The sequence below is a fragment of the Corylus avellana genome, chromosome 2 (genome assembly GCF_965113065.1).
Source record: "Corylus avellana chromosome 2, dhCorAvel1.hap1.2, whole genome shotgun sequence".
Taxonomy (NCBI): Eukaryota; Viridiplantae; Streptophyta; class Magnoliopsida; order Fagales; family Betulaceae; genus Corylus; species Corylus avellana.
The window spans coordinates 44,540,754-44,612,842 of NC_142491.1; the positions used below are offsets into that span (position 1 = coordinate 44,540,754).

The following is a 72,089-nucleotide window of genomic DNA, read 5'->3' on the forward strand; positions in this document are numbered from 1 at the left end:
CAATCATTTTTTTTTTTTCAACTACACTATCGAATATGATAAAATTCAATAGTGTAGTTGAAAAACCATTACACATAAAATTCGATAGCTAAATGGTTTTCAACCATTACACAAGCATCACGCCTAAACCATTACTCATAAAATTTTAAAATACATAAACCTTCTGGATGCTCTTATATATTGACAATAAAAGCCATGCGCGAGAAGTATGACATGTTCAAACCACTTATGTGCGTAGATTGAAAGCACTCTTCCCTACAAATTTCCCTAAACCCTAAACAAAGAACTAAACAAAGAACCCACAACCATAACCCTAAACCCTAATTATCAGTACTCAACCTAAACACATAACCAACAACGAAAATTAAAACCATAAACAAGAAATTATCAATACTTATCCAAAACCCTAAAGAACCCACAACGAAAATTACAACCCTAAACAAGAAATTACGTGTTTGAAGAACTTGCCCAAATTTTCGCAACACTCATCATAAACATAAAACATGCCTTGTAATTTTCGCAACCCACAAACCACCTCCCGAAATTGTGCTCTGTTTAAGCTGTTTTTACAACCATCGGCCGCTCACAGTAGCAAAGCCTCTGCGGTGAAGATGAAACTCCAAAACTTGAGGTATACTTCATCGTTTCTCTCTCTCTCTTCGCAATAAATTCAAATACAATAGAAAACAATTTTTGTTAACAATAAATCAACATCACATAATTAGGGATAACCAAATAAAAAACCCCCTCACGAAAACCCCAATTTACAAAAAACCCTAGTTTTCTACTACACAGTTCGGTGCAAATTTACGAATCCAAAAGGGCAAAAATTTACCTCGTCCTACACAAATGCGCAAAAGTTCAAACTTTGGGTGGTTCTCGAGTGGTTGTCGCACAGGTTGTCGATGGGCTGTTGAGGAGGTGGGTTCTCCCTCTATTGCGTCCCTTTCTATCGTGGGTCAGCAGCTTCTTCACCTCGTGCGTGCTTCGGCTTTGACAGTGTGACTTGTTTATTTGTTGTTTAAAGTAAGTAAAGCCTAAATGGTTGGGTTGGGTTGGGTTAGGCGTGGGTTAGTTGAGTTAGGGCGTGAGTGAGGGTGGTAATGTTGATGGGGGTATTTTCGGTACTAAAACGCGTAAAGTGATCACGTGCGTCTCACGTGATCACTATTCCGTCAGTCAATGCGGCTTTGACTGACGAATGCCTGAATTGAAAAGAATTGAAACTTTACGGGGGTGGATACCAAAAATTGAAACTTTGGAGGTCGAATTGCAAATCGCTGATAACGTTGGGGGGGGGGGGGGGGGAGGGGGGTAAACAGTAATTTTTCCTTAATATTATATTTAACCTATGTAAGACACTAGGTAAAACTCACCCTTTGGCAAAAGTCAAGAGCTTATATACCTTTGATAAAACTCACCACTACTGTCGACCGCTTTTGTGGCTTTTCTCCGCCTCCCGAATACAACTGCTGGCGGGTGGTCCTAATGCGCTGGTCAATGGCTTCCACGCATCGGGTCTGGCGGCCTTCCTCCGCCTTGTCCATCTCTAGTATTGCTATTATGAGATTTTATTTGCTTTTCTTTTATTTTTCGTTGTAATTTTATGTTCCTTGTGTTTCTATTTTCTGGCCAGTTCCTTGAACTGGTCACTTTTTCATTTTTTGACAAAATTCTTCCTCTCTTTACCAACTACTGATGATCGGATTCGGTTTCTTCTACCTACCACTGATGGTCGTGATGGTAACCCTGATAGGTTTTGTTCCGTTTACAGAATTTTGCCATATTTTACAGCCTTTATTGGCCGTTTCAGTTCGCTTGATGGGCTGGGTCATTCATTTAACCCATTTTTGACTGTTCTTCGGAAGGTTCTTTCGCCTTTGCTTTTTATTTTCTTGTAATTCCCTTTTCCCTTTCCCACTTTCAATAGAAAAAAAAATAAAATAAAAAAGCATATACACATTTAATAAAACTCACCCTTAAAGTAATGCGTTTTTTTTTTTTTTTTTTGGATAAATGAAACCCTCCAATTTTGACAACATACAACCAAACACAAAACTGCGGTTTCAACTCTGCAGAAACACTTTACACCCATTACTGCCATCAATCTAGCCTGCAGCACTATTCAAGTTCTGCAAAAAAAAAAAAACACTCAAAATACCATATACAGACAACTCAAAACAGAATCAACCACAGCTACCACAAAGTTCTTCATTCTCCCTTGATCACTTAACCTCCCAATAACAATAACAGGTGATCTAACCTCCCACTTCATTTGTAAAACAATTTTCTCCTCTTTAAGGATTTGATTTCCTTGTCTAACATTATTTTTTTGCTTCCAAACAGTATAAATTGTAGTACTCCATCCGATTTGCATAAAATGGGCCTTCATTGATTTCATCTTCCACATCCTTAGTCCCCACCTCAGCACATCATCCCAGCCCGTATATATCTCATCAACCAAGCAAGTTTTTAAAATTGAGAAAGGCTACACACTCTCAAATACATACTCCTTGACATGGTACTATTACTAAAAGTAATGCATTTTTCACTGTAATTCCTTTTTACCTTTCAATATAAAAGATTATAGTCCTATGAAAACATTTCTTTAAATTAATTACATGGAAAAATTAATAAGAAGACATAGTAGAACAAGCAAAAAAATTCCCGCAATCTTGGTATTTATTTCCAAATACAAATGCATACAAACAAAGAACACTAAGACAATCCATCATAGGAAGGAGCCAACGAACTTATGGTAAAGCATAGGTCTGTTGAAAGAAAAACACATAGAGCCAGAGCCAGAGCCACACAAAGACACTCAGGCTTTCATTCCTTCATTTAATATAGCTGTAGAGTTTGATTCAAAGTTGACATTGACATCTTACCAAGAAAATCAACCAGACCATTCAAAACCTGGGAGATAGATGGGCCTTCAATGGGTACTTCATCACCACGGTGAACTCCTGCTTCTCTGACAAATCAACCTCATCTCCATCCACAGCTTTCCAATCAAAATTCCATACCAAATTGGCCACAAAATATTCCAAATGAAGCATGGCCAAGCCAACTCCTGGACAAATTCTCCTCCCTGCCCCAAAAGGCACCATCTTGATCTCTCTGCTTCCCGTTATATCAAAGACTTCCCCTCCACCACCACTCAGAAACCTTTCAGGCTTGAACGCCATGGGATCCTCCCACACCTTGGGGTCCCATCCCATATCCGCCACCAAGAAATTCAAACTGGCATTATTGGGCACCAAGTAGCCGTCCAAGACCACATCCTCCGTCACCGCATGTGGCAGCAAGAAATGCGCAGGTGGGTGCCGCCTTAAACCCTCCAAAACCACCGCCTTCAAATACGGCAACTTATGCAAATCCTCCTCCTTCACCTCCTTCTCTCCATCCCCCACAACGACCCCTTTAATCTCTGCCCAAACCCTCTCTTGGACGTGTGGGTATTTCACCAAATTCGCCATTATCCACTGCAACGCCGTGGATGTAGTGTCCGTGCCCGCGTCGAGAAACTCCGAGCACAAGCCAATGATTTCCCCGTCTTCAAGCTTCCTCTTCTCGTCCAGCAACTCCAAATCCAACAACGTGTCCACGTACGACACCACAAACTCATCATTTGTGTCTACGTCGTCCTCTTTTGCCTTGCTTGCCCTCTCCTGCTTCGCTCTCCTCCTCGCTTCTATCAAAGGCATCAGTACATCGTTCTGGGATCTCCGAAGCTTCCAAAACTCCTCCCAACGCTTACGGAATATTATCTTCCCAAGCGTCGGCCAAAAATTGAGCATGTTAAAGCGGCTAAAGCCCAAAAGCAAGTGACGCTGCGCGTTTTCGATTTCCTTTATCTGGGTCTCGCTGAGCTTGTCCCCGAAACACATGAGTACCAACAAGCAAAACATGGCGTATCCGAAATGGTCAATCAGAACGACTGGATTAACGTTGCCGGACTCCGTCGTGGAGTGAGATATAAGGCGGTTGAGAAGGATGTCCAAAACCCACTTGCGGGCGCGAGAGTAGGACTTGACGCGCGAAGGGTTTAGGATCTCGGAGGTGAGGTTGCGGCGGAGGATGCGCCATGTGGGGCCGTAGAACCCGGTGGTGATGTTGTGCTGGTTGCAGGAGTGGATCTTACTGATGGGAAGGGCTGCGGGGCGGTTAGCGAATACGGCGCCGTTTTGGACGAGTGCTTTGTGGGCGAGGTCTCTGTTGGCCACGTAGATGGCCGGGTGCTTGCCCATTTGGAGCGTGAACATGGGCCCGTACCTGACGTGGAGGTTGCGGATGATAGGCTCGAGCTCGGAGGACTTGCGGAGCCATAGGATTCCGCCGAGGATGGGGACGGTGAAGGGTCCGGGAGGGAGCTGCTGGGTTTTGGAGCTTTTCTTGGCGACAATCAGACGGTTGAGTAGGACTGAAATGCAGAGGGAGATGAGGATGAGGAACCAGGCCTCCATGTTTCTAGTCTTATCTCTTATGATTAGAAAGGAGACCAAAAGTGAGTAATAGAATCAAAACAACCGGCCTTATATCGAATCCGGCGTAGGTGCGGTGGTTCAGAACGACCGCACCGAACGACCCAGTTTTAGGTTGTTTTGGCAAGAAAAAAATAATATTTTTAAAATAATAATATGAAATTAATTAAATATTAAAAAATCAATAATTAAAAAACTAAAACTATTAAAAAAAAAAAAACCTCAACTCACGTCATCTCCGTCTTCTTGTTGCTCCTCTTCTTCTCCAACTCGTTCATTTCTTTTATTTTCTCCTTTGCTTTTTTTGAGAGGGAGAAAGAGACCCAAAGACGAAGAGCACGAGAGGGAGAAGGAGAGAGACGGAGCTGTGAGAGAAATTGCAGAAAAATTTCTAATTTTGATTGCTGTTCTTGGCTGGATTTGGGTTAACCATTAACCATTAACTGCTAACCATTAACTGCTTTTGAATGCGATTGCACTGCCATATATATATATATATGAAATAATATATTTTTTGCGTTTAAAATTTTAAATATATATAAAAATTTAGATATGATGTCGTATGTAGTATGTTGTTATTATATTACAATAAAAACGAATCATTTTGATTTTTTTTAAAAATTTTTAATTTTAAAAAAGGTTAGCGGTTATTGTAGTTACTAACCACTAACGACTGGTTAGCAGTTAACGAACGTAGTTAATGAATTTTGCTAACTGCCTAGGTAGTCACTGTTAGAGGTTTTAGCTAATAACCGCTAATCATAACCGCCGTTTTACCCCTGCTGAAAATTGCCAGAACTATAAATAAATAAAATTGTGAGAGTGAAAATTAATTTTTAAGGGATTATTTCATAAAAATATATATATATACACTTAGATTTTTACGAGAATGATGAGCTTATAGCTACTTCCGCTTATCTAGTAACACGACAGTTGGACCGAACGTTGATTCTCATGACGTTTCAATCACCACAGTGTCCGATTTTTTTTAAAAAGTACCAGGACTAATAAAAAAAGGTAGTTAGGCTACAACATAAGAAAAAAGCTAGATTTTCTCTTCTAATTTTTTTCTTATTATTTTTCTTATTTTTTCAAAATTATCATTAAATTTGTGGGTCATATGAATCTCACATATACACCCCACAAATCCAACTTTCTTTGAACCATTAGAAGCTCGCAACATAATGCTACAAACAACTTTCTTTACTTTTATTTTTTATTTTTTTTAAAAATAGATGAATTTCCCCTTCCTTTTTTCTTTTCTTTTATATATAAAGCAAAACTAATTTCTTCACATTAACATTAATTAATTCTTATTACTAATCCTGAAAAACAAAAATGAGACAAAAAAAAAAAAAAAGGCGAAGCAACACCTCCACCTATTGAAGACCAATATAGCAATTTCGCCCCCTTTGAACTTGGGGCACGAATTATCTTACCTCCAGCATGGGGCAAGATGGAAGGTACAGAAGATATAGAAATTCCTGTAATGGTTACAGGAGATCCAACATCAAGGACTCCTACATTTGATAGGATTAGAGGTATTTTTCGTAGTACACCTACAAGGGCTCCTGTACATATTGACCTCACTGAAGAGGTCCCTGCTGCAACTGAACCTTCACGTACAGGGCCTAAAACTAGAATTGGTGGAACTGGACGGAAAACTATGAGTGGTGGACCTAAAGGGGCTAAAATTAGGGGGGGTGCAGTTCAAGGTGGTGGAGGCAGAAGTTTTGCAGTGAGAGGTGGTGCAGGCAGAGGTGGTATAGGCATTAATGTTGCAGGAAGAAGTGATGCAGGAAGAAGTGGTGCAGGCAGAGGTGGTGTAGGCATTAGTGTTGCAGGCAGAAGTGGTATAGCTATACCTACTAGTGCTACAGCTGCAGGTACTGGTGCTGCAGCAAAGTCTGATACTATTGCAAAGTTGAAAGAAAAATGCATTGTAACAACAGTAGAAAAGGGTATTAAAATTATAGAAGCCAAGAGAAAACAACTCAATCCACAATGGAAGCCCTAAAGTCATGGACAATTAGCCTTATGTGTTTTTTGTTGTTTTGATATGTTACATTTTTTGTTAAATTGTTAGTGTCTCTGGAAGTTGGTAATGTGTATGGATAACAATATATATGATTTTCATTTGTAATGTGTATGGATAACAATAGAAGTGGTTTGATGTTGGTAATGTGTATGGATAACAATATATGTGGTTGGAAGTTGGTAATGTGTATGGATAAGTTTTTACCTGGTTGGAAGTAGGTTGGAAATATGGACATATTTTTTATGGAAATTGTGAATGTATTGCAGGCTTAGTTACTTGCTGCAGATTTTTTTTCTTTACGATGTGAAGGTACATAGTTTTTACCTGGTTGGAAGTAGGTAGGAAATATGAACATATTTTTTATGGAAATTGTGAATGTGTTACAGGCTTAGTTACTTACTGCAGATGTTTTTTTGTTTACGATGTGAAGGTATATAGTTTTTACCTGATTGAAAATAGGTTGGAAATATTGACATATTTTTTATGAAAATTGTGAATGTGCTGCAAGCTTAGTTACTTGCTGCAGATTTTTTTTTTTGTTTATGATGTGAAGGTACATAGTTTTTACCTGGTTGAAAGTAGGTTGGAAATATGAACATATTTTTTTATGGAAATTGTGAATGTGTTGCACGCTTAGTTACTTGTTGCAGATTTTTTTTTGTTTACGATGTGAATGTACTTAGTTTTTACCTGGTTGGAAGTATGTTGGAAATATGGACATATTTTTTATGAAAATTGTGAATGTTTTGCAGGCATAGTTACTTGTTGCAGATTTTTTTTTTTTTTACGATGTGAAGGTACATAATTTTTACCTAGTTGGAAGTAGGTTGGAAATATGGACACATTTTTTATGAAAGTTGTGAATGTGTTGCAGGCTTAGTTACTTGCTACAGATTTTTTTTTGTTTACGATGTGAAGGTACTTAGTTTTTACCTGGTTGAAAGTAGGTTGGAAATATGGACATATTTTTTATGGAAATTATGAATGTGTTGGCAGGCTTAGTTACTTGCTGCAGATTTTTTTTGTTTAGGATGTGAAGTTACATAGTTTTTACTTGGTTGAAAGTAGGTTGGAAATATGAACATATTTTTTTTATAGAAATTGTGAATGTGTTACAGGCTTAGTTACTTGCTACAGATTTTTTTTTTTTTAATTTTTTTTTATGATGTGAAGGTACTTAGATTGTATTTCATATGTCTTTCATAAAATCGTTACAGAAGGGTATAGATTTTCATATACCTTGATTTCTTTTTTATGGTATAGGTTTTCCTTTTTGATAATATGCAAGTTGGTAATGGAATTATCAAGCACGAGCATTATAATTCTTTAGTAAATCGTCATTATATCACCCATTTAAATTATAAGTGCGGAGGAGAATTTTGTAATAAGGTGCATTAGTTGTAATGATAAATGTTTTTTTAAAGGTAAAAAATCAAACTCAATATACCAAGTGACTTTATGGTCAAATGCATGACATACACACAATTCATATTTACATAAATCAGGAAATTACATTCATATAGCAACTAATAAATTCATTAAAAATTACATTACATTTCAAATAAGCTTCTAGAATTACACGGCTCTACAAATGACATTGTGCTCCCACAATTACATAAGTACAAAATACCACATTGTGCTCCCTAAACCCTAAACAAAGTAACACATTGTGCTCCCAAAATGACACAAACATAAAAAAACACAATATGATATTAAAATTACACACACCTCAGTTCAACTTCAAACGGCCAAGCTTGCATTCATACGGACCACTTGGAGTGTATCCAAACAACAAAACGAAAATGACACTTAAACAAATTACATAGGAATACGCAAGAATTGTTTGGTAATTCTTCTTAACTGCATGGAGTTTGATCTCCCCAATTCTACTTCCTTCTAATACCGGGCAATTTCTTTATTCATTTCTACCTTCACACACAGATTTTCTCTCTCCATTTCTACCTTCACCTTACTGACTTCAACTTCAACCATGTCTTCACACCGTTTTGCTTCTGACAACAATTTTTTGTGCTTTCGCCAGAACCAAGTTCCAACCCTTTTACATTTCGCACACAACTCAGGATCAATTCATTCAAAGTAACCACAATCTCAGTTGATCTGTAAAAGAGTAAACAAATATTAGTTTATAATGACAAAAGCAATTAATGACATTCCCTTTTAATTAGGGTTTTCACTCAAAATTAAACTAGTGAGTACATAATAGTTGGAACTTTAATTACGGTCTTATTTATATAACATAATGGTTAGAATTCATGTACAACAAATTTTACATTTAAAATAGCTAAATGATGAAGTTTTTTCACAATCATTTTTTTTTTCAACTACACTATTGAATATGATAAAATTCGATTGTGTAGTTGAAAAACCATTACACATAAAATTCGATAGCTAAATGGTTTTCAACCATTACACAAGCATCACGCTTAAACCATTACACATAAAATTTTAAAATACATAAACTTTTTGGATGCTCTTATATATTGACAATAAAAGCCATGCGCGAGAAGTATGACATGTTCAAACCACTCATGTGCGTAGATTGAAAGCACTCTTCCCTACAAATTTCCCTAAACCCTAAACAAATTATAGCACATCCTAAACAAAGAACTCACAACCATAACCCTAAACCCTAATTATCAGTACTCAACCTAAACACATAACCAACAACAAAAATTAAAACCATAAACAAGAAATTAAAACAATAAATTATCAATACTTATCCTAAATCCTAAAGAACCCACAACGAAAATTACAACCCTAAACAAGAAACTATGTGTTTGAAGAACTTACCCAAATTTTCGCAATACTCATCATAAACATAAAACGTGCCTTGTAATTTTCGCAACCGATAAACCTCCTCCCGAAATTGTGCTCTGTTTAAACTGTTTTTACAACCATCGGCCGCTCACAGTAGCAAAGCCTATGCGGTGAAGATGAAACTCCAGAAGTTGAGGTATACTCCATCGTTTCTCTCTCTCTTCACAATAAATCCAAATACAATAGAAAACATTTTTTGTTAACAATAAATCAACATCACAGAGTTAGGGATAACCAAATAAAAAACCCCCTCACGAAAACCCCAATTTACCAAAAGCCTTAGTTTTCTACTACACAGTTCGGTGCAAATTTACGAATTCAAAAAGGCAAAAACTTACCTCATCCTACACAAATGCGCAAAAGTTCAAACTTTGGGTGGTTCTCGAGTGGTTGTCGTGCAGGTTGTCGATGGGCTGTCGAGGAGGTGGGTTCTCCCTCTGTCGCGTCCCTTTCTCTCGTGGGTTAGCAGCTTCTTCACCCCGTGCGTGCTTCGGCTTTGACAGTGTGACTTATTTATTTGTTGTTTAAAGTAAGTAAAGCCTAAATGGTTGGGTTGGGTTGGGTTGGGCGTGGGTCAGCTGGGTTAGGGCGTGAGTGAGGGTGGTAATGTTAATGGGGGTATTTTCGGTACTAAAACGCGTAAAGTGATCACGTGCGTCGCACGTGATCACTGTTCCGTCAATCAAAGCGGCTTTGATTGATGGAATGCCTGAATTGAAAAAAATTGAAACTTTAGGAAGGTGAATTGCAAAAATTGAAACTTTGGATGTTGAATTTGCAAATCGCTGACAACTTTGGGGTGGAGGGGGTAAACTGTAATTTTTCCTTAGTATTATATTTAACCTATGTAAGACACTAGGTAAAACTCATGCTTTGGTAAAAGTCAAGAGCTTATATACCTTTGATAAAACTCACCACTACTGCCGACCGCTTTTGTGGCTTTTCCCCGCCTCCTGACTACAATAGTCGGCGGGTGGTCCTGATGCGCCGGTCAATGGCTTCCACACATCGGGTCAGGCCGCCTTCCTTCGCCTTGTCCATCTCTAGTATTGCTATTCTGAGATTTTATTTGCTTTTCTTTTATTTTTCCTTGTAATTTTATGTTCATTGTGTTTCTATTTGCTAGCTAGTTCCTTGAACTAGTCGCTTTTGAATTTTTTGATAGAATTCTTCCTCTCTTTACCAACTACTGATGATCGGATTTGGTTTCTTCTACCTAGCATTGATGGTCGTAATGTTAACCTTGATGAGTTTTGTTCCGTTTACAGAATCTTGCCATATTTTTTAGCCTTATTGGCCGTTTCAGTTTGGTTGATGGGCTGGGTCATTCATTTGACCCATTCCCGACTACTCTTCTGAAGGTTCTTTCGACTTTGTTTTTTATTTTCTTGTAATTCCCTTTCCCCTTCCCCACTTTGAATAGGAAAAAATAAAATAAAAAAGCTTATATACATTTAATAAAACTCACCCTTAAAGTAATGCCTTTTTTTTTTCTTTTTTTCTTTTTTGGATAAATGAAACCCCTCCAATTTTGACAACATACAACCAAACACAAAACTGCGGTTTCAACTCTGCAGAAACACTTTACACCCATCCCTGCCATCAATCTAGCCTGCAGCAATATCCAAGTTCTGCAACAACAAAAAAAAAAAACACTCAGAATACCATATACATACTACTCAAAACAGAATCAACCACAGCTACCACAAAGTTCCCCATTCTCCCTTGATCACTTAAACTCCCAATAGCAATAACAGGTGATCTAACCTCCAACTTCATTTGTAAAACAATTTTCTCCTCTTTAAGGATTTGATTTCCTTGTCTAACATTGTTTTTTTGCTTCCAAACAGTATAAATTGTAGTACTCCATCCGATTTGCATAAAATGGGCCTTCATTGATTTCATCTTCCACATCCTTAGTCCCCACCTCAGCACATCATCCCAGCCCGTATATATCTCATCAACCAAGCAAGTTTTTAAAATTGAGAAAGGCTACACACTCTCAAATACATACTCCTTGACATGGTACTATTACTAAAAGTAATGCATTTTTCACTGTAATTCCTTTTTACCTTTCAATATAAAAGATTATAGTCCTATGAAAACATTTCTTTTAATTAATTACATGAAAAAATTAATAAGAAGACATAGTAGAACAAGCAAAAAAATTTCTGCAATCTTGGTATTTATTTCCAAATACAAATGCATACTAACAAAGAACACTAAGACAATCCATCATAGGAATAGACACAAGTTTGGTTGCCTTTGTTATGCAAACACTCTTCTTAGAAATAGACACAAGTTTGATCCTAGAGCTAGACCCTTCATATTTCTTGGATATCCATATGGCATTAAAGGGTACAAGTTTTATGATTTAACTCTTAAAATTGTGTTTGTATCAAGAGATGTTATTTTCCATGAAACCAATTTTCCTTATGTAATGAAATATCCTGATTTAAAATTTCTTTTTACTGATTCAGTCATTCCTTTATCCATTCCTGATCATTGTTTACCTGAATCAGTGGTCAGTTTACCACATCCTATGATTCCAACTTCATCTTCAAATTCTTTGCAGTCTAGTACTCATAACTCAGATCAAATTCATGATGTTATAACATTTGATTCTGATTCTGCAAGTCCACATTTAGAAATTTCACAACAGCCACTTAGAAAGTCTTCTAGGGTAAAACATAGACCAGGATATTTGCATGACTATCACTGTCATATTTAGGGGTGGGCACGGGTCGGGGCGGGGCGGGTTTGGGGTTTTTTTTCCACCCGCCCCGCACCCTGCGGGTTTTGAATTTTTCAACCCGTCACCCGAGCAAAATTAACAAAACCGCGCGGGTTCGGGTTGCGCGGGGCGGGGCGGGTTGATGCGGGTTGTGCAGGTTGGGTTCTTCTCCTCCATTTTCGTCTCTTCTGCAGGTTTCTTGTTCTCCATTTCCAAACAAACCCTACATCAGAATACCAAGAAACAAACAAACACAACCCAACCCAACATCAAACCTATAAACAACGGAATAGAAAACCAAAGAATGATTAGATCTTAATGATAAAAGATCTTTTGGTTCCCATTCATGAAAGAGGCCTAGAGAGAGAGAAAAACCTGGATCGTGGATCGTGGTCTGTGGAGTGGAGGTGGGAGCGGCACAACAGCCAGTGATTTGAGGTGGAGCGGCGGCGCAGACGAGCAAGCAAGAGCGACGAAGAGAGAGCGAGAGCGAGAGCGAAAGAGATGGAGAAAGAGCAAGAGACGAGAGGCTTAGAGAGGAAGGGAGGGAGAGAGGCGGCTGAAACTGAAAGAGAGAGTTAGGAAATTAGGTTAGGGTTTTTTAAGTTTTAATAGTTTTATACTTGGGCGGGTCGGATCGGGGCGGGGCGGGTACCCGCATGAAATAAATCTCTATTCCTGCAACCCGCCCCACCCCGCACGGGTTGGAGAGGTCCTACCCGAACCCGCAAAAATATACCTAAAAACCGCTCGGGGCGGGGCGGGTTTGCGGGGCGGGCGGGTTTTTGCCCACCCCTAGTCATATTGCTGCCTCCACTTCAGAACCCACAGCAGTCTCTCCATCTTCAGGTATTCGTTATGATTTGTCTTCAGTTCTTTCATATAACAAGCTTTCATTTAATCATAAATCTTTTAGTCTTTCTGTTTCTGCTATTGTTGAACCCAAGTCATATACTCAAGCCGTCAAATTTGAGGAGTGGCGTGAGGCTATGGATAATGAGATCAAGGCTCTTGAACTTAATAATACTTGGACAGTAGTTGATCTTCCTGCTTCAAAGCAAGCTATTGGATGTAAGTGGGTTTATAAGGTGAAGTTAAAGTCTGATGGGACTTTGAAAAGGTGTAAAGCAAGATTGGTAGCAAAGGGTTATAACCAATGTGAGGGATTGGATTATTATGAAACTTTTTCTCCTGTGGCTAAACTCACAACAGTGAGAACTCTTTTGGCAGTTGCAGCTGCAAAGAAATGGCATCTTCACCAGTTGGATGTAAATAATGTCTTTCTTAATGGCAATCTTGATGAAGAGGTCTACATGTTATTGCCTCCTTGTTTTTCTAAAAAAGGGGAGTCCAAGGTATGTAAGCTTAACAAATCACTTTATGGTCTAAAGCAAGCTTCCCGGCAGTGGTTTGCAAAGTTTTCTTCTGCTTTGATTGAGTTTGGGTTTGTCTAATCTAGAGCTAATTACACATTGTTCACTAGAACTTTAGATGGTTCATTTATTGCCTTACTGGTATATGTAGATGATATCATACTTGCCGGTGATAATCCAATTGAGGTTTCCAAGTTTACTACAGTGCTTAATGATAGGTTTAAGCTTAAAGATCTTGGACAGTTGAAATATTTTCTTGGTTTGGAAATAGCTCGAAGTGAGCTTGGTCTCTTTGTTTGTCAGAGAAAATATGCTTTGGAGATTCTTGAAGATACTGGTATGTTGGCCTCAAAACTTGCAAAATAATGGGACCTAATGTGAAGTTTTCTAAAGATTCTGGTTCAATCTTAGACGATCCTACTTCATACAGAAGGCTTGTTGGTAGACTACTCTATCTCACCATAACAAGACCTGATATTTCCTTTGTTGTTCAGGTTCTCAGCCAGTTTATGGACAAGCCTAGAGTTCCACACTTAGAAGCCGCCAATAGAGTACTCAGATATATTAAAGCTTCTCCTGCTCAAGGGTTGTTCTTTCCTGTTACTTCCACTTTACAAATGAAGGCATTTTGTGACTCAGATTGGGCTGGTTGCTCAGATATAAGAAGGTCTGTGACAGGGTATTGTATTTTCCTTGATAATGCATTAATTTCATGGAAATCTAAGAAACAGACAACCGTTTCCAGGTCATCTGCAAAGGCTGAGTACAGGGCCATGGCTTCCACTTGTTGTGAGGTTGTGTGGCTTAGAACTCTTCTCCAAGACTTACAAGTTCCCCTTCAAACTGCCTTGCTCTATTGTGACAGTAAAGCTGCTCTTCACATTGCAGCAAACCCTGTCTTTCATGAGTGTACAAAACATATTGCCATTGACTGTTATGTAGTACGAGAAAAGTTGCAAATTGGTATTATTCGAACCTTTCATGTTTCATCACAACATCAGTTGGCAGATGTTTTTACAAAAGATCTTGGTTCTTCTTTATTTCATCCTTTGGTGTCCAAGATGAGTCTTTATAATATTTACTCTTCCTGAGTTTTTTTTATCAAATCTCATCCTGAGGGGGAGTATTGAGAATACAAGCAGAGCAGCCAAGCAACTTACCATGCTTCCACATCAGCATGCAACAGACTCCATGATTGTAGGAGGAGTTTAGTTACTAAGTTGCAAGTTTATTAGTTAGCTTTCAGTTGTAAGTTGGTTGCTATTATTTAGCACTTAAAGTGCACATGTTTAAACTAATTTTGTTTCAAACTAAGCTCAAACAGACTACGTATATAATGTACATGCAATTCTAATGAGAAGTTGAGTTGATTTTTCTCCAAGTTTGAGCATTCTCTTCCATTTTCAATAGAAGGAGCCAACGAACTTATGGTAAAGCATAGGTCTGTTGAAAGAAAAACACATAGAGCCAGAGCCACACAAAGTCACTCAGGCTTTCATTCCTTCATTTAATATAGCTATAGTGTTTGATTCAAAGTTGACATTGACATCTTACCAAGAAAATCAACCAGACCATTCAAAACCTGGGAGATAGATGGGCCTTCAATGGGTACTTCATCACCATGGTGAACTCCTGCTTCTCTGACAAATCAACCTCATCTCCATCCACAGCTTTCCAATCAAAATTCCATACCAAATTGGCCACAAAATATTCCAAATGAAGCATGGCCAAGCCAAACCCAGGACAAATTCTCCTCCCTGCCCCAAAAGGCATCATCTTGATCTCTCTGCTTCCCGTTATATCAAACACTTCCCCTCCACCACCACTCAGAAACCTTTCAGGCTTGAACGCCATGGGATCCTTCCACACCTTGGGGTCCCATCCCATATCCGCCACCAAGAAATTCAAACTGGCATTATTGGGCACCAAGTAGCCGTCCAAGACCACATCCTCTGTCACCGCATGTGGCAGCACGAAATGCCCAGGTGGGTGCCGCCTTAAACCCTCCAAAACCACTGCCTTCAAATACGGCAACTTATGCAAATCCTCCTCCTTCACCTCCTTCTCTCCATCCCCCACAACGACCCCTTTAATCTCTGCCCAAACCCTCTCTTGGATGTGTGGGTATTTCACCAAATTCGCCATTATCCACTGCAACGCCGTGGATGTAGTGTCCGTGCCCGCGTTGAGAAACTCCGAGCACAAGCTAATCATTTCCCCGTCTTCAAGCTTCCTCTTCTCCTCCGGCAACTCCAAATCCAACAACGTGTCCACGTACGACACCACAAACTCATCATCTGTGTCTACGTCGTCCTCTTTTGCCTTGCTTGCCCTTTCCTGCTTCGCTCTCTTCCTCGCTTCTATCAAAGGCATCAGTACATCGTCCTGGGATCTCCGAAGCTTCCAAAACTCCTCCCAACGCTTACGGAATATTATCTTCCCAAGCGTCGGCCAAAAATTGAGCATGTTAAAGCGGCTAAAGCCCAAAAGCAAGTGACGCTGCGCTTTTTCGATTTCCTTTATCTGGGTCTCGCTGAGCTTGTCCCCCGAAACACATGAGTACCAACAAGCAAAACATGGCGTATTGGAAATGGTCAATCAGAACGACTGGGTTAACGTTGCCGGACTCCGTCGTGGAGTGAGATATAAGGCGGTTGAGAAGGATGTCCAAAACCCACTTGCGGGCGCGAGAGTAGGACTTGACGCGCGAAGGGTTTAGGATCTCGGAGGTGAGGTTGCGGCGGAGGATGCGCCATGTGGGGCCGTAGAACGCGGAGCTGATGTTGTGCTGGTTGCAGGAGATGATCTTATTGATGGGGAGGGCTGGGGGGCGGTCAGTGAATACGGCGCCGTTTTGGACGAGTGCTTTGTGGGCGAGGTCTCTGTTGGCCACGAAGATGGCCGGGCGCTTGCCGATTCGGAGCGTGACCATGGGCCCGTACCTGAAGTGGAGGTTGCGGATGATAGGCTCGAGCTCGGAGATGGACTTGCGGAGCCATAGGATTCTGCCGATGATGGGGACGGTGAAGGGTCCGGGAGGGAGCTGCTGGGTTTTGGAGCTTTTCTTGGCGACAATCAGACGGTTGAGTAGGACTGAGATGCAGAGTGAGATGAGGATGAGGAACCAAGCCTCCATGTTTCTAGCCTTATCTCTTATGATGAGAAAGGAGACCAAACGTGAGAAATAGCAACAAGTCAACAATGGGCCGTTAAGCCCACTCTGCTTATATATATAAGTGTCAGACATGCAAATATGCAATAGATTGTTTTATTGGAAAGAGAAATGGTATACGCTACTGCGTTTTTGAAAAACGTTACGCAGATTCTTGTCTCAACTATTATTTTCATTTCACATTCTATATTTGAATAATTCATTTTGGCAAAATCGACGTTCACAAAAGTAGTTATTTAAATCAAAAAACATGAAAGTAGAGTACTGTCAAAGCTTGCGTTTATTCTAGGAGAAAATCTTTAAAGTTTTAAGAATTTTTTAATTTTTTAATTCAAACTTTAATGTTTAAAAATTAATAATGTATTCACTTAATATTTAAAAAGATTTTAATTGAAACCTTTCCTTACTAATTTGTCTAATTTGAAGAAAATTATTCTGTGGGATTGAGATTTTGATGTCTTCTATTTTAATTTTGCATTTATTAAAATTTATAAAATTACGTAATTACCCTCAATAAAACTTATGAAATTGAGGATAATTATATCATTTTATAGATTTTAATAAGGGTAAAATTGAAATAAATGGCATCAAAATTTCACGTGAGACAAATGTGAGATGATTTCCGTCAAATTAGACGAAAATTAGTAATAAAAGGTCTGAATTAAAAAAATTTTAAACAGTGAAATTCAAATTAAAAAACTCTTAAAATTTCAGAAGTAAAGTAAATTTAAAATTTTATTCTAATATACAAATCAACGATAAGTTGTGTCCAAAAATTTAAAAAACCTTCCAAAAATATGTTTTTTATTATTTTTTTATTTTTTAGGTCTCAAAAAGTTAATTTCCTCTCCACATTTAAAAAAAAAAAAAAATTGCCCCTACTCTAAAATTTCTGGTTACGCCTATGCTTATACAAAAATTCAAATCAATAATCTCCTTTCCTATTGCTAAACAAGATCATTAATAAAATTGTCCTCATCATTTTCACTGATTGATACAAACTTTAAATATAACTCACTCTCGAAAACCAACTTACAAAGAGATAATACCCAAAAACTTATATACATAAGATTAATATTATATTTAACCTATGTAAAACATTAGGTAAAACTCACCATTTGGTAAAAGTCAAGAGCTTATATACCTTTGATAAAACTCACCACTACTGGCGACTGCTTTTGTGGCTTTTCCCCGCCTCCCGATAACAACTGCCGGCGGGTGGTCCTCATGCGCCAGTCAATGGCTTCCACGCATCTAGAGGTGTAAACGAGTCGAGTTTGAGCGAGCTTTCCTTGTTCAGGCTTGGCTTGTTTAAATTTTACTTGAGCTCGAGCTCGAGTCGAGCTCAATGGCGAGCCAAAAAAATCGAGCTCGAGCTAATAATAAGTCGAGCCGAGCTAGCTCGCGAGCTGGCTCTTATATTTAATGTTTTTGTTTTTTTTAAAAAAAAAAATTAACTTCAAGTACTCTTAAACGGCTTAAGAAGTTAGTTTGCATATGAGTATTTGCTTAACCTGGCTAGTCGAGTATGGAGCCTGAGTCAATACAGTAAGGCATTTGGTTTCAAAGAGAAAGGATATGCATCCTTTTATAGATAAACAAACTTTGAGATTAATGTTTTCTTAACAATGTGGGACAAGTTAACAGGTTACATTCAGACTGCATTGGGACAACGACCCCTACAAAAAACTATTTTTTCAACGTCTCTCTCTCAATCCATCTCACCAGTCACAACGCATCTTCCACCTGAACTCTCATTTCCCACTCTCTCACTCTCGCTCATCAAATAAGTAGTGATAGTGTTTGGGTCTGTATGATTCTTCAATAGTTTATGCCTTTTGCAATCTCCCTCAATAGTTTCTACTTGATTCTTTTTCATTTCGTTAAGGTCTGCTCTAATTGAATCGAGGTCTTTTTAATGATTGCTCTCTCTCTCTCTCTCTTTGATCACGAAGGGTTTATAATTTTTCATTCTCTAACACTTAAATATAAATGCAATTTTAAGATTTTAATAATTATGAGATTTATAATTAATTATGTATTACTTAGTTTATATATATACACACACACACGAGCTTATACGAGCTTGCTCACGAGCCTAGCCGAGTCGAGCCGAACTTGCTTCGTTTAATATTCGAGTTAGGATTTGTGTTCATGAAGTGCTTCATTTAATATTCGAGTCGAGCACGAGCCAAGCTTATGCGAGCCGAGCCCGAGCTTGCTCGCGAGACGCTTCGCTCACTTAACAGCCCCATCAGGTCTGGCTACCTTCTTCCGCTTTGTCCATCTCTGGTATTGCTATGCTGCGATTTTATTTGCTTTAATTTTATTTTTCCTTGTAATTTTATGTTCCTTGTGTTTCTATTTTCTGGCCAGTTCCTTGAACTAGTCGCTTTTTCATTTTTTGATAGAATTTTTCCTCTCTTTACTTACTATCGGATTTGGTTTCTTCTACCTACCACTGATGGTAATTTTGATAGGTTTTGTTCCGTTTACAGAATTTTGCCATATAATTTAGCCTTTATTGACCGTTTCAGTTCGCTTGATGGGCTGGGTCATTCATTTGACCCATTTCCGGTTGTTCTTCGGAAGGTTTTTTGGCTTTTTTTTTTTTTTTTTTTTTTTCTTGTAATTCCCTTTCCCCTTCCCCACTTTGAATAGAAAAAAATAAAATAAAAAACCTTATATACATTTAATAAAGCTCACCCTTAAAGTAATGCGTTTTTTTTGTTTTTTTTTTGGATAAATGAAACCCTCCAATTTTGACAACATACAACCAAACACAAAACTGCGGTTTCAACTCTGCAGAAACACTTTACACCCATCTCTGCCATCAATCTAGCCTGCAGCAATATTCAAGTTCTGCAAAAAAAAAAAAAAACACTCAGAATACCATATACAGACTACTCAAAACAGAATCAACCACAGCTACCACAAAGTTCTTCATTCTCCCTTGATCACTTAAACTCCCAATGGCAATAATAGGTGATCTAACTTCCCACTTCATTTGTAAAACAATTTTCTCCTCTTTAAGGATTTGATTTCCTTGTCTAACATTGTTTTTTTGCTTCCAAACAGTATAAATTGTAGTACTCCATCCGATTTGCATAAAATGGGCCTTCATTGATTTCATCTTCCACATCCTTAGTCCCCACCTCAGCACATCATCCCAGCCCGTATATATCTCAACAACCAAGCAAGTTTTTAAAATTTAGAAATGCTACACACTCTCAAATACACACTCCTTGACATGGTACTATTACTAAAAGTAATGCATTTTTCACTGTAATTCCTTTTTACCTTTCAATATAAAAGATTATAGTCCTATGAAAACATTTCTTTAACTTAATTACATGGAAAAATTAATAAGAAGACATAGTAGAACAAGCAAAAAAATTCCTGCAATCTTGGTATTTATTTCCAAATACAAATGCATACTAACAAAGAACACTAGGACAATCATCATACGAAGGAGCCAACGAACTTATGGTAAGGCATAGGTCTGTTGAAAGAAAAAACACAGAGCCAGAGCCACACAAAGACACTCAGGCTTTCATTCCTTCATTTAATATAGCTGTAGAGTTTGATTCAAAGTTGACATTGACATCTTGCCAAGAAAATCAACCAGACCATTCAAAACCAGGGAGATAGATGGGCCTTCAATGGGTACTTCATCACCGCGGTGAACTCCTGCTTCTCTGACAAATCAACCTCCTCATCTCCACCCACAGCCTTCCACTCGAAATTCCATACCAAATTGGCTACAAAATACTCCAAATGAAGCATTGCTAAACCAGAAGCAGGACAAATCCTCCTCCCTGCCCCAAAAGGCATCATCTTTATTTCCCTGTTTCCCGTTATATCAAACACTTTCCCTCCTCCACCACTCAAGAATCTTTCAGGCTTGAAAGCCATCGGATCCTCCCAAACCTTGGGGTCCCATCCCATATCCGCCACCATGAAATTCAAACTGCCATTTTTGGGCACCAAGTAGCCGTGCAAGACCACATCCTCTGTCACCGCATGTGGCAGCACGAAATGCCCAGGTGGGTGCCGCCTTAAACCCTCCAAAACCACTACCTTCAAATACGGCAACTTGTGCAAATCCTCCTCCTTCACCTCCTTCTCTCCATCCCCCACAACGACCCCTTTAATCTCTGCCAAAACCCTCTCTTGGACGTGTGGGTATTTCACCAAATTCGCCATTATCCACTGCAACGCCGTGGGTGTTGTGTCCGTCCCCGCGTTGAGAAACTCCGAGCACAAGCTAATCATTTCCCCGCCTTCAAGCTTCCTCTTCGCCTCCGGCAACTCCAAATCCAACAACGTGTCCACGTACGACTCCACAAACTCATCATCTGTGTCTACGTCGTCCTCTTTTGCCTTGCTTGCCCTTTCCTGCTTCGCTCTCTTCCTCGCTTCTATCACAGGCATCAGTACATCGTCCAGGGATCTCCGAACCTTCCAAAACTCCTCCCAACGCTTACGGAATATTATCTTTCCAATCGTCGGCCAAAAATTGAGCATGTTAAACCGGCTAAAGCCCAAAAGCAAGTGACGCTGCGCGTTTTCGATTTCCTTTATCTGGGTCTCGCTGAGCTTGTCCCCGAAACACATGAGTACCACCAAGCAAAACATGGCGTATTGGAAATGGTCAATCAGAACGACAGGGTTAACGTTGCCGGACTCCGTCGTGGAGTGAGATATAAGGCGGTTGATAAGATGTCCAAGACCCACTTGCGGGCGCAAGAGTAGGATGTTACATAACGGGAATAGATTATAGGTTTTGAGGAACCTAGACCTTTAGTTCTAAGGAACTTAGATCTTTTAGATTTTGAAGAAATCTAAAAAACCATTTTCAAACTTACGGTTTGTGATTAATTTTCTGATTCTTTTCATTAATGAGCTGGATGTCTTTAAATAGACAATTACAATGCATAATAAAATAAAAGACTAATTAGAATAAACTACTGATAATATTTATCCCTAAGATTTAAATTATACTAACTATTCTAATAATAATACTTATCTCTAATATTTAAATGCTAATCTCTAATCTAATGTTATCTATAAAGATAACATATTATCCTAAGGTATTTTAATCATAAAATACATCTTTATTAAACTCCTAACATTCTATTCCCCTTAAGGAGACCTTGTCCTCAAGGTCTTGAAATTCTTTTCTTCCATCGTTACTCGTTTCAAGCATTCCCTTGGTGGCCGTTCAAGAGGTGGGATCAATTCTTTGTCATCAAGCGTCCAAATTTGCACAAGCCCACTCACTTGCCGCTACCAATGAACATTGGACTGCCTGTTGTTATGTGATACAGGATGGCGACGAAGCGCTTGCAATGGAGCACAGGGTGGACATGGTTGCCTTGTTTTGGCTACGTACAATGAACATTCCTTCATTTTATCCTGCCTTTGCTGTTTAATAGTTGACCGTACAATGTAATGACATTGGGATGGATCTTGCAATTTGACAACGTTGTGGATGGTTTTAGTTGGTTAGGACTCCATCAGTGGCTGGGATTATAGTGATAGCATGGGATATGGCGGTAGCACCATTTGTGGCTGCTCGTAGCAATGAAGTTTATTGTTGTTATCAGTTGAACCATCGTCAAATTTGGCAATCAATGCAGATAGTGTTTTTTTGAATCTTCCTTCTTCTTCATAAAGCCTTCAACCATAGTCATGAGGTTACCAAGCTGCTGCTCAAGTCGATCCAGCCTTGGATTCGCCATTGAACAAGATAGCGGCTCTGATACCAAATGTTAAGTGAATACGTAACGGGGATAGATTATAGGTTTTGAGGGAATCTAGACCTTAGATTTTAAGGAACCTAGATCTTTTAAATTTTGAGAAAACCCTAAAAAACCATTTTCAAACTCAAGGTTTGTGATTAATTTTCAGACTAATTAGAATAAACTATTGATAATGTTTATCCCTAATATTTAAATTACACTAACTACTCTAATGATAATACTTATCTCTAATATTTAAATGCTAATCTCTAATCTAATGTTATCTATAAAGATAACATATTATCCTAAGGTATTTTAATCATAAAATACATCTATTATTAAACCCTAACATAGGACTTGACGCTCTAATGATAATACTTATCTTTAATATTTAAATGCTAATCTCTAATCTAATGTTATCTATAAAGATAACATATTATCCTAAGGTATTTTAATAAAATACATCTATTATTAAACCCCTAACATAGGACTTGACGCGCGAAGGGTTTAGGATCTCGGAGGTGAGGTTGCGGCAGAGGATGCGCCATGTGGGGCCGTAGAACGCGGAGCTGATGTTGTGCTGGTTGCAGGAGATGATCTTACTGATGGGGAGGGCTGGGGGGCGGTCAGCGAATACGGCGCCGTTTTGGACGAGTGCTTTGTGGGCGAGGTCTCTGTTGGCCACGAAGATGGCCTGGTGCTTGCCGATTTGGAGCGTGACCATGGGCCCGTACCTGACGTGGAGGTTGCGGATGATAGGCTCGAGCTCGGAGAAGGACTTGCGGACCCATAGGATTCCGCCGAGGATGGGGACGGTGAAGGGTCCGGGAGGGAGCTGCTGGGTTTTGGAGCTTTTCTTGGCGACAATCAGACGGTTGAGTAGGACTGAAATGCAGAGGGAGATGAGGATGACGAACCAGGCCTCCATGTTTCTAGTCTCATCTCTTATGATTAGAAAGGAGACCAAAAGTGAGTAATAGCAACAAGTCAACAACCGGCCCACTCTCTTTATATATATATATTCCCCAACGAAAACCAAAGCCTGAACCACGTTAACTGCTTTTAATGCGATTGCACTGCCATATATATATATATATATATATATATATATGAAATAATATCTTTTTGTGTTTAAAATTTTAAATATATATAAAAATTTAGATATGGTGTTGCTATTATTATATTATAATAGAAACGAATCATTTTGATTTTTTTTTAATTGTTTTATTTTAAAAAATGTTAGTGGTTATTATAGTTACTAACCACTAACGGCTGGTTAACAGTTAATGAATTTTGCTAATCGCTTAGGCAGTTACGGTTAGAGGTTTTAACTAATAACCGCTAATCGTCTTTTTACCCCTACTGAAAATTGCCAGAACTATAAATAAATAAAATTGTGAGAGTGAAAATTAATTTTTAAGGGATTATCTCATAAAAAAATACTCTTAGGTTTTTGCGAGAATGATGAGCTTAGCTACTTTCGCTTATCTAGTAACACGACAATTGGACCAAATGTTGATTCTCATGACGTTTCAATCACCACAATGTCCGATTTTTTTTTTTTAAAAAAAAGTACCAGAACTAATAAAAAAAGGTAATTAGGCTACAACATAAGAAAAATGCTAGATTTTTTCTTCTAATTTTTCTCTTATTATTTTTCTTATTTTTCAAAATTATCATTAAATTTGTGGGTCATATGAATCTCACACATACACCCCACAAATCCAACTTTCTTTGAACCATTAGAAGCTCGCAACATAATGCTACAAACAACTTTCTTTACTTTTATTTTTTATTTAAAAAAAACAGATGAATTTCTCCCTCCTTTTTTTTTTTTTTTCATTTATATATAAAGTAAAACTAATTTCTTCACATTAACATTAATCAATTCTTATTACTAATCCTGAAAAACAAAAATGAGAAAAAAAAAAAAAAAAAAAAGGCGGAGCAACACTCCACCTGTTGAAGACCAATATAGCAATCTCGCCCCCTTTGAACTTGGGGCAAGAATTATCTTACCTCTAGCATGGGGCAGGAGGTTCTACATCAAGGACTCATATATCTGATAGAATTAGAGGTATTTTTTGTAATACACCTACAAAGGCTCCTGTATATATTGACCTCACTGAAAAGGTCTCTGCTGTAACTCAACCTTCACGTGTAGGGCCTAAAACTGGAGGTGGTGGAACTGGACAGAAAACTATGGGTGGTGGACCTAGACGGGCTAAAATTGGGGGGGGGGGGGGGGGGGGGATTTGCAGTTCGAGGTGGTTGAGGCAGAAGTTTCGCAGTGAGAGGAGGTGGAGGCAGAAGTGGTGCAGGCAAAGGTGGTGTATGCATTAGTGTTGCAGGTAGAAGTGGTGTAGGCGTTTGTGTTGCAGGCAGAAGTGGTATAGCTACACCTACTAGTGCTACAACTGTAGGTACTGGTGCTGCAGCAAAGTCTGATACTATTGCAAAGTTGAAAGGAAAACGCATTGCAACAACAGTAGAAAAAGGTATTAAAATTATGGAAGCCAAAAGAAAACGGCTCAATCCACAATGAAAGCCCTAAAGTCATGGACAATTAGCCTTATGTGTTTTTTGTTGTTTTGATATGTTACATTTTTTGTTAAATTGTTAGTGTCTCTGGAAATTGGTAATGTGTATGGATAACAATATATGTGATTTTCATTTGTAATATGTATGGATAACAATATATGTGGTTAGATGTTGGTAATGTATATGGATAACAATATATGTGGTTGGAAGTTGGTAAAGTTTATGGATAAGTTTTTACTTGGTTGGAAGTAGGTTGGAAATATGGACATATTTTTATGGAAATTGTGAATGTGTTGCAGGCTTAGTTACTTGCTGCAGATTTTTTTTTGTTTACAATGTGAAGGTACATAGTTTTTACCTGGTTGGAAGTAGGTTGGAAATATTGACATGTTTTTTTATGGAAATTGTGAATGTGTTGCAGGCTTAGTTACTTGCTGCAAATGTTTTTTTTTTTTACAATGTCAAGGTACATAGTTTTTACCTGGATGGAAGTAGGTTGGAAATATGAGCATATTTTTTATGAAAATTGTGAATGTGTTGCAGGATTAGTTACTTGCTGCAGATTTTTTTTTGTTTATGATGTGAAGGTACATAGTTTTTACCTGGTTGGAAGTAGGTTGGAAATATAGACATATTATTTATGGAAATTGTGAATGTGTTGCAGGCTTAGTTACTTGCTGTAGATTTTTTTTTGTTTATGATGTGAAGATACATAGTTTTTACCTGGATGGAAGTAGGTTGGAAATATGGACATATTTTTTATGGAAATTGTGAATGTGTTGTAGACTTAGTTACTTGCTGCAGATTTTTTTTTTTTTGTTTACGATATGAAGGTACATAGTTTTTACGTGGTTGGAAGTAGGTTGGAAATATTGACATATTTTTTATGGAAATTGTGAATGTGTTGTAGGCTTTGTTACTTGCTGCAGATTTTTTTTTGTTTACGATGTGAAGGTACTTAGTTTTTACCTGGTTAAAAGTAGGTTGGAAATATGGACATATTTTTTATGGAAATTGTGAATGTGTTGCTGGCTTAGTTACTTGCTGCAAATTTTTTTTCTTTTTCTTTTTGTTTATGATGTGAAGGTACTTAGATTGTAATTCATAAAATCGTTACAAAAGGGTATAGATTTACCTTGATTTCTTTTTTATGGTATAGGTTTTCCTTTTTGCTAATTTGCAAGTCGGTATTGGAATTATCAGGCACGAGCATTATAATTCTCTAGTAAATCGTCATTATATCACCCATTTAAATTATATGTGCGGAGGAGAATTTTGTAATAAGGTGCATCAATTGTAATTATAAATGTTTTTTTATAGGTAAAAAATCAAACTCAATATACCGAGTGACTTTATGGTCAAATGCATGGCCTACACACAATTCATGTTTACATAAAACAGGAATTTACATTCATATAGCAACTAATAAATTCATTAAAAACTACATTACATTTTAGATAAGCTTCTAGAATTACACAACTCTACAACATACGACATTGTGCTCCCACAATTACATAAGTACAAAATACCACATTGTTCTCCCTAAAGCCTAAACAAAGTAACTCATTATGCTCCCAAAATGACACAAACATAAAAAAACACAATATGATCTCAAACTTACACACACATCAGTTCAACTTCAAACGGTCAAGCTTGCATTCATACGGACCACTTGAGTGTATCCAAACAACAAAATGAAAATGACACTTAAACAAATTACCCAGGAACACGCTAGAATTGTTTGGTAATTCTTCTTAACTGCATGGAGTTTGATCTCCCCAATCTCTACTTCCTTTTGATACCGGGCAATTTCTTTATCCATTTCCACTTTCACACACAGATTTTCTCTCTCCATTTCTATCTTCACCTTACTGACTTCAACTTCAACCATGTTTTCACACCGTTTTTTTTCTGACAACAATTTTTTATGCTTTCGCCAGAACCAAGTTCCAACCCTTTTACATTTCGTACACAACTCAGGATCAATCCATTCAAAGTAACCACAATCTCGGTTGATCTGTAAAATAGTAAACAAATATTAATCACCAACCTAAACACATAAAATATTAGTTTATAATGACAAAAACAGTTAATGACATTCCCTCTTAATTAGGATTTTCACTCAAAATTAAACTAGTGAGTACATAATAGTTGGAACTTTAATTACAGTCTTATTTATATAACATAATGGTCAGAATTCATGTACAACAAATTTTACATTTAAAATAGCTAAAGGGTGAAATTTTTTCACAATCATTTTTTTTTTTCAACTACACTATCGAATATGATAAAATTCAATAGTGTAGTTGAAAAACCATTACACATAAAATTCGATAGCTAAATGGTTTTCTACCATTACACAAGCATCACGCCTAAACCATTACTCATAAAATTTTAAAATACATAAACCTTCTGGATGCTCTTATATATTGACAATAAAAGCTATGCGCGAGAAGTATGACATGTTCAAACCACTTATGTGCGTAGATTGAAAGCACTCTTCCCTACAAATTTCCCTAAACCCTAAACAAAGAACTAAACAAAGAACCCACAACCATAACCATAAACCCTAATTATCAGTACTCAACCTAAACACATAACCAACAACGAAAATTAAAACCATAAACAAGAAATTATCAATACTTATCCTAAACCCTAAAGAACCCACAACGAAAATTACAACCCTAAACAAGAAATTACGTGTTTGAAGAACTTGCCCAAATTTTCGCAATACTCATCATAAACATAAAACATGCCTTGTAATTTTCGCAACCCACAAACCTCCTCCCGAAATTGTGCTCTGTTTAAGCTGTTTTTACAACCATCGGCCACTCATAGTAGCAAAGCCTCTGCAGTGAAGATGAAACTCCAAAACTTGAGGTATACTTCATCATTTCTCTCTCTCTTCGCAATAAATTCAAATACAATAGAAAACAATTTTTGTTAACAATAAATCAACATCACAGAGTTAGGGATAACCAAATAAAAAACCCCCTCACGAAAACCCCAATTTACAAAAAACCCTAGTTTTCTACTACACAGTTCGGTGCAAATTTACGAATCCAAAAGGGCAAAAATTTACCTCGTCCTACACAAATGCGCAAAAGTTCAAACTTTGGGTGGTTCTCGAGTGGTTGTCGCGCAGGTTGTCGATGGGCTGTTGAGGAGGTGGGTTCTCCCTCTATTGCGTCCCTTTCTATCGTGGTTCAGCAACTTCTTCACCTCGTGCGTGCTTCGGCTTTGACAGTGTGACTTGTTTATTTGTTGTTTAAAGTAAGTAAAGCCTAAATGGTTGGGTTGGGTTGGGTTAGGCGTGGGTTAGTTGAGTTAGGGCGTGAGTGAGGGTGGTAATGTTGATGGGGGTATTTTCGGTACTAAAACGCGTAAAGTGATCACGTGCGTCTCACGTGATCACTGTTCTGTCAGTCAATGCGGCTTTGACTGACGAATGCCTGAATTGAAAAGAATTAAAACTTTACAGAGGTGGATACCAAAAATTGAAATTTTGGAGGTCGAATTGCAAATCGCTGATAACGTTGGGGAGGGGGGGAGGGGCGGAAGGGGGGTAAACAGTAATTTTCCCTTAATATTATATTTAACCTATGTAAGACACTAGGTAAAACTCACCCTTTGGTAAAAGTCAAGAGCTTATATACCTTTAATAAAACTCACCACTATTGCCGACCGCTTTTGTGGCTTTTCTCCGCCTCCAGACTACAACTGCTGGCAGGTGGTCCTGATGCGCCGGTCAATGGCTTCCACGCATCGGGTCTGGCCACCTTCCTCCGCCTTGTCCATCTCTAGTATTGCTATTATGAGATTTTATTTGCTTTTCTTTTATTTTTCGTTGTAATTTTATGTTCCTTGTGTTTCTATTTTCTGGCCAGTTCCTTGAACTGGTCACTTTTTCATTTTTTGACAAAATTCTTCCTCTCTTTACCAACTACTGATGATCGGATTTGGTTTCTTCTACCTACCACTGATGGTCGTGATGGTAACCCTGATAGGTTTTGTTCCGTTTACAGAATCTTGCCATATTTTACAGCCTTTATTGGCCGTTTCAGTTCGCTTGATGGGCTAGGTCATTCATTTAACCCATTTTTTACTGTTCTTCGGAAGGTTCTTTCGCCTTTGCTTTTTATTTTCTTGTAATTCCCTTTTCCCTTTCCCACTTTGAATAGAAAAAAAATCAAATAAAAAAGCTTATATACATTTAATAAAACTCACCCTTAAATTAATGCGTTTTTTTTTTTTTTTTTTTTTTTGGATAAATGAAACCCTCCAATTTTGACAACATACAACCAAACACAAAACTGCGGTTTCAACTCTGCAGAAACACTTTACACCCATCTCTGCCATCAATCTAGCCTGCAGCAATATTCAAGTTCTGCAAAAAAAAAAAAAACACTCAGAATACTATATACAGACAACTCAAAACAGAATCAGCCACAACTACCACAAAGTTCTTCATTCTCCCTTGATCACTTAAACTCCCAATAGCAATAACAGGTGATCTAACCTCCCACTTCATTTGTAAAACAATTTTCTCCTCTTTAAGGATTTGATTTCCTTGTCTAACATTGTTTTTTTGCTTCCAAACAGTATAAATTGTAGTACTCCATCCGATTTGCATAAAATGGGCCTTCATTGATTTCATCTTCCACATCCTTAGTCCCCACCTCAGCACATCATCCCAGCCCGTATATATCTCATCAACCAAGCAAGTTTTTAAAATTGAGAAAGGCTACACACTCTCAAATACATACTCCTTGACATGGTACTATTACTAAAAGTAATGCATTTTTCACTGTAATTCCTTTTTACCTTTCAATATAAAAGATTATAGTCCTATGAAAACATTTCTTTAAATTAATTACATGGAAAAATTAATAAGAAGACATAGTAGAACAAGCAAAAAAATTCCCGCAATCTTGGTATTTATTTCCAAATACAAATGCATACAAACAAAGAACACTAAGACAATCCATCATAGGAAGGAGCCAACGAACTTATGGTAAAGCATAGGTCTGTTGAAAGAAAAACACATAGAGCCAGAGCCAGAGCCACACAAAGACACTCAGGCTTTCATTCCTTCATTTAATATAGCTGTAGAGTTTGATTCAAAGTTGACATTGACATCTTACCAAGAAAATCAACCAGACCATTCAAAACCTGGGAGATAGATGGGCCTTCAATGGGTACTTCATCACCACGGTGAACTCCTGCGTCTCTGACAAATCAACCTCATCTCCATCCACAGCTTTCCAATCAAAATTCCATACCAAATTGGCCACAAAATATTCCAAATGAAGCATGGCCAAGCCAACTCCTGGACAAATTCTCCTCCCTGCCCCAAAAGGCACCATCTTGATCTCTCTGCTTCCCGTTATATCAAAGACTTCCCCTCCACCACCACTCAGAAACCTTTCAGGCTTGAACGCCATGGGATCCTCCCACACCTTGGGGTCCCATCCCATATCCGCCACCAAGAAATTCAAACTGGCATTATTGGGCACCAAGTAGCCGTCCAAGACCACATCCTCCGTCACCGCATGTGGCAGCAAGAAATGCGCAGGTGGGTGCCGCCTTAAACCCTCCAAAACCACCGCCTTCAAATACGGCAACTTATGCAAATCCTCCTCCTTCACCTCCTTCTCTCCATCCCCCACAACGACCCCTTTAATCTCTGCCCAAACCCTCTCTTGGACGTGTGGGTATTTCACCAAATTCGCCATTATCCACTGCAACGCCGTGGATGTAGTGTCCGTGCCCGCGTCGAGAAACTCCGAGCACAAGCCAATGATTTCCCCGTCTTCAAGCTTCCTCTTCTCGTCCAGCAACTCCAAATCCAACAACGTGTCCACGTACGACACCACAAACTCATCATTTGTGTCTACGTCGTCCTCTTTTGCCTTGCTTGCCCTTTCCTGCTTCGCTCTCCTCCTCGCTTCTATCAAAGGCATCAGTACATCGTTCTGGGATCTCCGAAGCTTCCAAAACTCCTCCCAACGCTTACGGAATATTATCTTCCCAAGCGTCGGCCAAAAATTGAGCATGTTAAAGCGGCTAAAGCCCAAAAGCAAGTGACGCTGCGCGTTTTCGATTTCCTTTATCTGGGTCTCGCTGAGCTTGTCCCCGAAACACATGAGTACCAACAAGCAAAACATGGCGTATCCGAAATGGTCAATCAGAACGACTGGATTAACGTTGCCGGACTCCGTCGTGGAGTGAGATATAAGGCGGTTGAGAAGGATGTCCAAAACCCACTTGCGGGCGCGAGAGTAGGACTTGACGCGCGAAGGGTTTAGGATCTCGGAGGTGAGGTTGCGGCGGAGGATGCGCCATGTGGGGCCGTAGAACCCGGTGGTGATGTTGTGCTGGTTGCAGGAGTGGATCTTACTGATGGGAAGGGCTGCGGGGCGGTTAGCGAATACGGCGCCGTTTTGGACGAGTGCTTTGTGGGCGAGGTCTCTGTTGGCCACGTAGATGGCCGGGTGCTTGCCCATTTGGAGCGTGAACATGGGCCCGTACCTGACGTGGAGGTTGCGGATGATAGGCTCGAGCTCGGAGGACTTGCGGAGCCATAGGATTCCGCCGAGGATGGGGACGGTGAAGGGTCCGGGAGGGAGCTGCTGGGTTTTGGAGCTTTTCTTGGCGACAATCAGACGGTTGAGTAGGACTGAAATGCAGAGGGAGATGAGGATGAGGAACCAGGCCTCCATGTTTCTAGTCTTATCTCTTATGATTAGAAAGGAGACCAAAAGTGAGTAATAGAATCAAAACAACCGGCCTTATATCGAATCCGGCGTAGGTGCGGTGGTTCAGAACGACCGCACCGAACGACCCAGTTTTAGGTTGTTTTGGGCAAGAAAAAAATAATATTTTTAAAATAATAATATGAAATTAATTAAATATTAAAAAATCAATAATTAAAAAATTAAAACTATTAAAAAAAAAAAAAACCTCAACTCACGTCATCTCCGTCTTCTTGTTGCTCCTCTTCTTCTCCAACTCGTTCATTTCTTTTATTTTCTCCTTTGCTTTTTTTGAGAGGGAGAAAGAGACCCAAAGACGGAGAGCACGAGAGGGAGAAGGAGAGAGACGGAGCTGTGAGAGAAATTGCAGAAAAATTTCTAATTTTGATTGCTGTTCTTGGCTGGATTTGGGTTAACCATTAACCATTAACTGCTAACCATTAACTGCTTTTGAATGCGATTGCACTGCCATATATATATATATGAAATAATATAATTTTTGCGTTTAAAATTTTAAATATATATAAAAATTTAGATATGATGTCGTATGTAGTATGCTGTTATTATATTACAATAAAAACGAATCATTTTGATTTTTTTTTAAAATTTTTAATTTTAAAAAAGGTTAGCGGTTATTGTAGTTACTAACCACTAACGACTGGTTAGCAGTTAACGAACGTAGTTAATGAATTTTGCTAACTGCCTAGGTAGTCACTGTTAGAGGTTTTAGCTAATAACCGCTAATCGTAACCGCCGTTTTACCCCTACTGAAAATTGCCAGAACTATAAATAAATAAAATTGTGAGAGTGAAAATTAATTTTTAAGGGATTATCTCATAAAAAAATATATATATATATATATACACTTAGATTTTTGCGAGAATGATGAGCTTATAGCTACTTCTGCTTATCTAGTAACACGACAGTTGGACCGAACGTTGATTCTCATGACGTTTCCATCACCACAGTGTCCGATTTTTTTTAAAAAGTACCAGGACAAATAAAAAAAGGTAGTTAGGCTACAACATAAGAAAAATGCTAGATTTTCTCTTCTAATTTTTTTCTTATTATTTTTCTTATTTTTTCAAAATTATCATTAAATTTGTGGGTCATATGAATCTCACACATACACCCCACAAATCCAACTTTCTTTGAACCATTAGAAGCTCGCAACATAACGCTACAAACAACTTTCTTTACTTTTATTTTTTATTTTTTAAAAAATAGATGAATTTCCCCTTCCTTTTTTCTTTTCTTTTATATATAAAGTAAAACTAATTTCTTCACATTAACATTAATTAATTCTTATTACTAATCCTGAAAAACAAAAATGAGACCAAAAAAAAAAAAAAAAAAGGCGAAGCAACACCTCCACCTATTGAAGACCAATATAGCGATTTCGCCCCCTTTGAACTTGGGGGACGAATTATCTTACCTCCAGCATGGGGCAGGATGGAAGGTACAGAAGATATAGAAATTCCTGTAATGGTTACAGGAGGTCCAACATCAAGGACTCCTACATTTGATAGGATTAGAGGTATTTTTCGTAGTACACCTACAAGGGCTCCTGTACATATTGACCTCACTGAAGAGGTCCCTGCTGCAACTGAACCTTCACGTACAGGGCCTAAAACTAGAATTGGTGGAACTGGACGGAAAACTATGAGTGGTAGACCTAAAGGGGCTAAAATTAGGGGGGGCGCAGTTCGAGGTGGTGGAGGCAGAAGTTTTGCAGTGAGAGGTGGTGCAGGCAGAGGTGGTATAGGCATTAATGTTGCAGGAAGAAGTGGTGCAGGCAGAGGTGGTGTAGGCATTAGTGTTGCAGGCAGAAGTGGTATAGCTATACCTACTAGTGCTACAGCTGCAGGTACTGGTGCTGCAGCAAAGTCTGATACTATTGCAAAGTTGAAAGAAAAATGCATTGTAACAACAGTAGAAAAGGGTATTAAAATTATAGAAGCCAAGAGAAAACAGCTCAATCCACAATGGAAGCCCTAAAGTCATGGACAATTAGCCTTATGTGTTTTTTGTTGTTTTGATATGTTACATTTTTTGTTAAATTGTTAGTGTCTCTGGAAGTTGGTAATGTGTATGGATAACAATATATATGATTTTCATTTGTAATGTGTATGGATAACAATAGAAGTGGTTTGATGTTGGTAATGTGTATGGATAACAATATATGTGGTTGGAAGTTGGTAATGTGTATGGATAAGTTTTTACCTGGTTGGAAGTAGGTTGGAAATATAGACATATTTTTTATGGAAATTGTGAATGTATTGCAGGCTTAGTTACTTGCTGCAGATTTTTTTTCTTTACAATGTGAAGGTACATAGTTTTTACCTGGTTGGAAGTAGGTAGGAAATATGAACATATTTTTTATGGAAATTGTGAATGTGTTACAGGCTTAGTTACTTACTGCAGATGTTTTTTTGTTTACGATGTGAAGGTATATAGTTTTTACCTGATTGAAAATAGGTTGGAAATATTGACATATTTTTTATGAAAATTGTGAATGTGCTGCAAGCTTAGTTACTTGCTGCAGATTTTTTTTTTTGTTTATGATGTGAAGGTACATAGTTTTTACCTGGTTGAAAGTAGGTTGGAAATATGAACATATTTTTTTATGGAAATTGTGAATGTGTTGCACGCTTAGTTACTTGTTGCAGATTTTTTTTTGTTTACGATGTGAATGTACATAGTTTTTACCTGGTTGGAAGTATGTTGGAAATATGGACATATTTTTTATGAAAATTGTGAATGTTTTGCAGGCATAGTTACTTGTTGCAGATTTTTTTTTTTTTTTACGATGTGAAGGTACATAATTTTTACCTATTTGGAAGTAGGTTGGAAATATGGACACATTTTTTATGAAAGTTGTGAATGTGTTGCAGGCTTAGTTACTTGCTGCAGATTTTTTTTTGTTTACGATGTGAAGGTACTTAGTTTTTACCTAGTTGAAAGTAGGTTGGAAATATGGACATATTTTTTATGGAAATTATGAATGTGTTGGCAGGCTTAGTTACTTGCTGCAGATTTTTTTTGTTTAGGATGTGAAGTTACATAGTTTTTACTTGGTTGAAAGTAGGTTGGAAATATGAACATATTTTTTTTATAGAAATTGTGAATGTGTTACAGGCTTAGTTACCTGCTGCAGATTTTTTTTTTTTTTTTTTTTTATGATGTGAAGGTACTTAGATTGTATTTCATATGTCTTTCATAAAATCGTTACAGAAGGGTATAGATTTTCATATACCTTGATTTCTTTTTTATGGTATAGGTTTTCCTTTTTGATAATATGCAAGTTGGTAATGGAATTATCAGGCACGAGCATTATAATTCTTTAGTAAATCGTCATTATATCACCCATTTAAATTATAAGTGCGGAGGAGAATTTTGTAAAAAGGTGCATCAGTTGTAATGATAAATGTTTTTTTAAAGGTAAAAAATCAAACTCAATATACCAAGTGACTTTATGGTCAAATGCATGACATACACACAATTCATATTTACATAAATCAGGAAATTACATTCATATAGCAACTAATAAATTCATTAAAAATTACATTACATTTCAAATAAGCTTCTAGAATTACACGGCTCTACAAATGACATTGTGCTCCCACAATTACATAAGTACAAAATACCACATTGTGCTCCCTAAACCCTAAACAAAGTAACACATTGTGCTCCCAAAATGACACAAACATAAAAAAACACAATATGATCTTAAAATTACACACACCTCAGTTCAACTTCAAACGGCCAAGCTTGCATTCATACGGACCACTTGGAGTGTATCCAAACAACAAAACGAAAATGACACTTAAACAAATTACATAGGAATACGCAAGAATTGTTTGGTAATTCTTCTTAACTGCATGGAGTTTGATCTCCCCAATTCTACTTCCTTCTAATACCGGGCAATTTCTTTATTCATTTCTACCTTCACACACAGATTTTCTCTCTCCATTTCTACCTTCACCTTACTGACTTCAACTTCAACCATGTCTTCACACCGTTTTGCTTCTGACAACAATTTTTTGTGCTTTCGCCAGAACCAAGTTCCAACCCTTTTACATTTCGCACACAACTCAGGATCAATTCATTCAAAGTAACCACAATCTCGGTTGATCTGTAAAAGAGTAAACAAATATTAGTTTATAATGACAAAAGCAATTAATGACATTCCCTTTTAATTAGGGTTTTCACTCAAAATTAAACTAGTGAGTACATAATAGTTAGAACTTTAATTACGGTCTTATTCATATAACATAATGGTTAGAATTCATGTACAACAAATTTTACATTTAAAATAGCTAAATGATGAAGTTTTTTCACAATCATTTTTTTTTTCAACTACACTATCGAATATGATAAAATTCGATTGTGTAGTTGAAAAACCATTACACATAAAATTCGATAGCTAAATGGTTTTCAACCATTACACAAGCATCACGCCTAAACCATTACACATAAAACTTTAAAATACATAAACTTTTTGGATGCTCTTATATATTGACAATAAAAGCTATGCGCGAGAAGTATGACATGTTCAAACCACTCATGTGCGTAGATTGAAAGCACTCTTCCCTACAAATTTCCCTAAACCCTAAACAAATTATAGCACATCCTAAAAAAGAACCCACAACCATAACCCTAAACCCTAATTATCAGTACTCAACCTAAACACATAACCAACAACAAAAATTAAAACCATAAACAAGAAATTAAAACAATAAATTATCAATACTTATCCTAAATCCTAAAGAACCCACAACGAAAATTACAACCCTAAACAAGAAATTATGTGTTTGAAGAACTTGCCCAAATTTTCGCAATACTCATCATAATCATAAAACGTGCCTTGTAATTTTCGCAACCCATAAACCTCCTCCCGAAATTGTGCTCTGTTTAAACTGTTTTTACAACCATCGGCCGCTCACAGTAGCAAAGCCTATGCGGTGAAGATGAAACTCCAGAAGTTGAGGTATACTCCATCGTTTCTCTCTCTCTTCACAATAAATCCAAATACAATAGAAAACATTTTTTGTTAACAATAAATCAACATCACAGAGTTAGGGATAACCAAATAAAAAACCCCCTCACGAAAACCCCAATTTACCAAAAGCCTTAGTTTTCTACTACACAGTTCGGTGCAAATTTACGAATTCAAAAAGGCAAAAACTTACCTCGTCCTACACAAATGCGCAAAAGTTCAAACTTTGGGTGGTTCTCGAGTGGTTGTCGCGCAGGTTGTCGATGGGCTGTCGAGGAGGTGGGTTCTCCCTCTGTTGTGTCCCTTTCTCTCGTGAGTTAGCAGCTTCTTCACCCCGTGCGTGCTTCGGCTTTGACAGTGTGACTTATTTATTTGTTGTTTAAAGTAAGTAAAGCCTAAAAGGTTGGGTTGGGCGTGCGTCAGCTGGGTTAGGGCGTGAGTGAGGGTGGTAATGTTGATGGGGGTATTTTCGGTACTAAAACGCATAAAGTGATCACGTGCGTCGCACGTGATCACTGTTCCGTCAATCAAAGCGGCTTTGATTGATGGAATGCCTGAATTGAAAAAAATTGAAACTTTAGGAGGGTGGATTGCAAAAATTGAAACTTTGGATGTTGAATTGCAAATCGCTGACAACTTTGGGGTGGAGGGGGTAAACTATAATTTTTCCTGAATATTATATTTAACCTATGTAAGACACAAGGTAAAACTCACGCTTTGGTAAAAGTCAAGAGCTTATATACCTTTGATAAAACTCACCACTACTGCCGACCGCTTTTGTGGCTTTTCCCCGCCTCCCGACTACAATAGTCGGCGGGTGGTCCTGATGCGCCGGTCAATGGCTTCCACACATCGGGTTAGGCCGCCTTCCTTCGCCTTGTCCATCTCTAGTATTGCTATTCTGAGATTTTATTTGCTTTTCTTTTATTTTTCCTTGTAATTTTATGTTCATTGTGTTTCTATTTTCTAGCTAGTTCCTTGAACTAGTCGCTTTTTTCATTTTTTGACAGAATTCTTCCTCTCTTTACCAACTACTGATGATCGGATTTGGTTTCTTCTACCTACCATTGATGGTCGTAATGTTAACCTTGATGAGTTTTGTTCCGTTTACAGAATCTTGCCATATTTTTTAGCCATATTGGCCGTTTCAGTTCGGTTGATGGGCTGGGTCATTCATTTGACCCATTCCCGACTATTCTTCGGAAGGTTCTTTCGACTTTATTTTTTATTTTCTTGTAATTCCCTTTCCCCTTCCCCACTTTGAATAGGAAAAAATAAAATAAAAAAGCTTATATACATTTAATAAAACTCACCCTCCCTTAAAGTAATGCCTTTTTTTCTTTCTTTTTTCCTTTTTTTTTTTGGATAAATGAAACCCCTCCAATTTTGACAACATACAACCAAACACAAAACTGCGGTTTCAACTCTGCAGAAACACTTTACACCCATCCCTGCCATCAATCTAGCCTGCAGCAATATCCAAGTTCTGCAACCAAAAAAAAAAACACTCAGAATACCATATACAGACTACTCAAAACAGAATCAACCACAGCTACCACAAAGTTCTTCATTCTCCCTTGATCACTTAAACTCCCAATAGCAATAACAGGTGATCTAACCTCCCACTTCATTTGTAAAACAATTTTCTCCTCTTTAAGGATTTGATTTCCTTGTCTAACATTGTTTTTTTGCTTCCAAACAGTATAAATTGTAGTACTCCATCCGATTTGCATAAAATGGGCCTTCATTGATTTCATCTTCCACATCCTTAGTCCCCACATCAGCACTCATCCCAGCCCGTATATATCTCATCAACCAAGCAAGTTTTTAAAATTGAGAAAGGCTACACACTCTCAAATACATACTCCTTGACATGGTACTATTACTAAAAGTAATGCATTTTTCACTGTAATTCCTTTTTACCTTTCAATATAAAAGATTATAGTCCTATGAAAACATTTCTTTTAATTAATTACATGGAAAAATTAATAAGAAGACATAGTAGAACAAGCAAAAAAATTTCTGCAATCTTGGTATTTATTTCCAAATACAAATGCATACTAACAAAGAACACTAAGACAATCCATCATAGGAATAGACACAAGTTTGGTTGCCTTTGTTATGCAAACACTCTTCTTAGAAATAGACACAAGTTTGATCCTAGAGCTAGACCCCTCATATTTCTTGGATATCCATATGGCATTAAAGGGTACAAGTTTTATGATTTAACTCTTAAAATTGTGTTTGTATCAAGAGATGTTATTTTCCATGAAACCAATTTTCCTTATGTAATCAAATATCCTGATTTAGAATTTCTTTTTACTGATTCAATCATTCCTTTATCCATTCCTGATCATTGTTTACCTGAATCAGTGGTCAGTTTACCACATCCTATGATTCCAACTTCATCTTCAAATTCTTTAGAGTCTAGTACTCATAACTCAGATCAAATTCATGATGTTATAACATTTGATTCTGATTCTGCAAGTCCACATTTATAAATTTCACAACAGCCACTTAGAAAGTCTTCTAGGGTAAAACATAGACCTTTTTGCATGACTATCACTGTCATATTTAGGGGTGGGCACGGGTCGGGGCGGGGCGGGTTTGGGGTTTTTTTCCACCCGCCCCGCACCCTGCGGGTTTTGAATTTTTCAACCCGTCACCCGGGCAAAATTAACAAAACCGCGCGGGTTCAGGTTGTGCGGGGCGGGGCGGGTTGTGCGGGTTGGGTTCTTCTCCTCCATTTTCGTCTCTTCTGCAGGTTTCTTGTCCTCCATTTTCAAACAAACCCTACATCAGAATACCAAGAAACAAACAAACACAACCCAACCCAACATCAAACCTATAAACAACGGAATAGAAAACCAAAGAATGATTAGATCTTAGTGATAAAAGATCTTTTGGTTCCCATTCATGAAAGAGGCCTAGAGAGAGAGAGAGAAAAACCTGGATCGTGGATCGTGGTCTGTGGAGTGGAGGTGGGAGCGGCGCAACAGCCAGTGATTTGAGGTGGAGCGGCGACGCAGACGAGCAAGCAAGAGCGACTGAGAGAGAGCGAGAGCGAGAGCGAAAGAGATGGAGAAAGAGCAAAAGACGAGAGGCTTAGAGAGGAAGGGAGGGAGAGAGGCGGCTGAAACTGAAAGAGAGGGTTAGGAAATTAGGTTAGGGTTTTTTAAGTTTTAATAGTTTTATACTTGGGTGGGTCGGATCGGGGCGGGGCGGGTACCCGCATGAAATAAATCTCTATACCCGCAACCCGCCCCACCCCGCACGGGTTGGAGAGGTCCTACCCGAACCCGCAAAAATATACCTAAAAACCGCTCGGGGCGGGGCGGGTCGGGTCGGGTTTGCGGGGCGGGCGGGTTTTTGCCCACCCCTAATCATATTGCTGCCTCCACTTCAGAACCCACAGCAGTCTCTCCATCTTCAGGTATTCGTTATGATTTGTCTTCAGTTCTTTCATATAACAAGCTTTCATCTAATCATAAATCTTTTAGTCTTTCTATTTCTGCTATTGTTGAACCCAAGTCATATACTCAAGCCGTCAAATTTGAGGAGTGGCGTGAGGCTATGGATAATGAGATCAAGGCTCTTGAACTTAATAATACTTGGACAGTAGTTGATCTTCCTGCTTCAAAGCAAGCTATTGGATGTAAGTGGGTTTATAAGGTGAAGTTAAAGTCTGATGGGACTTTGAAAAGGTGTAAAGCAAGATTGGTAGCAAAGGGTTATAACCAATGTGAGGGATTGGATTATTATGAAACTTTTTCTCCTGTGGCTAAACTCACAACAGTGAGAACTCTTTTGGCAGTTGCAGCTGCAAAGAAATGGCATCTTCACCAGTTGGATGTAAATAATGTCTTTCTTAATGGCAATCTTGATGAAGAGGTCTACATGTTATTTCCTCTTGGTTTTTCTAAAAAAGGGGAGTCCAAGGTATGTAAGCTCAACAAATCACTTTATGGTCTAAAGCAAGCTTCCCGGCAGTGGTTTGCAAAGTTTTCTTCTGCTTTGATTGAGTTTGAGTTTGTCTAATCTAGAGCTAATTACACATTGTTCACTAGAACTTTAGATGGTTCATTTATTGCCTTACTGGTATATGTAGATGATATCATACTTGCCGGTGATAATCCAGTTGAGGTTTCCAAGTTTACTACAGTGCTTAATGATAGGTTTAAGCTTAAAGATCTTGGACAGTTGAAATATTTTCTTGGTTTGGAAATAGCTCGAAGTGAGCTTGGTCTCTTTGTTTGTCAGAGAAAATATGCTTTGGAGATTCTTGAAGATACTGGTATGTTGGCCTCAAAACCTGCAAAATAATGGGACCTAATATGAAGTTCTCTAAAGATTCTGGTTCAATCTTAGACGATCCTACTTCATACAAAAGGCTTGTTGGTAGACTACTCTATCTCACCATAACAAGACCTGATATTTCCTTTGTTGTTCAGGTTCTTAGCTAGTTTATGGACAAGCCTAGAGTTCCACACTTAGAAGCAGCCAATAGAGTACTCAGATATATTAAAGCTTCCCCTGCTCAAGGGTTGTTCTTTCCTGTTACTTCCACTTTACAAATGAAGGCATTTTGTGACTCAGATTGGGCTGGTTGCTCAGATATAAGAAGGTCTGTGACAGGGTATTGTATTTTCCTTGATAATGCATTAATTTCATGGAAATCTAAGAAACAGACAACCGTTTGCAGGTCATCTGCAAAGGCTGAGTACAAGGCCATGGCTTCCACTTGTTGTGAGGTTGTGTGGCTTAGAACTCTTCTCCAAGACTTACAAGTTTCCCTTCAAACTGCCTTGCTCTATTGTGACAGTAAAGCTGCTCTTCACATTGCAGCAAACCCTGTCTTTCATGAGTGTACAAAACATATTGCCATTGACTGTTATGTAGTACGAGAAAAGTTGCAAATTGGTATTGTTCGAACCTTTCATGTTTCATCACAACATCAGTTGGCAGATGTTTTTACAAAAGCTCTTGGTTCTTCTTTATTTCATCCTTTGGTGTCCAAGATGAGTCTTTATAATATTTACTCTTCCTGAGTTTTTTTTATCAAATCTCATCCTAAGGGGGAGTATTGAGAATACAAGCAGAGCAGCCAAGCGACTTACCATGCTTCCACATCAGCATGCAACAGACTCCATGATTGTAGGAGGAGTTTAGTTACTAAGTTGCAAGTTTATTAGTTAGCTTTAAGTTGTAAGTTGGTTGCTATTTGTTAACACTTAAAGTGCACATGTTTAAACTAATTTTGTTTCAAACTAAGCTCAAACAGACTACGTATATAATGTACATGCAATTCTAATGAGAAGTTGAGTTGATTTTTCTCCAAGTTTGAGCATTCTCTTCCATTTTCAATAGAAGGAGCCAACGAACTTATGGTAAAGCATAGGTCTGTTGAAAGAAAAACACATAGAGCCAGAGCCACACAAAGACACTCAGGCTTTCATTCCTTCATTTAATATAGCTATAGTGTTTGATTCAAAGTTGACATTGACATCTTACCAAGAAAATCAACCAGACCATTCAAAACCTGGGAGATAGATGGGCCTTCAATGGGTACTTCATCACCATGGTGAACTCCTGCTTCTCTCACAAATCAACCTCATCTCCATCCACAGCTTTCCAATCAAAATTCCATACCAAATTGGCCACAAAATATTCCAAATGAAGCATGGCCAAGCCAAACCCAGGACAAATTCTCCTCCCTGCCCCAAAAGGCATCATCTTGATCTCTCTGCTTCCCGTTATATCAAACACTTCCCCTCCACCACCACTCAGAAACATTTCAGGCTTGAACGCCATGGGATCCTTCCACACTTTGGGGTCCCATCCCATATCCGCCACCAAGAAATTCAAACTGGCATTATTGGGCACCAAGTAGCCGTCCAAGACCACGTCCTCTGTCACCGCATGTGGCAGCACGAAATGCCCAGGTGGGTGCCGCCTTAAACCCTCCAAAACCACTGCCTTCAAATACGGCAACTTATGCAAATCCTCCTCCTTCACCTCCTTCTCTCCATCCCCCACAACGACCCCTTTAATCTCTGCCCAAACCCTCTCTTGGATGTGTGGGTATTTCACCAAATTCGCCATTATCCACTGCAACGCCGTGGATGTAGTGTCCGTGCCCGCGTTGAGAAACTCCGAGCACAAGCTAATCATTTCCCCGTCTTCAAGCTTCCTCTTCTCCTCCGGCAACTCCAAATCCAACAACGTGTCCACGTACGACACCACAAACTCATCATCTGTGTCTACGTCGTCCTCTTTTGCCTTGCTTGCCCTTTCCTGCTTCAATTCGCTCTCTTCCTCGCTTCTATCAAAGGCATCAGTACATCGTCCTGGGATCTCCGAAGCTTCCAAAACTCCTCCCAACGGTTACGGAATATTATCTTCCCAAGCGTCGGCCAAAAATTGAGCATGTTAAAGCGGCTAAAGCCCAAAAGCAAGTGACGCTGCGCTTTCTCGATTTCCTTTATCTGGGTCTCGCTGAGCTTGTCCCCGAAACACATGAGTACCAACAAGCAAAACATGGCGTATTGGAAATGGTCAATCAGAACGACTGGGTTAACGTTGCCGGACTCCGTCGTGGAGTGAGATATAAGGCGGTTGAGAAGGATGTCCAAAACCCACTTGCGGGCGCGAGAGTAGGACTTGACGCGCGAAGGGTTTAGGATCTCGGAGGTGAGGTTGCGGCGGAGGATGCGCCATGTGGGGCCGTAGAACGCGGAGCTGATGTTGTGCTGGTTGCAGGAGATGATCTTATTGATGGGGAGGGCTGGGGGGCGGTCAGCGAATACGGCGCCGTTTTGGACGAGTGCTTTGTGGGCGAGATCTCTGTTGGCCACGAAGATGGCCGGGCGCTTGCCGATTCGGAGCGTGACCATGGGCCCGTACCTGAAGTGGAGGTTGCGGATGATAGGCTCGAGCTCGGAGATGGACTTGCGGAGCCATAGGATTCTGCCGATGATGGGGACGGTGAAGGGTCCGGGAGGGAGCTGCTGGGTTTTGGAGCTTTTCTTGGCGACAATCAGACGGTTGAGTAGGACTGAGATGCAGAGTGAGATGAGGATGAGGAACCAAGCCCCCATGTTTCTAGCCTTATCTCTTATGATGAGAAAGGAGACCAAACGTGAGAAATAGCAACAAGTCAACAACGGGCCTTTGGGCTTTTACCCGTGCCGCTGCTAAAGCCCACTCTGTTTATATATGTAAGTGTCAGACATGCAATAGATTGTTTTATTGGAAAGAGAAATGGTCAATTATTTATGTAGGTATATAGGCTACTACGTTTTTGAAAAACGATATGCAGATTCTTGTCTCAGCTATTATTTTCTTTTCACATTCTATATTTGAATAATTCATTTTGGCAAAATCGACGTTCACACATAATGGTCAAAAGTAGTTATTTAAATCAAAAAACATGAAAGTAGAGTACTGTCAAAGCTTGCGTTTATTCTAGGAGAAAATCTTTAAAGTTTTAAGAATTTTTTAATTTTTTAATTCAAATTTTAATGTTTAAAAATTAACAATGTATTCACTTAATATTTAAAAAGATTTTAATTGAAACCTTTCCTTACTAATTTGTCTAATTTGAAGAAAATTATTCTGTGGGATTGAGATTTTGATGTCTTCTATTTTAATTTTGCATTTATTAAAATTTATAAAATTACGTAATTACCCTCAATAAAACTTTTGAAATTGAGGATAATTATATCATTTTATAGATTTTAATAAGGATAAAATTGAAATAAATGGCATCAAAATTTCACGTGAGACAAATGTGGGATGATTTCCGTTCAATTAGACGAAAATTAGTAATAGAAGGTCTGAATTAAAAAAAATTTAAACAGTAAAATTCAAATTAAAAAACTCTTAAAATTTCAGAAGTAAAGTAAATTTAACATTTTATTCTAATATACAAATCAACGATAAGTTGTGTCCAAAAATTTTAAAAAATCTTCCAAAAATATGTTTTTTATTATTTTTTTTATTTTTTAGGTCTCAAAAAGTTAATTTCCTCTCCACATTTAAAAAAAAAAAAATTGCCCCAACTCTAAAATTTCTGGTTACGCCTATGCTTATACAAAAATTCAAATCAATAATCTCCTTTCCTATTGCTAAACAAGATCATTAATAAAATTGTCCTCATCATTTTCAGTGATTGATACAAACTTTAAATATAACTCACTCTCAAAAAACCAACTTACAAAGAGATAATACCCAAAAACTTATATACATAAGATTAATATTATATTTAACCTCTGTAAAACACTAGGTAAAACTCACCCTTTGGTAAAAGTCGAGCTTATATACCTTTGATAAAACTCACCACTAGTGCCGACTGCTTTTGTGGCTTTTCCCTGCCTTCCGATAACTACTGCTGGCGGGTGGTCCTCATGCGCCAGTCAATGGCTTCCACGCATCGGGTCTGGCTGCCTTCCTCCGCTTTGTTCATCTCTAGTATTGCTATGCTGCGATTTTATTTGCTTTTCGTTTATTTTTCCTTGTAATTTTATGTTCCTTGTGTTTCTATTTTCTGGCCAGTTCCTTGAACTAGTCGCTTTTTCATTTTTTGACAGAATTCTTCCTCTCATTACCGACTACTGATGATCGGATTTGGTTTTTTCTACCTACCACTGATGGTCGTGATGGTAACTTTGATGAGTTTTGTTCCGTTTACAGAATCTTGCCATATTTTTTAGCCTTTATTGGCCGTTTCAGTTCGCTTGATGGACTGAGTCATTCATTTGACCCATTCCCGACTGTTCTTCGGAAAGTTTTTTCGCCTTTGTTTTTTATTTTCTTGTAATTGCCTTTCCCCTTCCCCACTTTGAATAGAAAAAAATAAAATAAAAAAGCTTATATACATTTAATAAAGCTCACCCTTAAAGTAATGCGTTTTTTTTTTTTTTTTTTTTGGATAAATGAAACCCTCCAATTTTGACAACATACAACCAAACACAAAACTGCGGTTTCTACTCTGCAGAAACACTTTACACCCATCTCTGCCATCAATCTAGCCTGCAGCAATATTCAAGTTCTGCAAAAAAAAAACACTCAGAATACCATATACAGACTACTCAAAACAGAATCAACCACAGCTACCACAAAGTTCTTCATTCTCCCTTGATCACTTAAACTCCCAATGGCAATAACAGGTGATCTAACTTCCCACTTCATTTGTAAAACAATTTTCTCCTCTTTAAGGATTTGATTTCCTTGTCTAACATTGTTTTTTTGCTTCCAAACAGTATAAATTGTAGTACTCCATCCGATTTGCATAAAATAAGCCTGCATTGATTTCATCTTCCACATCCTTGGTCCCCACCTCAGCAAATCATCCCAGCCCGTACATATCTCATCAACCAAGCAAGTTTTTAAAATTGAGAAAGGCTACACACTCTCAAACAAATACATACTCCTTGACATGGTACCATTACTAAAAGTAATGCATTTTTCACTGTAATTCCTTTTTACCTTTCAATATAAAAGATTATAGTCCTATGAAAACATTTCTTTAAATTAATTACATGGAAAAATTAATAAGAAGACATAGTAGAACAAGCAAAAAAATTCCTGCAATCTTGGTACTTATTTCCAAATACAAATGCATACTAACAAAGAACACTAAGACAATCCATCATAGGAAGGAGCCAACGAACTTATGGTAAAGCATAGGTCTGTTGAAAGAAAAACACATAGAGCCAGAGCCACACAAAGACACTCAGGCTTGCATTCCTTCATTTAATATAGCTGTAGAGTTTGATTCAAAGTTGACATTGACATCTTACCAAGAAAATCAACCAGACCATTCAAAACCTGGGAGATAGATGGGCCTTCAATGGGTACTTCATCACCACGGTGAACTCCTGCTTCTCTGACAAATCAACCTCATCTCCACCCACAGCCTTCCACTCGAAATTCCATACCAAATTGGCTACAAAATACTCCAAATGAAGCATTGCCAAACCAGAAGCAGGACAAATCCTCCTCCCTGCCCCAAAAGGCATCATCCTGATTTCCCTGTTTCCCGTTATATCAAACACTTCCCCTCCACCACCACTCAAGAATCTTTCAGGCTTGAAAGCCATCGGATCCTCCCACACCTTGGGGTCCCATCCCATATCCGCCACCATGAAATTCAAACTGCCATTCTTGGGCACCAAGTAGCCGTCCAAGACCACATCCTCTGTCACCGCATGTGGCAGCACGAAATGCCCAGGTGGGTGCCGCCTTAAACCCTCCAAAACCACTGCCTTCAAATACGGCAACTTGTGCAAATCCTCCTCCTTCACCTCCTTCTCTCCATCCCCCACAACGACCCCTTTAATCTCTGCCAAAACCCTCTCTTGGACGTGTGGGTATTTCACCAAATTCGCCATTATCCACTGCAACGCCGTGGATGTAGTGTCCGTCCCCGCGTTGAGAAACTCCGAGCACAAGCTAATCATTTCCCCGTCTTCAAGCTTCCTCTTCTCCTCCGGCAACTCCAAATCCAACAACGTGTCCACGTACGACACCACAAACTCATCATCTGTGTCTACGTCGTCCTCTTTTGCCTTGCTTGCCCTTTCCTGCTTCGCTCTCTTCCTCGCTTCTATCAAAGGCATCAGTACATCGTCCTGGGATCTCCGAAGCTTCCAAAACTCCTCCCAACGCTTACGGAATATTATCTTCCCAAGCGTCGGCCAAAAATTGAGCATGTTAAAGCGGCTAAAGCCCAAAAGCAAGTGACGCTGCGCGTTTTCGATTTCCTTTATCTGGGTCTCGCTGAGCTTGTCCCCGAAACACATGAGTACCAACAAGCAAAACATGGCGTATTGGAAATGGTCAATCAGAACGACAGGGATAACGTTGCCGCACTCCGTCGTGGAGTGAGATATAAGGCGGTTGATAAGGATGTCCAAGACCCACTTGCGGGCGCGAGAGTAGGACTTGACGCGCGAAGGGTTTAGGATCTCGGAGGTGAGGTTGCGGCGGAGGATGCGCCATGTGGGGCCGTAGAACGCGGAGCTGATGTTGTGCTGGTTGCAGGAGATGATCTTACTGATGGGGAGGGCTGGGGGGCGGTCAGCGAATACGGCGCCGTTTTGGACGAGTACTTTGTGGGCGAGGTCTCTGTTGGCCACGAAGATGGCCGGGTGCTTGACGATTCGGAGCGTGACCATGGGCCCGTACCTGACGTGGAGGTTGCGGATGATAGGCTCGAGCTCGGAGAAGGACTTGCGGAGCCATAGGATTCCGCCGAGGATGGGGACGGTGAAGGGTCCGGGAGGGAGCTGCTGGGTTTTGGAGCTTTTCTTGGCGACAATCAGACAGTTGAGTAGGACTGAGATGCAGAGGGAGATGAGGATAAGGAACCAGGCCTCCATGATTCTAGTCTTATCTCTTATGATTAGAAGGGAGACCAAAAGTGAGCAATAGCAACAAGTCAACAACTGGGCTTTCAGCTTTTACCGGTGCCCTAGCTGAAGCCCACTCTGTTTATATATATATATCCCCCAACGAAAACAAAGCCTGATCCGCATTAAACGCTAAGCATTAATTGCTTTTGAATGCAATTTATATATATAAAACAACGTTATGAAACAATGTTCTTTTGTGTTTAAAATTCTAAATATATATAAAAATTTAGATACGATGTATGTAGTATGTTATACATCATTTTGGTTTTTTTTTTTTTTTTTTTTAATTTTAAAAAAGGGTTAGTGGGTATTATAGTAACTAATCATTAACGGCTGGTTAGCAGTTAACGAATGCAGTTAGTGAGTTTTACTAACCGCCTAAGCAATTACGGTTAGAAGTTTTAGCTAATAATTGCTAATCATAACCGTCTTTTTATCCTTACTAAAAATTGCGACAACTATAAATAAATAAAATTGGGAGAGTGAATATTAATTTTTAAGGAATTATCTCATAAAAAAAATATTTTTAGATTTTTGCGAGAATGATAAGCTTAGCTACTTCCGCTTATCTAGTAACACGACAGTTGAACCGAACGTTGATTCTCATGACGTTTCAATCACCAGGACTAATAAAAAAAAGGTAGTTAGGCTACAACATAAGAAAAATGCTACCGCTTATCATTAAATTTGTGGGTCATGTGAATCTCACACACACCCCATAAACCCAACTTTCTTTGAACCATTAGAAGATACATAACACATCTTGCAACATAATGCTACCAACAACATTCTTTACTTTTATTTTTTATTTTTTATTTTAAAAAAAAAGATGAATTTCCCCCTCTTTTTTGTTTTTTTCTTTTCTTTTATATATAAAGTCAAACTAATTTCTTCACATTAACATTAATTAATTCTTATTACTAATCCTGAAAAAAAAAAAAAAAAAAAAAAAAAAAAGGTTCCCAAACACATGAGATCATGCTTCTTACATGCTTTATAAGCTTCAAGTTTAATTTAAGCAAACATATTATGCTGTTGTGCACGTAAGGATAACACAGCTAACTCTTGGGACCACGCGTCTCGATTTTTTCTATTTTGTTATGTTTCTGTTTATATATATATATATATATATATGATAATGGTTATTTCAAATGAAATCTAACTCATTAGAAAGAAGTTAAAAAAAAACATTTGTAGTTTTGGTGACTACTAGGAATTTCAAGGGATTAAAAACATTTTGTAACACCTTGGTCCTATATTAAAAAAAATAGTATTGTGCGTGTTTGGCTAGCCTTTTCCCGAGGTCGTTACCCATCTTATATTCAAGCTTACATACGAGAAAATAATAGGGTGAAGCATAGCAATGTACGTTGCCATTTGTTTTAAATCTTGGTTAGTGGGGAATTTGGGTTCTTATCCACATATAGCTAATCGGCCTTACACAAACCCACTTGTTAAACCTTTGTGGGCCTCGTATGGTCTATTGGCTTCACTGTCTGTAGGCTGAAGAAATTGGTTCAAAGAAGGGAACATTAATTTTGGGTAGTTGTCAAATGATTGTGTTTTTGGGTATTTTTAAATTTGTGTTTTTATCCACGTCGTAGCTAATGGGCCATTGGCAAACCCAGTTGCTAACCTTTGAGGGCCTTGTATGGGCTGTTTAGCTTCACTGTCTGCAGGCTGAAGAAATTGGTACAAAGAGGGGTCCATAATAATGTCAAAAAAGGCACGCTGAGAAGGAACATTACATGTACACATTTCTGATTTTTTTTGGAACATAAATTTGTTTTAAATTATTTTTTTACCATTAAAGTTAACAATTTTATGAGGTGAATAATGTAATTAAATAATAACTTGTGGTGATTTGTCCTATTTTGGCGTATCCGGTTGAAATGAATTGGTTTATCCTTTAATCATGTAAGTATTAAATTATTGGAAGACCCATTGATGAGCTAGAGAATAAAAAAAAATATAGCGGTCCTCGTCGCATTACAGTAAATATAAACATTAATTACCATATCAATTTTTAATTCGAGGCGTGACAACGTACAAGCATATTGGTTAGGCAATTGGCACTATAAGAAATTTGGTCATTTAGTGGCGAAGTGGTTGAATACAAAAATTTCCAAAATTCTTGTAACATGGCCCACCCAATATTTAATCTTAATGATTCAAGAAAAACGTTAGGTACATTTACATAAGCACCTTAAAAAGATTAGTGGCCCTAATATTTATCTTGTTTCAATTCAACGCCCATTTCTTTCCGGTAATTAATGGAGTAGCCACCCCTAGATTATGTGCGGTGGCTAGGAAGCGACCCATCAAGGCATGTAACATTTATCTAGTGGAATATGTCATTACTCTTGTTTTTTTCTCTTTTTTGAAAGGATGTCATTACTCTTGTTACGTACACGTAGAGGTTTCTTTCCTTTTCTTTTCGTTTTTTTTTTTGTTTTTTTTCTCTTTGGGGGGGGGGGGGGGGGTCTATGTAGGCTACTGTTCTTATCGTTCAAAACACGACTCTAGACATTTCAAAACATGCGCATCAAAAAATTTGGCACTTAGCGACGATTCTAGAAAAACAACGTGGTTCAATACAAGAATTCTTGTAGTGTTCGGGCCATACAATATTTAATATTTGATTTGGTGCAAGTTAGACCACCCATAGTTTGGGATCAAGCTAGGACAAATATATCTAATAAAATCTAATGAAAGATTGGTAAAACAACCATAAAATGCATTAGTTTTTATTACCCTTTTTTTCAATACAAAAGATGAGTGATTTTTAACCAAAGATACTATAGAAAAATACATAAAGGGCCTTCTTATTCATATACTCAGAAGAAGTAGTACGTGCATGGTATCTATTTGACTCTTGGGATAACCTTGGCACGCACAGGATTCTTCATGACAACCAAGAACGCCTCCCTCTCCGTTAGATCAACATCATCCACTGCCTTCCACTCAAATTGCCAGATCAGATTGGCAACAAAGTACTCCAGAATAAGCGTCCCATATTTGTAACCGGGACACATCCTCCTCCCAGCGCCAAATGGCAACATCTTAAACGACAACACATCACCAACTTCCTCTCCACCATTATCATTGATACTTATCATTCTTTCGGGCCTGAATTCCGTTGGATTCTCCCACACCGTCGGATCGCGCCCTATTATTGCCGTCCCGATGAGCACCGTCGTATCTTTCGGGATATTGTAGCCGTACAATTCCATATCCTCTGTGTTTGTGTGTGGGACTAACGAGGCGTTTGGAGGGTGCATTCTGAGACACTCAAGAATCACTGCTTTCAAATATAGAATCTTGTGCAAGTCCTCCTCCTTCACCTCTTCCGCTCCTTGTTCCACAACTCGGCTGATTTCAGCAAATAGTTTGGCTTGGATACGTGGGTCCTTCACCAAATGCGCCATGATCCAGTGGAACATCGTTGCGGTTGTGTCGGCACCGGCGTTGATGAACTCCGAGCTCAAGCTCAGTACATCAGCGTCGTCAAGCTTGCCTTGGTTACCGGCGCCCTCGGTAATCTCCAAATCGAGTAAGGTATCTGTGTAAGTTACCAAGTCGACTTCTTTGGTGCCCTTCTCTTGCTTCAACTTCTGTCTGGTTCTAATATGAGGCATAAGGACGTCGTATTGACGCTTTAGAAAATCGTTGTACCTTTCCCATTTCTTTCGGTAGATAAGCTTCCCCAGTGTCGGCCAGGTGGCGAAAACACTGAACTCGGAGTAACTGACAAGAAACTTATATTGAATGTGTTCAACTGCTTTAATGGCATCATCACCGATGTCTCCGTAAGTCATGAGAATGAACAAGGAAAACACGGCCAGGTGGAGATGCTCAAAGAGACGGACGGCGTCGTCCTGGGAACATTGCTTGAAGCCATTAATCATTGTTTCCAATGATCGCTTGCGGGCGAAAGTGTAAGATTTCACCCCACTGGAATGGAGAGCTTCAGACATGAGATTACGACGAAGGAGACGCCAAGTATTGCCGTAGGGGGATCCGCCAATATCTTTGCGCTTGTTACTGAGAACATAGCTGACTGGGACGATTGGCGGACGGTTTGCAAAGATGGCATTGTTTTTAACAAGCGCTTGGTGGGCGATGGGGTAGGAAGTTATGAAAATGAGGGGCTTGGAGGCAACGCGGAGAGTCAAAATAGGGCCAAACTTTTGGGATAAGTTGGAGATGAGGGATCTGAGCTCAATCGTCGATTTGGGAAGTAAATGAAGGTGTCCGATGAAGGGGAGAGGCTTGGGTCCTGGTGGGAGCTCGCCATCTTTGGTGGTTTTGGAGGAGAAAAGAAGACTGAAGAGGAGTTTTATGAAGAAACATGCAGAGAGAGAAGCGAGGATGATGAGCCAGGCCTCCATGTCTCCAAGCTGACACAAGCCTATATTGTACGGGTGTGGTAATGAATGTGTTTGCTTCAACATGCTCGTGCCCATTTATAGAGAAGAACCCAACAACCATCGCCCACAATTTTCAACCAAAATTACGATTCGAGAAACTAACTGCCACGTTTTTCAACCCACTTAGCACTAAGCTCTCCTTTTCTCTTTCTGTCTCTCTCTTCGACCACTATCTTCCGTTGGCGGCTCAGACCTTTCTTTATTATATATAGTTTTCTCGGCCAATTCTGTTTTAGTTTAAGCATAATATTATGCGTATCTGATAACTCATTCATTGTGCCACGTGATTATTAAAAAAGATGATATTTTTCTTATTTAAAAATATATTAAAAAAGAGTAATATATATATATTTTCTCTTAAAAACAACAACAATAGCAATGGCCATCAATTTAACACCCTTCGACGTCATGATAGCGCCACATGATAACAAAAAAATATATTTTGTTATTTATTATATATGTAAAAATAATAATAAGAATGTGTAAACTATATTTTTTTTTCCTACAAATTACTATCCAAATTATAATGTCCCCCAAATTACAAAAATTTGCAACACAATTCCTGCCAATTTACCAAGCTCTTTTGGTTACCCCTTCCATTAGAATTTTTTTTTTTTTTTTTTTGTTAAATCAAAAAAAAAAAAAAAAAAAAAAAACCACAACTTGTTAATTTTGTAATTATTATTATTATTTTTACATGTCCATAAAAAAGGAAGAGCGAGAAAAAATTTAAACTAATAACTTCTACCTTATGAGACGTGATCCTTTGCCAAATACGATGACCTTATTTGCAAGAGTCTAGACCATTACTATTCATTTAAAAATATTAACTTCTAACATTCTTACTGTTCACAAAACATGAATCACTTTTTTATTATTATTTAAATTAAAAAATTATTACAAAACAAATTTATTTTAAACTTTTCTATACTATATATATATTCACATTAATCAAGTTTTACTTCAATCCATGTCCTTTTAAGGAACTTTCCAATAACAAATAAAGCTGGTGATTCAGCCGGTATTTGAACCTATAGGAATGGGCCTAAGTTGAAAATTCAAAGGGCTGGCTTTGAATTTAATTCACTCAAGTCCAAAACGGTGAACCTACATGTCCGTAACTCAAATTCAATCACAGCGACAGTTATCAGGACGTACAGTCAATGAAAATATTCCACATTTTGAATATTTGATCACGGTTAAAAATACAAACGTGGCGGACGTATATGTTTGTTAAATTTAGTTTTGTAGACATTGAAATACGCTCAACAACCCCAAACAGCACTTTGAAGTGAGAAATTAATTATAAGTGTATTTCAACAATTACAACCAATAATAATAATAATATATTTATTTTTGTAACAGTAGACAACTGTTACTCTGCAGTAGAGCATTGGACATTATCTTCAATTCCTAGCTGGTTTTGAATGCCAGGTGCAACCGTCACTATCTGAAGCTCATTTTCTTTTCTTTTTTAATTTTCTTCTTGTTCGAAAGAATTGAAACACGACTTTAAATGTAGTTACGGAAAATTTTTCTGTCTTGGACATAAATTTCTTTGGAATTAGGTTGGATTTAATTTAGTCTATAAAACAGTAAGATGTCTCTTGTCCATATAATGAGAAACACATGATTTTTAGATTAGCCTTTGAGAAGTACATAATTAAGTTAATTAATTTCTCCGTGATCATACGACATTGTGCAATTTTATTTATTTCCTCCATTAGTCTCTAATGATGATGGTGCAGTCAAAAAACTGTGTTTATCATTTGCATAAAACAATTATAATAATAGGTAAAGAAATTCATGGGGGATTTTCTAGAAAACGATCTTCTAGATATTTCATAGAGGCTGTAGTACTTCTTTTCATTTTTCATTTTTTTTTTTTCTGGTTGGTGAGGCTGCTTTTCATCTTGTTCAAAGCACGAGTCTTGAAATTTTGTAATGAAAATGTTTTTGGTCGATCTCCAAGGATAGAAGGGTCAGAAACTGCAGGCGTTCATCTTGTGCATAAAAAGTTATATATATATAACAGATTCATCTGTCATGATTAAAAAAAAAACGTCAATCTAATCCAGCATTAGGGTTGGGCGTGGGGCAGGGCGAGGCACATTTCGGCCTTTCCCTCTACTTGACCCACACATTGCGGGTTCGGAAAATTCTATCCACTACCTAGACACAGTGAACCTTATTTGCTCGAAATTGGGTTTTACGGGGCAGATACTGCATGCTACGTCAGGTATTATGGGTAGGGCTTATTTTTCTTGGGGGTTTTTTTTTTTTTTTCCTTTTTCCATCTCATAGAGTGAGAGAGAGAGAAAGAGAGACATAGAGAGAGAGCAAGACGGAGACTGAGAAAGCGAGTCTCGATACAGAGTTGATAAGAATGGGGAGGGATAGTTGGAAAAATCAAAGGGTTTCCTTTTCTCCTGAAAATTTATTAAATCGATGGATTTTTTGGTACAGAAATTATTTTAAAGGTGGTAGCATCTTTTATTAAAGCAATCTTTTCACCCACTTAACCCCGAAGGATTGGCTCTTTGGGGAGGGTGAAGCCTGCGACTCAATTGGTATGCTGAGAGGGGAGAGAAACATGGATCCCGAATTTACCTAACAATAGTGAGTAGACGAAGTTGTCATACTTTTTATTTGATAAACGGTTTTGCTATGATTTTGGCACAATACTATTCATGCAATTTTTTTTATTTTTTCAATATTCTCTTCTTTTTTATATCACATCAATCATTTTATATTACTATTCAAATAAAAAAAATTATTACAAAACAATTTTTTTTTTTTTTTTTCATACCAAGCATTCTTACTTTTATACTTAAAAAAAATTCATCAATTAATTTTTGCTACAATACCGAACCAAAACCAAAACGAAATCATTTATCAAACGAACCAGAATACAAGTAGTTCACAATCATTTAAAAAAAAAAAAAAAAGGAAACTTAGGAAGCTATAGCCTCTTTGTTACGAGTTGGTGAAAAGCATCTTTGTTACGAGTGGCTGGGCCTTATTTTTCAGGCCTTTTGAGGGAGATTCGGGAGTGATGATAGAGTTTACGCCGGCATGCATCAACAGTGATGCACGCCAGGCGTAATTTTTTTTTTTAAAAAAAAAGATAATAATAATAAAATAATATAATAAAACTACGCTTGACGTGCATTACTGTTGATGCATGCCGGGCGTAAACTCTATCATCACTCTTCGGTAAGCTATAGCCTCTTTGGTCAACACCTACTTGTACTTGTCTCCTCCTAAGTCTTAACCTATGAAAGCGTACACTCAAAGCCACTTTTTTTTTCTGTCAAAGTAGGGATTAGTCAATTTTTTTATATTTAATAATTTAAATTACTTTTTACTTTTTTATATCAAAATACACTTTAATAGTTTTAATTAATCATTCTCTATATCATCAAAATACTTATTTTTTTTAATTATATTAAATATATGAGAAGAGAGATGAGAGAGGAATTGTGAGAGGAAAGAAGAGAGAGAATAATTTTTTTATATTTTAATAATCATAATGATTGCAATAGTGAAATCTAATATTTTGTGTTTCACTGTAGCAATCATAATGTTTATGGTTCATTTAAAGAGTCTGCTATATGATATTCTTTGTGATTTTTTGAACATATTTCTTAAACTTAAGAAACTTACCTCCTTATAGGAAATTTGCTAGGAATGCTCTAATTAAGTTTTGTTTTAGGTTTGAGTGTTCTTGGTCAATAGTCTCGGCTCCTTCGAGTTGCCTCTCGCAAACTTGACCTTTTTTTTTTTTTTTTTTTTCTATTAGTTTTGTATTGTAAATATATATTCTTATTTTTATATTTTTATGTATTGTTGAGGTAGTAATTTAATGAGAATATGCCAACCTAAAAATAAATAAATAAATAAAGGTAACGAAAGTTGCCGAACACAGGCGAACCTCTGTTTCAATCACGGCTGTATAGTCTTGGACCTTTGTCACTAATATTTGGTACATCTTATTTTCAACAGAAGGAAACCTTTACGTCATTTTTTTTCCATAAAAATTGAGTGTCGTCACTAATTTTATAAGGATGAAGATCAGTCGTCTTACGTTTCTCTTTTTTTTGGCAACCGGTCGTGTTGGCAACGCACGTTGGGAAGCCGGCATTGTTGACAATTAATGCACATTGCGAAAGAGTAACGACCAAGTTATTATTGTCGTGGCATTTTCCCTCCCGGCCACCCAATAATATCTGGTAATGCCTTCTAGAAACCAACCTTCTACGTCCCAATTTTTGGTCACATCAGGCATTCCAACATCATGCACCCACTTCATTCTCTATATGGCTGTGGTTATCATAGGGCTGGACCGGATCAGACCGGACTTAAAAAATTTTTAAAAAAGTTTTAAAATTAACTTTAATATTTTTATTTTTTATATCACATCAATCACTTTTTATTATTATTTAAATAAAAAATTATTACAAAACATTTTTTTTTAATTTTTTTATACAAAACATTATTATTTTTTTCTCTCATATCAATCAAATCTGATACAGTACCGTTCTTACTTGTTTGGTGCTAAACCATTTTATGTCCCCCGTTGTTTTTTTTTTTTTTTTTTTTTTTGGGTTTTTGTTTAAGATATAGAGAATGGGTTCGTTAATGGTTCATTTCCTGTTTTACGATTACCGTTTTGGCATTATTCCATCCTCACTTGTTTGGTGCTATACCATTTTATGTGGCTTTTTATTTTTTGGTCTAACATATAGAAAGTCGGATTGCTTATGATTTATTTGGGATTATTTATGGCCATTCTCTGTTTTATGGTTACCATTTCGTCATCCCTGTTGAAGTTTTGTTCAACTGATTTTCTTTTAAATATAATGGAATATAGTACTTATAAAAAAAAAATATTACTTTTTTAAATCCTTTTTTTACTTAATTAAGGATATTATTGTCATTTAAAAGAATTTGCAGTTTTTTGTAAATTTGGAGGGATATTGATCGACTCACTCTTTAGTTCAAAAAAATATTGCAAATTGAGTGTTAATTTGAGAAAGTATAATATGATAACAAAACCCATATAGTAAGAAAAAAAAAAAAAAAAAAAGGAATATGCCGTATCGGCTTAGTCTAACTTATAAAAATCTGTATAACTCCAAAAAAGAGAAGAAAGAAAAAACCATACGTAAAAGTGAACGTCGTATTTGAATTTCATAATCAATGTCAATTAATTGAACGTCGTATTTAAATGAATTTCCACCATCTATCTCTAATCTTTAATCTACGTCAATTAATGGAACGTCGTATTTAAATGAATTTCCACCATCTATCTCTAATCTTTAATCTACGTCAATTAATTGAACTTAAATGAATTTCCACCAGCTATCTCTAATCTTTAATCTACGTCAATTAATTGAACTTAAATGAATTTCCACCAGCTACCTCTAATCTTTAATCTACGTCAATTAATTGAACGTCATATTTGAATGAATTTCCACCATCTACCTCTAATCTCTGTACGTGGAGGCGGCTCCTACGTTGCACGTAAACTTCAACATGAATCTCTCTCTTTCCTATGGCGCTTAGCGGTGACTCATTGATAAATAATAATAATTCTAAAGAGGCGATAAGTCATTTGAGGCTGCTTTTCTTCTTCATAAGGACAAGTGGACAATCACGACTATATATATAATAATAATAATAATCTTCACAATGCAAACCGTCGCACTCACGAGATTCTCCCTCTTTTCGCGGGCACTTATCGGTTTATTTATTTTATTTTTAAGAATTTCAATTGACTGTAAACAATAACATTAATTAATAAAGAATTAAGGAGAAAATGTAACATTAATTCTTGTTGTTTAACTAATTTGTAATTAATTATTCGTGGTATCAAAATAAATTTAAAAGTCCTTGACATATGCCAAACAAAATAATTTAATCATAACAGTCAAATTTTGTTCACTGACTTAACAGATTTTGATAAGGCGAAACGGTAGAGCTAATAAAATTGTGATAGTTGTCTGATTTAAGTCAGTGTCACACTAGTAGAATATGTTAAATTAGTTGACGAAATTTAACTGTAGGGGCTAAATTATTTTTTTGGCATAGCTCTTAAACATTTGAGTTCATTTTGATACCACATAAAGATAATTGTTAATTAGGCAAAGCACAAAGACTAATTTTACATTTTTCCCAATAATTAAAGCCAATCCTATCATTATTGGCACTTGAGGGTCTATGAAGGCTTCTAGCTTCTAGCACTAGAAAATTCAACACATTCATCTCTTTTTCACTGATACTTAGCACGGCACAGCAAAATATTACAATACAAGAGAGGGAGAGAGAAATAATACTTATAATTATGTGGTGTTTATTAACTATATCACGCCACGTGTATATAAAAAGAAGGAAAATGTTAGGAGTTAATAAGTTTTTTATAAGGGTGGACAAATTAACCGATTATCAGCCGTGTACCGGTTTCGACTGAACCGATATTAACCGTAACAGATATACCGATATCCTTATCAATTAAATTTTTTATACTGGTATGCTTATCGGTTCGGTCAGAAATTTCATATCGGTTAACCGTTTAACCGATATAAACCGTTAAGTAGAGATGCCACAACAAAGTAGTTTTGAGATTATATATATACCTATGTAACCTTATCTTAATTTGGGATTGGGTAGGTTTGACTTCTTTTTTTTAGTGATGGCTTAGGATGGGATTTATTTGCCTTTGATGAAAGCATTTTTCATTAACTAGTTGTGTTAGTCTAATTAACATTCATTAGGTTAATTAGTCCATTTGCTTTGGAAAAATGTATTTTATAATATATAAAAAAGTTGTGGTGGATTAATAAAAAAAAACTTCAATTTTTAGCCCAAAAAACAAATATTTGGGTCACAACAAAAAGTATTTGAGCCCTAAAACAACTAATTTTTAATAAGTTATTTTAACCTAACAAAAAGTATTTGGGTTCTCAAAAGTAAAAAAAAACTCATTTTTGGCCAAACAAAATAAATCAATATAAAGCCTACGGTTAAATAGGTTAACAGGTTTAACCGAACCATTTAACTGTGTACCGTTATAACCGATAATTTCGGTTAAAATTCTTATTGGTCCGGTATCGGTTAATAAACCGTTTAACCGAAAACTATCGGTTAATAACCGATAAGAGCCAAAACCAGACCGTTTTGATCGATACATAGGCCTAGTTTTTTAGATTTGGCCTATATTCCCTTACAATTAACCGTTGAATTTGTAAATTTATATATGTAGATCTCACATAAGTTAATGATAGACCCTACAAATCCAATGGTTGATTGTAAGGTTATATGGGTCAAATATTAAAAATTTATTGACCTCTAACATTTCTTTAAAAACAAAAGCAAAATCCATTTATGAATGTTTTTTTTGCCTTTGCACATTTGGAAAAGAATCCTCAAATATTTAATTAGTGTATTTTAGATTGATAAAATTGTTCAAAAAATTATAATGACAATTATACTCATCTAAAAAAATACTAACTGAGTACTTTCTAATTCAATTGAAATGGAAAAGATTCAATTCTTTTACATTTAGATAAGTTAAAGGAAGATTCTAAACATTTTCAATAATGCCATGCAATGCTTCCACATCATATGGCATGTATCTGGCTCTCATACTATTTATAATAAGAGCATTTGTTACATATAAGCTATCACCTCAAAATAATACACCTTTCCTCCATCGTTACACATTATCCTATATAACCTGTAAAAGCCTGTATAGCTCAACAAAAGACAACCAAAAAACGACAAAGCCAAAAATCATTCAAGTTAAGAATAAAAGTGAAAAATCATATGTAGAAAGTAAATTGCAATCGATTGTATATATGTTCCAAATCATTTGAACTACTACGATATTACTTCATTGGATATCGTGTTTGAATTTCCATCATATACCTCTATTTCATATAATCTATGTCGGTTGTTTCAATTCCACGTCCGTTTCCTTCACGTTCACGGGGTAGCCTCCCCCAAGATTATATGGGGCGCCCGGTAGCACGTACGAAGGAAAAAAAGTGTGGCACTTAGTGGGGGACAAGACAAGGATGCCATATATGCTTTCGTCAGCGGGTCTTTAAAAGGCATTAATGTTATATACTATATTCTATATAACATTCTTCTTGTAAAATAATAATAGAATAAAAAAATAATTTTTATTATTATTCTTGTCATAATGGTTTTTTATTATTATTAATACAATAGAAATGCCTTCATCTTAACTTGAGATTTTGAGATTATCGTCACATTTCATTGGATTCATGAGTACAAAGAGCAATGCACACCGCTACATCTATTCAATAGGCTAGACGGGGATGGGATATATGCGTAGTAGGTAACATGCATTTACCATTTTTATATAATCACGTGGCATAATGAATGGGATACGCATTATATAATAATATAACACTTGAACTTGGTATGAACCGCCATGCCGTGAAGGACAGCGGTCGAAAGGAAAGAATCATGTAGAGCTAGAAAGAAAGAGAAAAGGAGAAATTCAAAGAGAGAGATGGAGGTCTGTTTGTTGGTTTCTCGTGTAATAATTGTGAAAGATGTGGGCGATGGTTGTTGGGTTCATCTACTATAAATGAGCGAGCATGTAATCGAAGCAAACACATTCATTACCACACCCGTACAATATACCCTTGTGTCAACTTTCAAATCATGGAGGCCTGGCTCATCATCCTCGCATCTCTCTCTGCATGTTTCTTCATAAAACTCTTCTTCAGTCTTCCCTTTTCCTCCAAAAAAACCAAAGATGGCGAGCTCCCACCAGGACCCCAGCCTCTCCCCTTCATCGGACACCTTCATTTACTTCCCAAGTCAACGATTGAGCTTAGATCCCTCATCTCATACTTCTCCCAAAAGTTTGGCCCAATTATGACACTCCGCGTTGCCTCCAAGCCCCTCATTTTCATAACCTCCTACCCCATCGCCCACCAAGCGCTTGTTAAAAACAGTGCCATCTTTGCAAACCGCCCGCCAATCGTCCCCGTCAGCTATGTTCTCAGTAACAAGCGCAAAGATATTGGCGGATCCCCCTACGGCAATACTTGGCGTCTCCTTCGTCGTAATCTCATGTCTGAAGCTCTCCATTCCAGTGGGGTGAAATCTTACACTTTCGCCCGCAAGCGATCATTGGAAACAATGATTAATGGCTTCAAGCAATGTTCCCAGGACGACGCCGTCCGTCTCTTTGAGCATCTCCACCAGGCCGTGTTTTCCTTGTTCATTCGCATGACTTACGGAGACATCGGTGATGATGCCGTTAAAGAAGTTGAACACATTCAATATAAGTTTCTTGTCAGTTACTCCGAGTTCAGTGTTTTCGCCACCTGGCCGACACTGGGGAAGCTTATCTACCGAAAGAAATGGGAAAGGTACACCGATTTTCTAAGGCGTCAATACGACATCCTTATGCCTCATATTAGAGCCCGACAGAATTTGAAGCAAGAGAAGGGCACCAAAGAAGTCGACTTGGTAACTTACACAGATACCTTACTCGATTTGGAGATTACCGAGGGCGCAGGTAACCAAGGCAAGCTTGACGACGCCGATGTACTGAGCTTGAGCTCGGAGTTCATCAACGCCGGCGCCGACACAACCGCAACGATGTTCCACTGGACCATGGCGTATTTGGTGAAGCACCCCCGTATCCAAGCCAAACTGTTTGCTGAAATCAGCCGAGTTGTGGAACAAGGAGCGGAAGAGGTGAAGGAGGAGGACTTGCACAAGATTCTATATTTGAAAGCGGTGATTCTAGAGTGTCTCAGAATGCACCCTCCAAACACCTCCTTAGTCCCACACACAAACACTGAGGATATGGAATTGTGCGGCTACAATATCCCGAAAAATACGACGGTGCTCATTGGGACGTCAATTATAGGTCGCGATCCGACTGTGTGGGAGAATCCAATGGAATTCAGGCCCGAAAGAATGGTAAGTAGCAATGATAATGGTGGAGAGGAAGTTGGTGATGTGTCGTCGTTTAAGATGTTGCCATTTGGCGCCGGGAGGAGGATGTGTCCCGGTTACAAATATGGGACGCTTATTCTGGAGTACTTTGTTGCCAATCTGATTTGGCATTTTGAGTGGAAGGCAGTGGATGATGTTGATCTAACGGAGAAGGAGGAGTTCTTGGTTGTTATGAAGAATCCAGTGTGTGCACAGGTTATCCCAAGAGTCAAATAGATAGCATGCACGTACTTCTTGTGAGTGAATGAATAAGAATTAATAAGAATTTTTTGATCATAAATTAATAAGAATTAATTCTTATTAAAAAGCTCTCTTCTGTAATATTGAAGAAGAAGAATTAATAAAAATATTGCATTTTTTGGTAGTTTTTCCAATATTTCATTAACCACATATATCCAATTATGACGTTGTTCACTTGTTTGCACGTAGACTTTGTTTTTTTTGTTTTTTTTTTTAAAATAGTCATCTCTTCACTTATTTAACAATTACATGGAGCAAAATCAGGGACAGAGTTAAAAACTATAATGGGTAGAGGCCGAGAGCAAAAAAAAAAATTTCTGAAAAAAAATATATATATATATACCTTATAATATTTTTTTGTAACCTTAGATATATATATTTTTACCTTAATTTTTATTGTTCTTAAGAATTGAGGGGGGCATGTCCTATGCCAGTCCCCCCTCCATCCTTGAGCCAAATGCTTCGTATAATGCCAAATATAACTGTCCAAATCTATTTCAGTTCTACAACAAATTTCAACGAATCAATTTTAGATCTAACATAAGACTGTCAAAAAATATAGCCTAATTAAATACCTTCAAAAAATTTATAGCCTAATTAAATACCTTCAAAAAATTTATATTTTCGGTTAACCTTCTCCAGGGACAACTAGGGCGCTGATATTTCTTTATTAATTAGATGCACATGGAACCAAGCCTTCTTAAGTGGGGTCGAAAACTATATAAATAAATAAATACATAGATATATATTGTCTATGTCTCTATGTGTGTATTCGTGCATTTATCAACGGTTATATCATATATGAGTTAAATTAATGATGTTTTTTTTAGTAAGTTTACTATTGTTACATAACTCATTATAAAATTCTTTCAAGAAAATTTAAATTAAATATTTAATCATTTGACTATGTATTATATTTAAACATTATTTAATTACATTACATTTCGTTAAATTATATGCTAATTGTAAAGTTTTTATGATCAACTTTATTTAACTAATTAAAAGTTTTGAACCATTTAATCAATAAGAATAGTAATAAACATTTGTAAAGTAAATCATCTAATTGAAAATAAAAACAAGAAAAATAATGTTTAAGCCATCGTACGTGAACTTAGTAAACATACAGCCACCAAATCAGACCCATCAATCAGCTGTAACAGCCAAGATTCATTTCCATTTAAAGTTCTTCAAATTAAGACACGAAAGAATTCCACTCGAGTCATTGTTATAGACCATTTCAACCCCACGTGAATTTCAGGTCACACATAATTCCTTATCCTATTTCTCATTGACTCCTTTTGCGAATTACTCCTGACAAATTATGGAGATGAATGAAAGATGAGGAAGAAGAATGATTTTTTTTTTTTTGAAAAATAGATTAAAACTACACCTTCTGAACCCATATAACCCTATATATAAATTTTTACTACCACCACTACAACAACAACAACAACCAACATAAATAAATAAATTAGTGACGTGTCTACAGTGCTGAATTTTTTCACACGTCACCATTTGGTGACGTGTCAGTTTCTGTCATTTATCTTAGCTTTTAAACGTATTAATTTTTCTTGTTCATTGGCGTTGCAGGTTTCTGATTTCGGATACTCTCCAACTCCACACAATGAGTGAAATTTTTGCTTCTGGGTTTGAATCTATTGATCTATTCCAAGTTTAATTAATTTTTTTTTTTAAATTAAATTTTGATTTGCTGCTGGGTTTAGATTTTTGAAAATCAGATCCCATGATATTAATTGAAAAAAAAAATTCTGGAAAAAAAATATTTGAAAAAAAAAAATCATTTTTTCTAAATTATTTTTTAAAACTTTAGTAACGTGTCAATTTCTGACACGTCACGCCACCAAAGGGTGACGTATCAATTCTAGCACGTCCCCAAAGGGCGATGTGTCAAACTTGACACGTTACTAAATTCCTATTAAAAACTTCCAATTTATTAACCTGCCACACACATTGCTAATGACACGTCACTAATGAGCCGTTACCAAAAAATAAAATTTTTGTAGTGCAGATTTAATTACTATTTGCCATCTATTTTTCTCAAACACGTTATTTTCTCCTTACAATTAGATTTTCCCAAGTCAATCCTCACCATCCAAATCTCAACTTTCACGCCTACCTCTTCTTTCTGTGTCTTCCTCAACTGCTCCAGCAACTGGAAGCTCCCTATTTTTGGCATTACGCAGCCTTCGATTCCCCGTTCTTCATGGCATCCATGCATGACTGAAGTCCACCATGATCCACTACAGAGATTGAGGGAGATTTTGATAGTTGTTGAGAATGCTAAGTTAAAATGATCCACTACAAAGATTTTGATAGATTTTGATGGGTTTTCTGCTGATTTCTTTAAGGCTGCTTGGCCTGTTGTTGGTCAGGAGGTAGTGAAAGCTATCAAGGATTTCTATCTTTCTGGTATGTTATTGAAAGTAGTGAATGCTACAATCCTCACTTTGGTTCCTAAGAAGTTAAATCCTTCATCTATGGGGGAATTCAGACCTATTGCTTGCTGTAATGTCATTTATAAGTGTATTACTAAGATTCTATCAAATAGGATGATGCCTTTCTTGGGTGATTTGGTTAGCATGAATCAATCAGCTTTTATTCCTTCTAGAAGCATTTCTGAAAATGTTCTTCTAGCTCAATAAATTGTTAGAAACGACCACAAGGGTAATGGGAATCCTATATGTACTTTGAAGATTGATCTTATAAAAGCCTATGATTCGGTTAATTGGGAGTTTATGATATATTGTCTCCATTGTTTTGGTTTTCCTGAGAAGTTTCTCAGTTGGATCAAAGAGTCTATCACTTCTCCTAGGTTCTGTGTTTGTTTGAATGGCACTTTGGTTGGATATTTTGAAGGAAAAAAAGGTTTACGACAGGGAGATCCTTTGTCTCCTTATTTGTTTGTCCTTGCTATGGAAGTTTTTTCTAAAATCATGACTGAATGTACTGGTATTGATTTAGGCTTCAAATTCCATCCCAAATGCTTGAAGGTGAAGCTTACTCATCCATGTTTTGCAAATGATCTTCTTATTTTTTTTGAAGTTAGTTTGAGTTCCATCAATGTCATTAAGGCTGCTCTGATGGAGTTTGACGATTTGTCTGGCCTGAAGGCTAATCCTTCAAAGAGTTCTTTTTATTGTTCTGGAATTTCAGATAGGGTCAAGCAAGTTTTATTGAATGCTTTGCAGATGAAGGAGGGGAAATTGCCTTTGAGATATCTTGGGGTCCCATTAATCTCTTCTAGTCTTTCTTCTGCTGATGGTGGGGTGCTTTTGGAGAGAATTACTGGGCGTATTGATTCTTAGTTATTCAAAACTCTCTCTTATGCAGGTAGGCTTCTTTCTTCGGTGTTATATAGTTTGCAAGTTTACTGAACAAGCATTTTTATTCAAGAAGGTTATAAAGGCTATTGAGCATAAATTTAATAGGTTTTTATGGAATGGGAAGGATATGGAGGCTGCAAAAGCAAAAGTGGCTTGGAATGATATTTGTTTTCCTAAGAAAGAGGGTGGTTTGGGGCTGAAGAGAATTGATGTCTGAAATAAAACTTCTATGCTTAGACACATATGGAGTTTGTTTGCTAGATCAGGTTCTTTATGGGTGGCTTGGATTAAGGCAAATTTTCTGAAATACAAGAGTTTTTGGAGTGTCAATATACCACAAAATTGCTCTTGGTGTTGGAGGAAGCTACTCAGGTTGAGGGATACTGCTAAGAAGTTTTTGAGATTTGAGGTTGGGGATGGAAGAAATATACATCTCTGGTTGGATCTTTGGCATCCTAATGGCATTCTTCTTGAGAAGTATGGTTTTAAAGTTGTTTATGATGCTCATAGTAGTGTGGAAGCAAAATTATTTTCTGTTATCTATAATGGAGAATGGTTTTGGAGGCCTGCTAGGTCTGAAGCCTTGGTGGATATTTAAACTCGGCTTGCTGAAATCAGTTTGGGTTCTTGTGATAAACCTATTTGGCTTGCTTCTAGGAAAGGTATCTATGTAAGTTTAGATACTTGGGAGGCTCTTAAGGAAAAAAAATGGATCAGATTGAGTGGTGGAGACTAGTCTGGTTTTCTTTAGCTATTCCTAGGCAAGCTTTCATTTTATGGCTTGCCATAAAGGATAGATTGGGTACAGGAGTAAGGTTGCTGAGTTTGGGTTATAGAGGAGATATTCAATGCTGTTTTTGCAGGAATCAAATGGAGAGCCGAAACCATTTATTTTTTGAACGCAGCTTTTGTTATAGAATTTGGAGATTTTGTATGGCTAGATGCAAAGTGGCTAACCCCCCTATCATATGGGAGGATATTCTTCAGCTAGGATGTAGTTCTTGGAGTTGTAATACTCTTAAAGGCTTACTTTGTCGGCTGGCTTTGGGTTCTGCAATTTATAATATTTGGTGCACTAGAAATGAAATTAAGCATACAGGCCATCCACTCACTGAGGAGTAGATTCTGAAGAAAGCATTGTGGGAAGTTCATGCTAGAATTGTTGGGAAAGGAAAGTTCTCAAGGACTAGGGAGAATATGTTACTCTGCTCCTTATGAAACTTGTCTGAAAGCCTGTTTTGTTGATGATATGTTGCAAGTTTTTTGGGGTCTGCTTATGGTTTTGAGGATAATCTGATTCCTCTGTTAGGGTGCTGTTGCAGTTTTTCTTTGTGGCTTGTTTGAGGATAGGGCCTTTCTCCTCTGGTTTGCTGATTTTTGTTTCTGTTTTGAGGCTTTTGTTTAGCCTTTTGTAAGGGTTTGGGTTAACTGTTTTGGGATGTTAGCTAGAATTTTTTTTTCTGCTGTTTGTTGGGTTTTGGCCTCTTTGTAGGCTGTTTTCAGTCTGTTAATCAAGCTTGTATTTGTTGTGAATGTGTTCTTGGTTTATTTTGTTAATGAAGATGCTTATTCATCCAAAAAAAAAAAAAATTGTTCATAATATTGATTCAATACTTTGAGGTGTGAAAGATTAACTTTGCGGGGCAAAAATATGCCCCTTCAACCAATATAAATGAGGTCAAAAGTTGCATAATTTGCATTACTGTTTTCCGCTTATGGAATAAAAGGTCCAGCAATATAAATGAGGTCACTAATGTACCGTTACCAAAAAATAAATTTTTTGTAGTGCAGATTTAATTACTATTTGCCATCTATTTTTCTCAAACACGTTATTTTCTCCTTACAATTAGATTTTCCCAAGTCAATCCTCACCATCCAAATCTCAACTTTCATGCCTACCTCTTCTTTCTGTGTCTTCTTCCTCAACTGCTCCAGCGACTGGAAGCTCCCTATTTTTGGCATTACGCAGCCTTCGATTCCCCGTTCTTCATGGCATCCACGCATGGCCGAAGTCCACCACGATCCACTACAAAGATTGAGGGAGATTTTGATAGTTGTTGAGAATGCTAAGTTAAAATGTTGTTCATAATATTGATTCAATACTTTGGGGTGTGAAAGATTAACTTTGCCGGGTAGTAAATAATGCTACACACTCTCACTCCAAAATTTTTATTTTCACATAATTATTAAATTTCGATTTAATATTAATTTCAAAAAGCAAGTGATCTATGGCATTACTCATTTTTATACACTAATCTTATTTTGTAATTTTTTCAAAAAAAAAAAAAAAAACTGCTAAAAAAATATGCCCCTTCAACCAATATAAATGAGGTCAAAAGTTGCATAATTTGCATTACTGTTTTTAATTAAGTTCGTCTCTTTTAGTCACCAACTTACTACTGCAAGTCTTTCTCAATGATTGCCGGACCTTTTATTCCATAAACGGAAACTTAAAAAACATAATAAAGACAGTCGTCTTACGTTTCTCCTTTGTCGGAAACCGGTCCCACATGCACGTTGCGACGTTGGTAAGCCGGCCGGTATTGTTGACAAGGCACATTGCGAAAGAGTATTGTGGTCGCTCTCTTTTTATTATTATTATTATTATTTTCCTTCTTTTCGTAGTCGATCGATTCCCTCCCAGTCAAGGTATTAATGCCTTCAGTTAAGAAAATTACCACATCGCGCCAAGTTGGTCACATCTGGCGTTCGAGAAGGTAATGGTTAAAGTATATATTAATTAAATAGTTAAATTTATTTTTTTATTTTTATTAATTAAGCTTTTAAGGTAAGTTGTTGTTTATCTTGTTATCTTAACCAAAAGTACAGAGTTTAAACTTTGATTCTATCTTTTAGCTCTCATTTCAATTTAATATTATACATATTAGGCCTTATTTATTAAGTTGAAGTTTTGACGTACTTTTGAGGAGTGTGTTAAAGTATTTATTTAATTCTGAAATTTACTATTTTCCTATTAGGCACATACTTTGAGTTCAAATCTTGTCTCGTTTATATATTACCTCTTATTTCAACAAAATATTTCTTGTATTAGACCTCACATATTAAGGAGGAGTTTAAACCTACATGTAAGTTTGAGTATTAGAATATAAATTAGATAATGTTAGAAGATTGAGATAAGTGGTGATTTAACTCTAAGTAAAGAGAAAATAAGACAATAATGCCAAAACTCAAATGTACCCACCCACTACAAGGCTTGGTTGGTAATTTGAAGACCACGTAGATGCAATTTTTAATTTAGAAAGATATTGTGTTAAGGAGATTGATACCCACTCAACTTAACCCATGTGTATACTCAAAAATCTTTTAGTGAGTCCATATATAATATGTTGAAATATCATTTAACCTAAAAGCTTAAGCCTATGAGTTTAACCCAACTTTGTTATATCAATCACTTTCACTTCTGACATATTTTCAATGTAGGGATTCAAACATTTTTATACTCACATGTGTATAATCAAGAGTCTCCCCCTCACGAATGAGTCCATCACTACATTGTAAAATTGAGTCTTAATTTAAAGGGTTATGTGTATTTTTTCTGATATTTTTTGAATGAAAGCGTGACAAAAAAAATCCGATAGTGTCAAAATAATAATAATAATAATAAGAAGAAGAAGAAGAAGAAGAAGAAGGGATCTGCCTAACCTATACAAATCTGTATAAGTCCATAAAAGAGAAAATAATAATAATAATAATAATAAAATAAATAAAAATCTAAGGTAGGTATCAATGTGAAAAATCACATGTAAAAGCGAAGTACATATATATTATTCAATGGTGAATTTACAACAAAAGATTATAAGAAAAGGAAAACAAACATTTCTATTATTATTTCGTAAAGTCATTGGAACAACTAGGATATTATATATTTAAGTGTCTATCGTGTTTGAATTTGCATAATGTATGTCAATTAATTGAACGTCATGTTTGAATTAATTTCAACCACCTACCTATAATTTCTAATCTATTTTCATTGCGTGGAGCCGGCCCCGTAGAACCTAAACTTGAACATGCATGAATATCTCTCCTTTCACTGGCGCGCGCCACTTAGGGGCGACTCATTTGAAAATTGTAACGGCGTTCGTCATAGAGGCTGCTGCTTCTTTTCTTCAGCCGTTTTTTCGTTTTTTATTTTTCTGGTCATGCATGGAAGCTTCTGTTCATCTTTACCGGGACGCCACGACTCTATATAATAATCATTTTTAATGCATAACAGTCACACCAACGATTCTCGTTCTTTTTGCTGGCTCGTAAATTGTCGTCGGGATAAAATAATTATTTTAAAGCTCATTTTGATAATCTCATTAGGATAAATTAATAAGCGTAGTATAATATTATCTTTAACATTAGAAAAAATAAAAAATAAAAAAAGAATTCTTTATTTAGTACTAGCTAGGTTTATAGTCATTCCAAAGTAATGTTTAAAAATATCGAAAGTAACCTAAGGCATCAAAAGACCGTACTTGCACTTGTCCATGCAATAATTGCGGAGCAATACTATGAATCATTTTTTTCTTTTTTTAGATTTAATATGACTTTTAAAATTATTATTGCCTTTTAAATTAATCATATTTAAATTTTGATTCAATTGTAATTTTAAAAGTCACTTTAACTTTAAAATAATAATAAAAAAGTTCATAACATTACTCAACAATTACGTCTCCTTATTGCTTTATCGATCTTTGCTTTTGGTCATTTCCGAGCATTTTCTTGATGAGAATTTTCTGTTTATAGAATAGGCTAGGAGGAGCATATTTAATTATATTATCTTTCTTTTTCATGAAAAAAATTGAAATTAATTTAAAACGATTAAAAAACATTATCTCTTTCCTAACAACAGCAGCCATTTATTAGGAAGATTGATTGTTTTTATTTTGATAATATATATATATATATATATATATATATATATATATATATATATATTGAAGAGGGAAGATGCGCTAAGCATTATCTCTTTGGAATTTTCTCTTTATAATAAATACTTCATTTGTAACTGTCTTTTTTTTTTTTCTTTTTTTCTTTTTTTTGTATTTTACATATAATTGTTTTTACGTGAAATTTAATTAAAACAAAATTTACAATTGATTCTAACATTATTTTAATAAATGAGCTTAGTTAATATTAAAAAAAAAAAAAAAAAAAAAAAATTAGTCTCATTGAAGAAGGATCACGAGCATAACGCCTTTATATCACAGAGCAAAAAGCTTTGAAAAATCATAGCCGAATCTACGAGGTTACAAATCATAAATATTTACATAAAAATTAAACATTCAAGACATATTTATGACATCAATATCGGTTAATCTATAACTATTTTTCTGTTGTAACACCAGATCTGTTCCAAACAGACTCAACTCAATATATAGGTAACACATCTAATATGTTAGTTTTATGTTCAAGAAAAATTACATATTGCTTGAGGGTGCTGTTATTGTAACCTTTAATTTTTCTCACTCTAAAGTCTCAATATTTTGGGATTCTTTTATTATTATTTTTATATTTTTGTAATTGGTTACACCATAATCGAGCCTTGATTAAAGAGCATTGATTAACCATTTTACCATAATTAAAGCCTTGAAATATATTTTTTTGTTTAACAAAACATAATTATATTATTGTTAATTAAATTCTTATTTTATTGAACAGCTTTTGGCGGCGGCCCAATTGACAATACTTGCCATTCTAGAAAAATCAACATTCATCTCTTTTTCACTTACGCTTAGCCGTGACATAATACAAAGAAAAAAACAAGAGTGTCACTTTGCGACGTGGCCGAATGGGCGTTCGTGCTTTGTGGTCTACGCAGGATTTTTTTTTTTTTTGTTTTTTCTTCGTTGTTTTCCTGCTTATTGTCTTATGGAGGCTGATTTTCATCTTGTTCGAAGAACAAATCTTGATATTTTCTTATTTTTGGTCGAGGGATATTTTTGGTCGATCTCTATGGACAATAGAGT

At 37.1% G+C, this 72,089-nt stretch overlaps 3 protein-coding genes and 8 pseudogenes across 4 annotated transcripts; 2 read left to right on the plus strand and 9 right to left on the minus strand.

Moving 5' to 3' along the window:
* Positions 1 to 2,707: 2,707 nt before the first annotated feature.
* On the minus strand, positions 2,708 to 4,548 carry LOC132191486 (cytochrome P450 89A2 pseudogene; annotated as a pseudogene).
* A 10,363-nt stretch (positions 4,549 to 14,911) lies between these two features.
* LOC132167370 (cytochrome P450 89A2) lies at positions 14,912 to 16,658 on the minus strand. The gene has a single exon (XM_059578322.2). The coding sequence runs from the start codon at positions 15,931 to 15,933 to the stop codon at positions 15,043 to 15,045; it is 891 nt and encodes a 296-aa protein (XP_059434305.2). The 5' UTR covers positions 15,934 to 16,658; the 3' UTR covers positions 14,912 to 15,042.
* Positions 15,944 to 16,603, minus strand: LOC148587781 (cytochrome P450 89A2 pseudogene; annotated as a pseudogene).
* Positions 16,659 to 20,272: 3,614 nt separating the features above from the next.
* Positions 20,273 to 20,881, minus strand: LOC132167615 (cytochrome P450 89A2 pseudogene; annotated as a pseudogene).
* Positions 20,845 to 23,311, minus strand: LOC148587782 (cytochrome P450 89A2 pseudogene; annotated as a pseudogene).
* A 6,576-nt stretch (positions 23,312 to 29,887) lies between these two features.
* On the minus strand, positions 29,888 to 31,742 carry LOC132168035 (cytochrome P450 89A2 pseudogene; annotated as a pseudogene).
* Positions 31,743 to 42,081: 10,339 nt separating this feature from the next.
* LOC132167580 (cytochrome P450 89A2 pseudogene) lies at positions 42,082 to 43,823 on the minus strand (annotated as a pseudogene).
* Positions 43,824 to 45,618: 1,795 nt separating this feature from the next.
* LOC132164191 (cytochrome P450 89A2 pseudogene) lies at positions 45,619 to 48,141 on the minus strand (annotated as a pseudogene). The gene is made up of 2 exons (XR_015911521.1): positions 46,479 to 48,141; positions 45,619 to 45,727 (listed from the first exon to the last, which is right to left on the minus strand). The product of XR_015911521.1 is annotated as a cytochrome P450 89A2 pseudogene (transcript).
* Positions 48,142 to 50,812: 2,671 nt separating this feature from the next.
* LOC132165793 (cytochrome P450 89A2) lies at positions 50,813 to 52,516 on the minus strand. Its single transcript, XM_059576479.2, has one exon. It carries the CDS (start codon positions 52,481 to 52,483, stop codon positions 50,957 to 50,959), a length of 1,527 nt encoding a protein of 508 aa, XP_059432462.2. The 5' UTR covers positions 52,484 to 52,516; the 3' UTR covers positions 50,813 to 50,956.
* An 8,703-nt stretch (positions 52,517 to 61,219) lies between these two features.
* LOC132168011 (cytochrome P450 89A2 pseudogene) lies at positions 61,220 to 62,746 on the plus strand (annotated as a pseudogene).
* Positions 62,747 to 65,724: 2,978 nt separating this feature from the next.
* On the plus strand, positions 65,725 to 66,712 carry LOC132167566 (uncharacterized). The gene is made up of 2 exons (XM_088512816.1): positions 65,725 to 66,082; positions 66,381 to 66,712. The coding sequence occupies exons 1-2, from the start codon at positions 65,725 to 65,727 to the stop codon at positions 66,710 to 66,712; spliced, it is 690 nt and encodes a 229-aa protein (XP_088368942.1).
* Positions 66,713 to 72,089: the final 5,377 nt, after the last annotated feature.

Excerpts from the sequence above, each read along its gene's own strand:
- LOC132167566 (XM_088512816.1), top strand. The coding sequence starts at position 65,725 with ATGACTGAATGTACTGGTATTGATTTAGGCTTCAAATTCCATCCCAAA. Across the intron at positions 66,083-66,380 it reads TTTGGAGAGAATTACTGGGC|GTTCTTTATGGGTGGCTTGG; the intron begins GTATTGATTCTT and ends TTGCTAGATCAG.
- LOC132165793 (XM_059576479.2), bottom strand. The coding sequence starts at position 52,483 with ATGGAGGCCTGGCTCATCATCCTCGCTTCTCTCTCTGCATGTTTCTTC.
- LOC132167370 (XM_059578322.2), bottom strand. The coding sequence starts at position 15,933 with ATGCTCAATTTTTGGCCGACGCTTGGGAAGATAATATTCCGTAAGCGT.